Source organism: Vigna umbellata, chromosome 6, assembly GCF_029865625.1.
Source record: "Vigna umbellata cultivar VRB3 chromosome 6, Vumbellata_1.0, whole genome shotgun sequence".
In the NCBI taxonomy this organism is placed as follows: Eukaryota; Viridiplantae; Streptophyta; class Magnoliopsida; order Fabales; family Fabaceae; genus Vigna; species Vigna umbellata.
The window spans coordinates 20,971,094-21,043,182 of NC_142170.1; the positions used below are offsets into that span (position 1 = coordinate 20,971,094).

Sequence of the window (72,089 nt, forward strand, 5' to 3'; positions counted from 1 at the left end):
AGTACCTCTTCCAGTAGTGTAATTTGCAATAAGTTGTCATGTCCTATATAATTGTCCTTTACTTTTCTTTCATTGACAACCTCAACTTAGTATTGTGTCCTAATGATGTCATCTCATCATTATACTCTTCTAATGCATTAGGCCATGACCCTTGCTTAAATTTAACCTGTGAAAGTTTGCTTGAAAATTCTCCGTGTTAAATAATGAGTTAAATAATAGTAAAAGGAGAAAGTTTAAAAGAAATAATAGTAAAAGTTTAAATTTTAAAGCAAATAATAGTATAAGTGTTTCCTTACATGTGTCCTCTAAGACCTTTCATCAATAAACTAACCAGATCCCTTACAAAGATGAGTTTATTGAAATACCTCATCAACATATACAACCTGTTCCAAGATTCTAAAGGTATTGGTCCCCCATAATGGCCAAGGCTTTAGAAATTTTTGGTTAATAAACCTTGTGATGGCTTGAGAAACAACTCTAAAGGGAAGAAACTTAAATATGAATACATAAAAGTTATCAAAATGAGGCCAAGGTAAAAAAAGTAATCCAATACAAATTAGTTTTTAAGAAGATCGGGTATTTTCCTCGACCATAAGATTCAATCATTGGTCGATCATGGAGAGGACGGTCAACTTCATCAATAGTTGAATCAAGAGCATCTGATGGATTAAAATATATAAGGAGAAGGTACTGAGGATGAGAATGGTATAGAAGGAATATGTAAAGGTTCCACAATATGGGATGGTTCTATGTGGGAAGGTCGTGGTATGGATGCAAATGGTGTGAGAACCACAACAGGATGTGGTGTGGGTACTAAAGTAAACAATGGTGTTTGAATGGGTGCACTACGTGTTGACCCAACATTGTGTAGAGTTGGGGTAGATGTTGATGATATTAATGAAGGAACGTTTAAAATATAGTATGGTTTCCTTCTTGGTTTTGCTATCGAAATGAGATAGATGTTCATATGACATTATAGTAATCAAAGTGTATAAATTAAAGTCAAACACTACAAAGGATTAAGCCATGCATATATGTTAAAATAAAGTTAAAGAAACATATATATGAATATCAACAAAATAGATACATGGCATTTCTATCTTAATATAACATTATAATTATATACGTTTTTAAATTCCATTAAAATAGAATGCCACTTAATTTTCATACCAAGAAGCTATAATTGTCACTAGTGCAAAAATAACGTACAACGTCGAATATTTTGGGCTTTTAACGACAAATTTGTGACCGACGTCATACTGGGAGACGTAAATTGGACGTCGAATATTATAACTCGATGTTAATTTTTTATCTACACGTCGAGTAGTAAAGAGCACAACGTCTAATATGTGAAAAAATAGTTATATTTAAAGAAAGATTTGGCGTCCACTGTAAAGCGATGTGACGTAAAGTTGATGTCAAATAGAAAGAGGTTGGACGTAAAGTTGGACGTTATACGCGATTTTTGTACTAGTGTGTAAATAGTCATGTCGATCTAGTAGCAGATCACAAATGCACAAGCAAAGCAATATATATGATAAAGTTTGTGCCTAATCCAAATCTAATCACATTTTTCACTACTATAGAACACTAGGCAAGCATCTTTCAGTATCATTGGTCTAGGTATATAGTGATTTTTTTTGCATTTATTCTACTTGAGATGTGTTGATTCTTCTACATTTATTTTTTCCATTTTAAACTTGTTGAATGGTTTTAAAGTTGTGTACAAAGTTATTTTGTTGTCAGGTAGTGTTAAAAAATTTAGATTTTAGAACTAGTGCAATTTCTTAGCTTATTTCGACTACTTTACTGCTAAAAATTTTAGGATCATAGATATAATTTGATTTCATAGTAATACTTAGTAGCTAGTTCAATTTTAGTAATATTTTAACATTTAGAACTTGTTAGGCACTTACATTGTAGTTTAGTTTAGGATTGGTAAGTTTCTACATTTTTAGCTTATATATTCGGCTTTAACTATATAGTCAAATATTTGGGTTATGATAGACATTGATATTTTTAGATAATATAAGTCAGTTTTAATAATTTTAACACTTGCTTAGATAGTTTTGAATACTCTTTGGTGCAGGCTAGTATATCTATATTAAGAGTAATTATTGTTAAGTTTAGAGACAATGGAGGGTGTAGAGAGATTGGTTTAAGATTTTATTTTGATAGAACTTCATAAAATCTATAATGATAGATATTTGTCACAAGATACGAATATTCTACTTAGCATAAAAAAGTGAATTTAAAGTTTATTCATATAACGTTCTACTTGTTATCCACTACAACTTTCTAATTGAATTTTAAGATTTCAAAAACCACAATAACATCTAACAACAACCACAGAATTCAATCATCGTTATCATCTTCGTCATCATAATTGTCATCATTGTTGGACTTGTCATTGTTGGACTTGTCATTGTTGTCACCATCATCATCATTATCATCATTGTCGTCTTCTTCATCATCCTAATCTTTTTGTTCTTGTTCATCTTCTTTTGCTTCTTCTTCTTCTTCTATTTCTTCTTCTAATTCTTTAGGATCACCATCAGATTCATGCAATGCAAATATACCTTCAACTTTAGTTATTTCATAAACATGTGACATATCAACTTGGTAGGAGATATCATCTTCCACCACATTTGACCCAATGCCCCTACGCTTGGTTTGTATTATAGCACATCAATCATGTTTGTCTATGCTACAAAACATTGAACTAAATGTCTACCTTAACTTTTGATTAATGGGACTAAATGACTCATTATAAACCCACAAATATGTCATATTGAAAAGTTACATAAACGCTCATAACAAATATTTTTATTTATTAACGGAACCGTACATATATTTGAACCAGTGAGGAAACTCTTAGTATATTTGAGCAAAAGTAGTTCATTTAAGTCCCTGCTCAACCACCAGGAATAAGTTGTTAAATGTTAATACAATTAGTGAGTATAGAAATTTCCTGATTAGGTTGCACAAAATGAGATTAGAACATACTCAAGGTACTTTAACTTTGGTGCAATTGATTAACAAATGCACATGAGTAAAGTTGAATTCAACATCAGTTAAATAATGAGTTAACTCTTTGCTTATGTGATGACTAACTTGTTGAAACATTGATAATGTTGAGTGACATGTTTCACTTTGCCATTGCGTTTCATTCCTAACATTATTGGGTGACAAGATGAATCTTTTGAAATAATAAGAACAAAAGTATGTTGTCTCACGATACAAGTTGCACAAATTGATCCTTCTACTCTAGCTTTATTTTTTACATAACATTTTGATTCTCCTATAAATCTATATAAATAAATGAATAAATTATGATTCAAAACGAGAATAGAAGTGTAATGGTGATAACGTCCAGTTTTACTTATTTTTGTTTATATTGTCATGAATAAATCAACTATTTCCTAGCTTTAATATTGTTTTATCCTCAAGTTTAGTGTATTTTGTATTTTAGTTGTTTTAAGCTTGTTTTACCTCTAATATCTTTGTTTATAAGTGTTAAATAAATGAATAGGGAGAATCTAGTGGAGGAAAACAAGCAAGAACTCAAGAGAACAAATGTATATGAGGATATATTGATCATAAGTTATCACCTTTCCAATGGATACATCCACCTATATTGCATTAGTTCATGAAACTATGCTCCATATGAAAGATGAATAGGAAGATGTTCCATTGAATCAAAGGATGCAGTAGGGAATATTCTTTCCAATTTATAAAGAATAAGTGAAATATTTTCCTCCAGCCTTCTCAATGAATTCTCCTTTAGTTTTGTTGAACACAAATCTTTGATAATGGGCTAAATGCAAAGCTTGGTGACATAACACATCTCAAGTGGAAGATTGTATGGAGTAACAATCATAGGATAACAAGAATATGGTGATGACGACACCTGAATGTACGGATTAAATCCATCAAAACATAGACTAAATCAAATGTTACGAGGATCACTAGCGAAGGATGGATGCTTTCAATTGAAATGCTTACAGGCTTCACCATCATATGGATGATGTAACATTCCTTGTGTTTTGTTATCATCGTATCATGTGTTTTGTTGTTTCAATTGAAGCAAACATTCTTTGTAATCACGAAATTATAGGCAAGTAGAACATGGACTTTAATGGAATTGGATTTTTTTGCCTTCATCCTGAATGGATTGTGTGATACTGAGGTTGTCCAATAAATTTTCATTGAAGAAAGCATGTATTATTTTTTCCACGACCATTGTCATAAAAAAACATATAGTTATTCATACAACAATCAATCTTTTTGGCTTTCAATCTCAACTAAGAAACACATCTTTTGGCTTCATAATAATTATTTGACAAATATTTATTTGGGGGTGGTATATCTAAAAAGATTATTGAAATGAAGTCCATTATTTGGTCAAGAACGTTCCAATTAGATTTACAAGCATAAGTCTAATGCATACTGATAGTTTTGACTTTATTACCCCTTAACATACATGCTCATTTGCCTTTGCCAATAAATTGTAAAACCTCTGAGTGACTTCATTGGAGACTCTTCTAAAAGTGTAGAGATAGAAAAAATGCACATAATAGATTTATACTAGTTTACCTCTACTTGAGGCTATGTCCAGTCTCTTAAGCAATTAACATAAGAAATTTCACTAATCAACACCTTTAACTAGCAACAAGGATCATATAGGTTACATGAAACTTTTAAACTATGGTTAAGTTGCAAGCATAAGTCTAAAAATTATGACAAAAGAAAAGTCGTGCAGACTTAGACTTTTAAACTAAGGTGAAGTTGTTATCAAGATAATAACTTTTTTAAGAAACTTTTGAACTAAAGTGGTCGTAGGTAACGATTTTGAATTTTTGAATTCAACTAAAGTCATTCTTGAAATTGATCATGATGTTCATCGTTTGAATTAAAACATTTTTACTTGCCTTCAAATTTTGTTCGTAGAACCAGATTAAAAAATGTATTCTTGGTTGGACGGTAGAAGGCTGTCAAATGCAAATTTTTTATACAAAATGCATTAAAGAACTCCACCAAGTTTAAAAGGACATCAATGCAACACATGAATGTAAAGAAGATGACATAATTCCATTTCACTAAGAGAAAACTATAAGGAATCAGAACTTTACTAATTTTGTAAATGAATGAAACATTTATTTGTACTTAATATTTGGTTTTACAAGTGCTACTGTTGTGCCCTTTGTATTTTATAATGACTTATGAACATGTTTTATTTGAACAATGATAATTATATATAATTTACATGTTTTATTTTGGGTTAAATATATTTTTGGTCCCTAAACTATCATGCGTTTTTGGTTTTAGTCCCTCTTCCAAACTTTGCTTAATTCTCATCTCTCTCCTTTATGAAACTGTCGAATTTAGTCATAAACAACCAACAACGTTAATTTTTGTATGACCTGACTAACAGCGTGCCACGTGTGATGACATGTGTATAACTTTTTGATGTTTTTCTGAAATTGAAAGTTACCTTGAAGCTCAGATTAGGGTTCTTACAGGTTATTTACTTCAATAAAAATTAATGAAATCGTGATTACGATTTTTCACTTCAATCTTTGCGGTTCTTTACTTTAATCAGATTAACGAAATTGTGATTAGGGTTCTTCACTTCAATCTTTACAATTATTTACTTCAATTGAATTAACGAAATTGTGATTAGGGTTCTTATTTTCATCAAATTGGTGTGGTTGCAATGCTTGATTTGCTGTTTTATGTTATGAATTGAGATAATGGGTGAATTGAGATGTTATGTTTGACACTTTGTTTTAAGAATAAATTATTTTAGGTGCATAAGTTATTGTTGGTGCTCAAATGTGAATTGTAATCTTGAAGTCAGCATGTTTACTACCCAATCTGATATTGAATTGATCATTGCCTAATATTAGCATAAGTTTATATTCTAGAGAACGTTGTGAAGGATTAAAGCTTGGGTGCAAAAAGGTTAGGTTTTGTTATGCTAAATTTTGTTATATGGTACTTTGAATGAAAATAAAGGGGATTAGGTTTGGTATTGGTTAGAATCAACTTTAAACTCTGAAGGGATGCTCTGGAAAATTCAACTGCTCATGAAAAAAAATTCACAATCTGCTTGTTTCACTTCTCTAGTGTAACAACTTGTTTTTGGAGGTTAGTGCAACAACTTGTATTTTTGAAAGAAAGTGGACACTAAACTCAGATTAATTTATAGGTTTTTGGTTCAATTTTAGAAGCTTTGGTGCACCTATTTGACTAAAATGTAGCTAAGAAAAACTGATGTAATGTTTGGAGTCTAAAATTGGTGTTTAGGTGCAGCTTGGTATTGTCACAGTTTGTGATTTAAAAAGGGATATTGTAGGTCCATTTGTGATTGAATCTGTATAATCTATAAAGACTTACTCACAAATATAATTAAAAGCACATATATAAAAGACAACTGCCAATATTTCTACTTAAAAGTTGTCATAAAGCATTCAACTTTCAATTCATATAACATAATAATTGTTGGGTGGTTTGACAAGTGCACCGTATCACTTCAAGTAATAAACCGTAGTAAGACCAGATATTGTTTTCCTAAGAGACTCGTAATACTAGAGAATTGTGCGATTACGAACTCATCTAGACTCAATAGAACATCATTCATTTACAAACATGTGCAAAGAGAAAAATTCACAAGTATACAATGGTTGGATTTTGGTCATTAAAGGCACTTAGATATGGATAATACTAGAAATGGTATGAAATGACATTGCTAAGGTTAGTTTTCACCTATTTCACTCTTGTGCTTACCCAATTTCATCTCCTCTCCATCAATTTACTAAAGTCAATCCACAAAAACACTCTAGCCCTAATCCCTTAGGTGAAAGAGCCTAGGTTTTCCCTGTTAAACTCCAATCCCTTGGAAAATCTAACAAGCAAACCCGCATTAAAGAGCTAGGATCTTAAGACAACATGTGAATCATCTTCCATCCCTAGAATCAATGACCACAAGGACTGTTATTTCAGTTCAAGGTTCCATCTTACATCCCCATAATCCATGAAACTCCAAATTCAAGTCATGAACATTCCTATTACATGCAAGCTTTAAGATTGGAAACAAGAATACTAGCAATTGATAGAACAGGCATATATATATATATATATATATATATATATATATATATAATCAAATCATTCATCCATTACACAAGAATTAATAGGCTACAACAATACCTAACAAGATGAATCTGGTTCTCCACTTCCATGGAGAACCCTAAAGCTTAAAAAATGGAAGATGGAAGAAGAAGGAGACCCAAAGGAAGAGGAGGAGATGTTTCCACAAGCTCCTCACGGCCTCCATGAGCTCAAGCAGTGAATCGCGCCTCCAAAGAACCAAAAACCCGAAACTCTTCGCGTTTCTGAGTTAAATAGAGCAAATCTGCCATGTAGCAAAAATGGCGCTCAAGCACCCCTAAAGAGTGGGGGCCCGGGCGTGCGTCAGTCAAACTCAACAGCTGGTGCACTGGTGCTCAAGTGCCCATGGAAAAAGGGGGCCCGAGCCTGACTCTGCTGCACTACTTCTTTTTCTGGTTTTTTCCTACATATTTGCTTGCTTTTGTGGTTGATTCGGTTCTCTACATTGTTGGAGATTCTTCCAAGCATAGTTTTAGCTACAAAATAATGGGATTAGTGATGAAGTTACATCAATGTAGCCTAAAACACATTTATTTAGAAAACAAGACAAAAGAAGAGGATTAAACAAGTTACAAGTTAGAAAGGAGTTGATTTTGCTACTAAAATGAGCTTAGATAATAGTAAGAATTAGCATTATCAATAACAATGTTTTGGGATTAACCAACAAAGTACAATACGAATGTTTTAGTAACATCACTGGGTTAATATACCAAAAAAGAATTCAAAACATTACTGCAACAATACAACATTACAATACTAATTATAATTAATCTTTAAGAAAACGTAATAGAAAACATAATTGTTAATGTCCACGACAAAACAAACAACAACACCATAATTTTTTCAACTTTTCTCCATTCTTGTAATTTCCTCTTCAACTTCTCGTTCAATATAACTTTTTTCTTCTCAAAACAAACTTCAACTTCTTTAGTTTTTCTTTGTAATGTTGCTTCAATTTCAGATTCTCCTTCATCAATCCATTAAAAGTAGTTACAATGTGAGTTACTCTATAATAAAAATTACAAATCATTAATAAAAACTTCATCATTATAAGTAAAATATTTTCTCACATACTATCCAATTTCTACATCTAAAAAATTCTTCAAAGTAGTTGCCTTCAACAAAAAAAGCTTTCTCCACAGCCACAAAATTTTGATGCTAATTGTGAAGACGATCCACATGTTTGAGTCATTTTTGAACCAATGCTCATCCGCGTGCAACCAAATCCTCCACTATTAGATTTCATTTCACTATAACAATGATTTCGAAAGTAAATTACCTACATGGGCAAACTTATATCCCAATCCCTCCCTCTATTCCCACGAAAACAAAAAATCAACTTACTTATCTTCCCGAATAAGACCAATTACAAGCTTTTGCTCTTCGAGTTTCTTCTAAGGTTAAATACCAATTTCGTGTTTCACGAATTGCATACCAAACACATCTCTAATCCCATAATTTAGGTGATATGAATTTTGATTGAAGTAAAAAACCCTATCTAAGCTTCATTAAAAAAATATAACTTTCAATTTTAGAAAAACATTAAAAAATTATACATATGTCACTACACATGACACACAGTTAGACAAATTATACAAAAATTAATGTTGATGGTGTTTAGAACTAAATCTGCAAGTTTTATCAAAAGAAAAGAATGAAAATGAAACAAAATTTGAAAGAAAAATTAAAACAAAAAAAGTTAAAGTACCAAATACATGTTTAATTCTCTTATTTTTTTTTATTACTTATTGGTTAACATGTATACTACACTAATATGTCATGTGTTGTATGACAGTTCTTTATCAGTTCTTTCAAATTTAATAATTTATTTATTTACTACATATATTTTTAATTTGCCTAATTATCTAATAAAGAATTACACAAATTAATTAAAATAAATAAAATTTAATTATAATATTTTTAAATCCCGTGCATTACAGAGGTAAAGGTAGTAATGAATGTTTAAAAGGAAGAATAGAAAGAAGAGTAAGAGTAGCATGATATATATAGACATTCATTTTACACAGTTAACAAGTAAAACTGTCTTAAAAAGTAAATAAAAACAAATATCATTTTTCAAGAAAGAAAGAGAAAGTAGCACCATAAGAAAATTTCTTATTCTTCTGTTCTCAGTTTTTTCACCCATTCTTGTCCTACACAAATCACAGGATCCACAACATATCATCTGCATCTTCCATCCTCTTCTAGTGGAGAACACATCTCCCTCCATCATCGCACGCGTGGAGAACACACCAGAGGGGGATTCGAGACCTCTTCTCCTTCATTCCCCTTTCTCTGCAATTCCTCTACCCCTTACTCGGTGGTGAGGTTCCGGTGGGATTCCGACGAGCTTGAACGGCAACGATTAAAGCTTCCCCGCGCTCCCCCATTCGAGCTCGCTGCACATCCTCCACCATCGGAGCTCACACCCTCGTCACCTGTTCTGACAGATTCCAGTGAGCCTCGTCCAACAGCAAAGGCAACAGCTTCACCGTGGCCACCATTCTCCACCGCGAGCGCCTCCCTGTCACGCTCCCACCAGATTCTGCATCTGTCAGCCCTGGGTCGCTGCTGCCATTTTCAGTGAGACCCAACCACAGCATTTCAGTCCTCTGTTCCGCGTTGCCCTGCTCTGCGTCTTCCTGTCGTTGTCAGCCCGTCTCCGGTGAGCCTCGGATCTGTTCCCGGTTAAAGGTAAGCGCAGCTCGCTTCGTTCCTTTTCTCTCGCTCTCTGTTTTGGTCCTTTGTTTTTTCCGGTTTGGTTTCTTATAGATTCAAAGCTTCAAGCGAGATCAGAGCATGCCTTTCGTTTCACCATTTTAGGGTCTCTGATTGGTGATGGTTTGAATATGAGGTTTTCTGGAACCTGGTATTTTCTAATTTTCAAGAAGCGATTTTAGATTGGACCTGTTTCTGTGTTTTCTCTGAGTTTCTCTTTTAAGCGAAATCGAACGAAGCTTGTGTTGAGTGATGGTGACGAAGCCTTCGGTTAGAGCGTTATTCAATGCCGAGGTTCCAGTGGTGAGGGTTGATGTTTGTGGTGCCTGGCACCAACGTTTGGTTGCTGAACTTAAGCGATTGTTTAATTTGTTTGATTTGTTGATAATTTGTTTTGATTGTGAAATCCGGTTTCGATGATCTAGAGTATTGCTTTGTGTGGTGCGAATATGATTGTGGATGTGTAGAAAATGAGTAGGGTTGATTGAAGCATGATGATATGTGTTTTTCGCCAGTCAACTTTTCCGCTGAAGTTTGGGCTTAGCTGAGTTTCTTTTTTCAGTTTCAGTTCCTTCATCTTGAATCGTATGTAAAATACCGAATCGCTAATCAAATGATTCACATCCGATTCACCAATCGTTGTTATGATTCAGAATACGAAACTATTCATCAAAAGAATTTTGTAGCTGATCACGATTTGAAACGTTCCATTCTCTAGATTCTAACTGGTTCAGAGTATAGACTAAGCCACTGAGACTGAGAATCTAACACATCATTATTTTTTTAAATGTAATAAAACAGTTGCAGTCTGCATTAATTTATGCAGATTTTTCTTCTTTTCTTTTTATTTGATGACCTTTATATTCTATATTTTATTAGCTTAGCACAAGTTAGAGTGTGTAAGCCTACATAACACTTTTTACCCTACAACATTGTTTCAACTTTACAGGGAGCTGCTTGTTCATGGCTCTTTCCTCCAGACATCCACATCTGTTCAACCATATCAGGACTTTTGTAAATGCAAGGGTCAAATGGGTTCGAGACCCATATCTTGATAATGCAGTCCTGAAAGGGAAAGATCTCAAGCAAATAATTTCTCTCAAGAACCAAATTATTTCATCTCCTTGCAAATCCCTCTCTATGTATACTGCTTCTCAATTGAAAGCTTCCCTCAACCTTCCCACTACGACTTCCAAATTCATTGACAAATACCATTCTGTCTTTACCCAATTTCAACCTGGTCCTGGTCTTCCTCCAGTTGTCAAACTCACACCTCAAGCCTTTTCCATCCATATAGAAGAAATGGCTGTTCATAACTCTCCTACTAATCGTCAAGACACTGTTCAGAGGCTCTCAAGGCTTTTAATGCTTGCTGGCATGGCAAAATTGCCTCTCTATGTAATTGAGAAGCTAAAGTGGGATATGGGTCTTCCTCATGATTATGTGACAACCCTTTTGGCTGACTACCCTGATTATTTTAATGTTTGCGTTGTGGAAGATCCGTCATCTGGAAAAGAGGTGCTTGCTTTAGAGCTTGTTTCATGGAGAAAAGAGCTTTCTGTGTCTGAGTTAGAAATGAGGGCAAGGAGCTTGGGTATTAGTGGAGATAAAAGAAGGCATGATATTGCATTTCCCTTAATTTTTCCGAAAGGTTTTGATTTAGTAAAGAGGGTGAAGACTTGGGTTGAGAATTGGCAAAAGTTGCCTTACGTTTCTCCATATGAAGATGCTTTTCATCTCGACTCAAATAGTGACCAAGCGGAGAAATGGACTGTCGCAATATTGCATGAGTTGCTTTCTCTTCTAGTGTCAAAGAAGACAGAAAGAGAAAATTTGCTTTGTTTTGGGGAGTGTTTGGGGTTGGCCTTAAGATTTAAAAAGGCTTTGGTTCATCATCCTGGTATATTTTACATTTCCAATAAGATTAGGACTCAGACTGTTGTACTTAGAGAGGCTTATAGTAAGGATTTTTTGGTTAAGAAACATCCATTAGTGGGTATGAGATATTGGTACATTAATCTTATGGGCAAAACATAGGAGCACAATGAGCAAGCTGATTTGGTGGACAGTCATGATGTTAACAAACTGGATGATCCTGAAGTTGATGCTTAGCTGTTGAACCTGAAGTAGTTTCCATTCAAGCTATATAACACATCAATGAAGTCTGATTTTCTCAATATTGAGTGTTAAAATGTTTACTTCAAAAAATACGGGTGCAAGTGCTAATGTATGAACTTAATTTTTGTAATATAAATGAATTTTTTTATTCGTAATGTCTTGTAAATTTATATTAGTTGGCAGTGGTACTTATGCTGTTGCAGTTGTTAATAATCACATCAGGGTGGAGCGGATGTTTTCCATTCCTTGACTGGCTAAAGTTTTATGAGTTGCAAGCACAGTGATGGCTTGAGGCGGTTGGGGCTATAATTTTTGACAGGGACATAATCTCTGTTTTTGCCTTGCTGAATTTGGATTCTATGGGTTGATTGGGGCAGCTTATTTGTTTTCTTCACCCATAGCATACATCTGAAGCATGCTATGTTTAGTTCCTTGCATTTTACTGCACCCAGATATGTGCTGTTCCTTTCCACATTTTTCTTCCTCAATCCACCTATTGCTAGGAGAAATTTGGCAGCCCTTGCTTTTACCACACATAAAAGGTAAGAAAAGATTTCTGACTTAGTTGAGGAAATCCTCAATTAATTTCAAATAATTAAGAAAACTGGAAAACAAATGAGAAGATATAGATATTAAATCCTAATCGTGAACAACTAAAATTTAGCCACCGTATGTGAGATACTTTCCAACTCTAGTCAATTCATCACCCCTGTTTAGTGAGATTCTCCATCCAGCCATTGTTTGGAAAGGTTCCTCCCCCTACTATTCCACCTAATCTGCTAAACCACTACTTTGTATTTAGGAGAAAGTTTATCAAGCATGAATATATTATGTGATTCACTACTATAAATGCTATAGTCAATGTGAGTTCTTCAATGTAGCTCCTGTGAGTATTGGACATCTGAAGTGTGGGACTAGAGGGAAACCTCATAGTACGTGGCATGAGATCCTAAAAGCTTGATTAGGATAAGCTTTTGATGACTCTGATTCCATCTTAAGAAAGCGAAATTTAAGCCTAAATCAACTTCACAAAACTGGTTTGTAAGATGAGGTTAGTACCCATTTATATACTATTATTTGACTTTATCTTTAGTCTATCCGGGTTCTTCTATGAGTATTTTATGCAACTTTTGGGATCTTAACTCAATTACGATTAATTTCTTCTTATGTTGTCATATGATTGAGTTTTCCATTTTGAAGCTAGCAAAACATGAATTCTTTGTTGCCACTTATTACAAAATAAATAATTAAACTAAAGAGTTATTTTGGATTGGGCTATGACTTTGGATTAACCATTAACCAGCCTTATCCTATCAATTAAAGGTTGGTGTGTGATCCCTGATGATTGATGGGCTAGTTTGGGCCAGTCTTTTTGTGGAGTTGCTAAATTATAAGTATTTATTTTCAGATCTATATAAGTTTTATTTTATAATATGTCGGCTTTTGCACCAAAGTAGGCAAATATGCCTTCTTTATTACCAAAATAGGCAAAATTTGACCGAAAGTGAAGTCGTGGGGGGCCAAAACGACTTCAAAAGAAGAAGTCGTGCCCCCCCTGCACGACTTCACACTGTTCATAGGTACAGTGTTGAAGTCGTGCACCCCAAAAACGACTTCTGGGTCCTGTAATCGATTACATTGATTTGGTAATCGATTACAGAGTGTTGAAATGGTGACCAGGTAGAAAACGTACTGGTAATCGATTACGACATTTCGGTAATCGATTACCAGCTTGATTGTGTAGCAAGAAGCACTCTGCGCTCTAAGCGAGCAGTGGACGCTCGTCAAGCGAGCAGAAGATGACGCTCGTCCAGCAAAGACGCGCAGTGGACGCTCGTCCAGCGAAGACGCACGAGAGGACGCTCGTCCAGCGAGAAGAGAACGCTCGCCCTGTGGACGCAAGAGAGGATGCTCGTCCAGCTAAAAGAGGGGCGCCGGGCGCCAGTTTTTGCGAGAAGCTCGCGCCCGGGCGTCGTGTAGGGTGGTCACGATTTCAACACTTTGTAATCGATTACCGTTACGTTGTAATCGATTACCGTCGTCAGAAGTCGTTTTTGGGGTGCACGACTTCAACACTGTTTATATCAACAGTGTGAAGTCGTGCAGGGGGGGCACGACTTCTTCAATTGAAGTCGTTTGGGCCCCCCACGACTTCCCCATTTTCGTAATATGGTTTGAATTTGCCCATTTTGGTAATATTAGAGGCATATTTGCCTACTTTGGTGCAAAAGCCTAATATGTCTGAAACTTGCATGATTTTGTTAGACCCATAGAGAATGAACGAGTTTGGAAGGTATATTATAGGAAGAGTTTAGATAAGAAGTGATTTGGGTACGTGTTGGTGTTGTGATGGTGTATGTTAAGCGAAGTGCGTCAGGGTGTGTGTGTGTTAGTTAGTGGGGGTGCCTTTTGTTTGTAAATTGAGGGTTCTATTTATTTAGACCAACCTCACCGAGTGGGGGATCTTTTTAGGCGTTTAGTAGAGGGGGACAGTGGGTTCACTTTGAGAAAGGGGATATTCTCCTTTGTAAACTTTTTGAGAATTCTATATTGCATTGTGGTTCACCAACCATGAGTTGGTGTGTTTTTTGTATTTCTCTCTCTTTTCTCTCTTTTTGCGTAAGGAACCTGTTAGATTCTCAAAAGTCTTTTGACCTAAGTTTCTTTTTAGTGTCCTAATTATATGATTTGTGATTGGAATTTTTTTTGCCTAATTTCTTGTCTTTTTCTTAACCATACATGGCTTTATTTTTGCTAAAGCACCTAAATTGATTTTGTATTGTGTGTGCAGCTGAAGTGCATGTGATTTCAGGACATTAGTTTCTTCATCTTTTGCTTGGTCTTTTGTGTTCAAGTGAACGTTTATCAGAGATGAAAATATTCAGTGGATGGCAACGTTTTGTTTTTGGTCTTCCCTTGTTCTTCCTCTTTGCTCATCTGGTTTTTGGTTGGTATTCTCTTTTCTCTTCAGAAGTTTAAATTTGTTTGCTTAATTAGGGCATAACAAGTTAACATAGTTGCTTTTAATCAGTCATGCAATTACACAAAAACTCAAAAATGGAAGAACGGCACAAACAACTAAACAAGAAATTTGATCATCTAGTTCTTGGGCATATGGCTGGACAAGGCTTGTCAAATCGTTTGCAATGCCAAGGTTTTATTTTCCCTTTACGAAAGTTATTTGGTTTATGCTCTTGATTCTTGAAATGCTTTTTTGCTCAGAATATTATGATTCTGATTAGGGTTGTGTTATTAGACAGGAAACCTACCCAAACAAACGAATTAGACTTTTCAAGTATATTTTAGAAGAAAGAATATGAGGCGAGTTTAGTGGGTTTTGACAGTTAGTAATATAAATAACTCTTTCTATCTTTTATCTGTCAATTTGCTTCGGCGATTCTTCAAAGGAATTAATTCCTTTTCTGAATAAAGGAACCTAAGAGGTTGTCTCCGAATCTTTGGCAGTATCATAGCAGTATTGACATAAACCCATCAGTCACTGATATTTGAGAAAATGGTATCTACCTTTAAATTTTTAGTAGTTTTTATAAATTAATTGTATTCCAGAGGTAGGTCATTTAGAATTCACAAATGTTTATGGATAATAGATCTTTTTCTTCTTAAAAACTTTGTATACAATCTTACACATAATATAAGATGCTAGGGCCTAGATGATCTTATGTATCTTTTAATTTTGTTTACGTAGTATGGAAAAAGTTGAAATTATCTAACGTACTGATGAAGAATGTTCAATGTTGAGAATAGGAAGCGAGCTGCCAAAGTAGGTCAAAACATGTGGGTCAACTTGGCCCTCCAAGAGTGTAGGCTGACCGGGATGGACAAAAAAAAATCAAGCTTTCGTAATACTTGAATAAATGAGATGAAGAAAAATAGTGTATATTTCACTTACCTTTTTACACTTTTACTTATGTATTTATAGGATACAAAGAAGGGGCAAGGCACTTGCCTAAAACCCTAACCCTAAAGTTGAATTCTCATACATAAAAAATAATAAATAAAAAACATTACATTTCAACACCCCTCTACAAGATGGAACATATGGATTATATGCACCAAGCTTGGAACATATAACTTGAATTTTAGGCTCCTTTAGAGATGTAGTCAAAATGTTTGCAAGTTGTTTATTAGAGCTGATAAACTCAGTAATATGATCCTTCTTTCTAACAAAATGACAATCAATTTTTATATATTTTGTTCTCTCATGAAACACCGGATTGGAGGAATATGAAAAGTTGTTTGGTTGTCGTAATACAACTTCATCTGTTCATTTTCACAAAAAATCAACTCTTGAAAGAGTTGTTTAATCCACACAAGTTCACATGTAGCTAGGAGCATAGATTGATATTCAACTATACTAGATCGAGCAACAACACTTTGTTTTTTACTTTTTCAAGATACAAGGTTCCTTCCAAGGAATACACATATCTTGTGGTAGATCTTCTATCAATTGGACAACCAGCCCAATTTGCATCACTATACCGTATAACTTGAGTGCTTCCCTTTATAAAATAATCCTTGTCTTGGGCTCCCTTTTACATATTTTTCTAATGCGAATCACATCATTCCAGTGACCAATGTGCAAATTTTGCATAAATTGACTCAACTTCTATTGTATAAGAAAGTTCAGGTTTTATTATAGTAAGATTATGAGTTTTCCAACCAACCTTCTATATCTCCATGGGACTGAGAAAAGTTCACCTTGGTCTCTCATTACCTTTTGATTTGAGTCTATAGGACTTAGATGACCCATACTTTGGTCTGAAAGTGGCTGAATTCTTTAATTGAACAATTCCAGTGAAATCATTTACACACTTGTAAAGAGAAGTATGACTAAAAAAAGAATGATCTGGCTCAATCCGTTTCAATCCAAAAATCTAAACAACACGACTCAATTTACCAAACCAAGCTTGAGGTGATTGCTTCAAGCCATAGAGTGAATGATGAGGTTTACAAAGCAACTCAAACTCCTCCTGAGCAACAAACCATGAGGTTGCTCTATATATATCTCCTTCCAGATCACCATGAAGAAAGACATTTTTAATATCCAACTAGTAAAGAGGTCATTGGCGAATTGCATCCATAGCAAGGAAAAGATGAACAATTTGATTTTAGCCACATGAGAAAAAGTATCACAGAGTTGAGGCCATAAACCGAAGTGTATCCCTTAGTGACTAGATGAGCTTTGAGACGATCTACTTCACTAGTAGCATAGATCTTAATAGCATAGACCCATTTACAACCCACAAACTTCTTACCAGGAGGAAGATGCACAAGTTCCAAAGTACTATTGTGTTCAAGTGCATGCATTTCATCAATCATGGCTTGTTGCCATTCAGGATGATCAAGTGCTTCATGAACATTGTTAGGAACAATAATGGTAGACAAGGGGGAAATAAAAGAATTATGAAGGAGACCTATGATGACAAGAAAAAGATTATAAATAGGATATGGATTACGAGTAGATCGAATACCTTTCTAAAGAGCAATAAGCCAAGCATGATAAAAGTCAAGAGAAGGCGAGGAGGATTTGAGTCACGAGGTTCTTCAGGCAAGGATGGAGTTATTTGTGTTTGACTTTGATATGTGAGAAGAGGTGGTGGAACAATGTCATATGGATTTCAAGTTTGAGTTTGAGGTTTGAGAGCGGAAAGTGTGTTCGATCACAATTAAAAATAATTTGGTCCTTTTAGTAAAAATAATTTTCTTTCAGAAAATTAATCAAACAGTTGATATACGTAAAATAATATGAGTGTAGAGAATAGAAAATCACACAGATATTTTTATCTTGGTTCGATTCAACAGAATCTACGTCCAGTCGTTAATCACTATAAATAGTGATTAACAGTTCCACTAAAAATGGTTTAACAGATTACAATCAAATGAACAGGAATAAAACGAAAATAACTACTCTACCAACTTGAAGAGAACCGCTCCGGCAATCGACCAACTATTCGCAAGCTTCTCCTTACACAAGACCAGGCAGAGTACCTTGCTAACTTGAAGAGAGTCTGCTCCGACTATCGACACACGATACGCGAGCCTCTCCTTTCACAAGACCAAGCAAGGGAACAATGAACAAAAAGCTCTCTAAGAACGTTCCTCTGACACACAGTGTTCTAAGCTTTCTCAGTTCAAAAACGTTACTAGTGATCTTCACAGAAACCCAATATATAGCTAGCTGTTCTGAATATCTAAGGTTAAGTCTCAACTGCCACGAATAATCGATTATTGTAAGTGATAATCGATTATTCAAGTCCGTTACAGGGTTTTCAAAATGTGATAATCGATTATATGATGTGATAATCGATTATTCCTGTATGACTCTGTGATAATCGATTATTGCCATTCCATAATCGATTATTGCAGTTAAAAATGCAAGTTTACAAGGTTTACAAGAATTTCCTACTACATTTAATTTCTACAAATTGCTTTTAACTAATTCTAATATCTTCAACTAAAACTTCTTGTAGCATCATCAAAACAAATTTCTTCAAGATTTACCAATACTCCTTATTGGTAACAATCTCCCCCTTTTTGATGATGATCAAAAATTCAATTTTAAAAGCAAGTTTGGCTTACCTGCAAAACATACAAGCTAACAAACAACAACAAGGTTAGCAGTACCTGTAATAATTTATACTTCTCCCCTTGTATTATTCTTTTCCCCCTTTTTGATCAGAAGCAAAAAGATCGGATGTTAAAGGCTCCCCCTAAATATGATCTCCCCCTTAAGATATGCTCACCCCTCAACAAAAGAATAGGTGTATTTTAAACTTTCATAACATGAAAGAACAAAGGTCATCATAGAACACAAAAATTTAGCTCTTAATCAAGAAATACAAGTAAGACTTTAAAAAAGAGGTAGAAGATATCAACCAAAATTTTCTCCCCCTAAATGTAATATTCCCCCTTTAAAAAAAATTCCAAAAATTTAAGATTTATTCAGTCCAATGCAATGCATGACTTTGTAACAGTCAGTTCATATTAGGCTTTGTAATACTAAAAGAGTTTAACATGAAAGCATTACAGCTAGCACAATTAGTTTAAAACTAACTTTGACAGCACAATTTACAACTTCCTAGACAACAATTGTCATACATGCATTCTCATATCACAATATGTTCAACTTCATAAATTTAGCTATGCATATCAAAACAACATATGCAAAAATTCAATCACAAGAGCTGATTCAGGTTTTATCTTTCAACATTTTTAAACAAAATAATTTACATCAAAATTATGTAAATTTTATCAGTTCATTTACTGCATCCAAGCTCTCAATGTATATTTTCATAGCTCATTCGTTATGCATTTGAACTTAAAAGCAAATCTCCACAAAACCAACTTTGAAACAGAAATGACAATTTAATTTTCACATGTCTTAATCATCCACAATTGCTAATGAAAATCTGTCAGCCAACTCATTTAAATGACTTTTTCATAGTTTTTGATGCTTGACAGAGATTACACCAAAGGTAACTGCAAAGTACTCATGAAATTGAATACTAAGCCAGTTAAACACAAATTCAATAGATAATTATCAACAAAGTACTGAAATAACAATGCACATGGCTTTACATGACATGAATGAAATTCAGCACATGAATATCTTAAATAGATGAATTTCACTTGATCAAAATGTGTAAACAGACAAGAACACACCACAGGATGAATGAAATAGTGATGAACATATCATTTGCCTAACCAGAAATGAATATAACAGTAATTAAATAATGAAAAATCAAGTAAAAACAAGATGCAACAACACAGTTTAAACAACACTTAGCTCACATACTTGGTGCTTGAACGAAGGCTTTTGGATACTACTTGATGGAGTTACATCTTGGCTTGTAGCATTAATTCAAAGAGCAGAATATCATAGAGTTCTCTTCTCCTTTTGAAAACTTAACCTACAAAGTAAAACAATATAGTTTGGTACCCATAATCTTATTTGGGTCCTTTAAGGTTAGAGACATATTACTTTATAACAGGAATCCAAGCATATTTCCCATTTGGAACATCAAAATGTTTAATTCTACATTTGTTTGAAGTATGTCCCTTTTTCATGCAATAAAAACAACAAACATCATGCACCTTGTTTTTCACAAAAGTCCCTTTCTCAACCCAAACTCTACGAGTTCTCTTAACTTTAGACTTTTTATGATGATGCATGTTTATATTTCTAACATTTCTCTTTTTAAAAACATTTTGAACATGTGAGATAGGCTTGATTCCTTTAGAAAGTAAATTTTCTAGTATGTCAATGTCAAACATGTGACTTTTACAAGATAAACACTCAACAGGTTTTTCATTTGGATTAGATTCAGACAATTTTGTTTCAAGATTACTAACTTTGTTTCTTAATATGACTTCCTCATCTAATGCATTTTCATATTTCCATTTCAATTCTTTAAATTCCTTTTTCATATTTTTATGAGCAGCATTCAATGTTTCAGATTCATCAAGTAATTCAAGAAACGCCTTTTGTAAATCAAATTCATTAGATTCATAGCTAGAATTACTTACTTGGCTTTCAACATCATCAAAATTAGCTGTCAAACACAAGTTTACTTCTTCAACAGAATCACTTGAACTAGAGGTGGTTGATGCATTATCCTCCCAAGCAATGTGAACCTTCTTCTTCTTGTGAATTTTCTTTTCTTTTCGTTCTTTACTTCTTTTGTTGCTTGAACAATAAGCTTTCACATGGCCTCTTTCACCACATCCATAACATTTGAAGCTTGAAGAGGAACCTTGATAGTCCTTCTTTTCCTTCAAGATTTTGCTTTCAGATGATTTATCGTTGGCCATCAAGCATAGATTTTCTTGCTCATTAGAATCGCTTGAGCTTGAGGAGTTTGATGTAGACCATGAGTTCGAACAAATCAACTTAGCCACATTCAATACTTCATCATGAGTGACTCTTAAAAATTTCCACATTTCCTGAGCACTTTTATAAACAGATACTTTGAAAAAATCATCAATTGTTAGTGTAGATAAAATTATATTCCGAGCCTTAATATCAAATTGGGCTCGTCTATTTTCCTCAACAGTCCAGTTAAAATAAGGTTTTTCTACTTCCACACCATCAACTGTATTTTTAGGAATATAAGGGCCATTTTGTACAGCTTCCCAGATACCTCTGTCAATTGACTCTAAAAATATTTGCATTCTTATTTTCCAAAACGCATAATTTGCCCCCGTAAACAAAGGAGGTCTATCAATAGAAGCACCCTCGGCATATACATGGTTTTGATTGTGACCGGCCATTTTCGCAAATTTTGAAAAACTATCAAAGCAAGCTCTGATACCAATTGATGGTATCGGAGGGGGTATTTTTCGAAGAGTATAGCGCAGCGGAATTAAAACTCAGAGAGCGGAAAGCGTGTTCGATCACAATTAAAAATAATTTGGTCCTTTTAGTAAATATAATTTTCTTTCAGAAAATTAATCAAACAGTTGATATACGTAAAATAATATGAGTGTAGAGAATAGAAAATCACAAATATTTTTATCCTGGTTCGATTCAACAGAATCTACGTCCAGTCGTTAATCACTATAAATAGTGATTAACAGTTCCACTAAAAATGGTTTAACAGATTACAATCAAATGAACAGGAATAAAACGAAAAGAACTACTCTACCAACTTGAAGAGAACCGCTCCGGCAATCGACCAACGATTCGCAAGCTTCTCCTTACACAAGACCAGGCAGAGTACCTTGCTAACTTGAAGAGAGTCTGCTCCGACTATCGACACACGATACGCGAGCCTCTCCTTTCACAAGACCAAGCAAGGGAACAATGAACAAAAAGCTCTCTAAGAACGTTCCTCTGACACACAGTGTTCTAAGCTTTCTCAGTTCAAAAACGTTACTAGTGATCTTCACAGAAACCCAATATATAGCTAGCTGTTCTGAATATCTAAGGTTAAGTCTCAACTGCCACGAATAATCGATTATTGTAAGTGATAATCGATTATTCAAGTCCGTTACAGGGTTTTCAAAATGTGATAATCGATTATATGATGTGATAATCGATTATTCCTGTATGACTCTGTGATAATCGATTATTGCCATTCCATAATCGATTATTGCAGTTAAAAATGCAAGTTTACAAGGTTTACAAGAATTTCCTACTACATTTAATTTCTACAAATTGCTTTTAACTAATTCTAATATCTTCTTCAACTAAAACTTCTTGTAGCATCATCAAAACAAATTTCTTCAAGATTTACCAATACTCCTTATTGGTAACAGTCCTTTCCCTTATGGTGCTATCATTACTATTGTTTCAATAACATCAATTGAATTCTCATCTTTTAATAATATAGGCACCTAAAGTCTAGTGACTAAGCTGTCAATTGAAGGGATTTGATCAGTAGCTAAACTTTCGTCATTTACATGTTTAAAACCCAAGTATAGGCTTCTCATAATTAGCACCATATATAGCTTATGATAGGTTCCTAAATTGGGAACCTAATCAAGAACTCTCTTTCTCACCTAAAGACACAAGAAAGATAGGGAAAACTGAATATTATTCAAAGTAGTGTATCTGTACAGAAAGAATCCAGAGGCTTAACCCTCTTCACAGGTTAGAACCTGTCAACAAACAACTCAACATACATGCCTTTTACCAACTAACAGGCCTCTATTTATATTATTCCTCTACCTTCTATCCTAATCCCATTTCCCATTATACCCTTATATCCCAAATACCCTATATCCTAACAGCTTATCATGTGTTTTTGTTGATAGCCTCTAAAGAATCAACTAGCAAAAATCTCTTCAATTCTTCTACTGTAGCCCGAGCCTTTCTTATATGAGAGATTGTATCGTGATTGGTTTATATGAGAGAGACTACTCTTTGAGTTGCATTAAAGAGACGTTGAATGTCATAAGCAAATCTCTTGCACCCTTTTCTAAAAGGAAGAGCATGTCTTATACGGTCTCAAAATTTCTAAGACATTATGTTCAACTAATTACCATAAAACAATAGATAACTTGAAATCTAGTTTCTGCCACTGAGATTTGACTTAATCTAAATCAGTAGAGGCATCCTTCTCTAAATGATCATGGTATCCTTGACCTTGGAACCATAACTCCCAGGAGTGGACCAAGATATATCTCATGCATGAGATCAGACATTGATGGGTGGTCCTTTAGTGGCGTGATAGCTGGTGGAACAATAGACCCAACAAACAACAAACTTCATTAGGATAGACTCTAATCCATGATTTTGATTGATACCATGTTGAGAATGAGACTTCAAACCTAACTCAACCTTACAAAATCGGCTTGTAAAATGAGGTTTGTAAGGTCTTAGCTCTAGTCAATGTGGGAATTCCAATATTATCATTAGAATAGAGGACAAGGACAAAAACAATCCAAGAGGCTTCGACAAGATGAACGACGGTGATCCGGTGTGATACTAGCACTGGGAAGATGGTGTGTGGGAGACACACGTCGGAAGATGGCCAACAGAAGACAGTGTGTGGACGTGTGTTTGGCCGTTTTTTTGGCTTGAGATGAGTTGCACTTTTCGGGGTGCACCTAACCTTGACTTGCTCGAAGAGATATGGTGACGATGGCAAATGACAACGGTGGATGGCAAGGACATATGTCACGACGGAAGATGGCAGCGTCAATGACAATCAGACAACAGAGATTATCATGGCTCTTGATACCAACTTGAATAAATGAAATTAAGAAAAACAATATATATTTCTTTTACATTGTTACACTTTCATTAATGTATAGGATACAAAGAAAGGGCAATGCACTTCCTAAAACCCTAATAATAAATAAGAAACATTACATTTCAACAGTAATATGTAGTCTCTATTACCGAACTGTTAAGTAAGTCCAATTTAATGTATAGTATACTTTTTTAGAATATAAGAAAATGTCAAACATGAATATCCAATTTATTTAAGATTAGTATTACATGATCATTGAGATAATCAAGTGGAGTTACTTTATTGAAAGTTAATCTTAGTGTAACTTGATCGCTACATTTTATATATATATATATATATATATATGTATATATATATATATATGTATATACATATACGTATACGTGTATATACATATGTATACATATGTATGTATGTGCTATGTATGTATACACAAAGTTTTGCATCTCCTTCGAACATTGATTTCCATTTTTTTCATATAATTTAAAAATTCTGAATTTACAAGGACAAAAGTGAAGGCTGCATTTCCTTGAAATGTTCATGTCTCCATTGATTAAATGCATTAAAAATATTCTTAACGCACATAAACAAAAGCTCTTACTGGACCATTATATATGTATTGGAGGTTTTGTATTTCCTTGAAATTTTCACGTCCTTTTTTTTCCCCATTGATTAATTGCATTTAAAAATTCTCAATTCACAGGGACAAAAGCTCTTAATAGGACCCATTCTTCTGAACGGAGATCAGGTGTAGATGGAAGTATCACATTTGTCACTGTCTTTACCATTTATAATACTTCTCTTAATGATGTAGACGACAGATCAAACACAGTGGTTGGCAATGCTTCATATAATAAGTTTGGCAGGTCCATGGCTTTGTTGAATGTCTTCATTAATTTCATTCAGGTAAATACTGAATAAAAGTTGTGGGTTTGTCCTATTGCAAAGAGCATATTGACTTTGATTATTGTGTACATGGGAAATGCTAGCAAAACACTTTTTATCATTGGTTGAAATTTATAAGAACCTTGTGGCTCCTGCTTTGTATTTAATGAGCACTTTTTTCATGGTTTTTTGTTTTTCATTAAATTTTAATTAATAGTCTGGCGCTCTTGTGTATACTGTTTCTTTACTTTTTAGATGTTTGGTTAAAAGTGTGTTGTCTTTGTCTATGATTTTATATATTTGGTGTTTATCAAGATCAAATAGTGGAATATTCTTGTTTTCATGAGTTTTTCACCTTTTCCTACCTTGGCACTAGTTTTTCTCAGACTCATCCAAAATGTCTTACATCCTTGTCGACATTTGGCTACTGATAAATTTCAATTTTGGTACTGTATGAATTACATAGTACAAACGGCACTGAATTTGCATCATTCATTCATCATAGGCACTAGAATAAATTCTTCACCATTGGGAAAAATAGAAATACCATAAGCATGTATTACACCTTAGTATGAAGTCTATATTATTTGAAATTAAATTGTTTCTTTGAATTAATGCAATGTATTATCATAGTGTATGGAAGATATTAACTACACAGCAAAAACACAAAAATATAGAAACAGAGTAGCAAAAGAACATAATAAAGCTAAAACAAAAAAATCATATATACTTCTCCCCCTTTTTGTCAGCAATAAAAGGTAAAAAGAATAAGATAATCATTGCTGTGGTGGTGGTGGTGGAGTTGGTTGAGGTTTAAGGCAATGAGGTTGAAGGGCTAAGAGAAGGAGTTAGAGTTTGCAGCATCTGGGCAGCAAAGCTAGTAGCAACTTTGTTAGGAATCTGATTTTATTATCATTGATTATTTTTGTATCAACTTAATGTAAATATAAATAGAGCTGTGTGTGTTTGGTTCTAGATGTACATTTACCCAATATTACAAAGGATTCATATTGTTTTGACCTAGAGCTTGTTTTCTGACAATTAACAGACAGACATCATTCATTCAACATTGTGCTTTTTGTGCAGCTGGCAATGCCCCAGAGCAAAGTGATTATTCTAACAGATCCTGTGTCTGACCTCTCAGTGCAAAGAAACAGGGTCTCTCTGTATCCTATTCAAGGTGAATATTCCCGAGACAAGTTGATGCTCCAAAGGATCAGGTCTTACATTGTAAGATCACATTGCATCCACAGTAGATTGAATATTTATTGGTTAAAAATAATTTCTCATCTCTAGTCAGGGACTACATTTAGCTGAACCATTTTCCTGCTCACCTGTTCTCTGTTTAATTATAGTATAGCTTTCTTTTCCTGCACCCAATAACTTGGACCATAGTAGATAAGAGGTTTTTGCTAGTTTTATCTTTGTTACTCTGCATCTGTTATTATGTCTCCTCTATTGAGCTTGTAGTGTTGTTTAATCATTATATATTTTGAACTTTAAGATTTTGTTCTTTAAACTAAATGACCCTATGTTTTCCTTCTTTACAGACCTTTTTAGAAACAAGGCTCCAGCAACTTTCTCAGAAGCCGAGGGATGTCATCCATTACATCTTCACTGACTCTGATATAGCAGTGGTTGATGATCTAGGGCAAGTTTTTCGTGACCATCCTAATTTTCATCTGGCTCTGACCTTTAGGAACAATAAGGCTCAACCTTTGAATTCAGGATTCATTGCAGTTAAGGGTACCCAGGAAGCAATGTTAAGGTGATGATCTGTACTATCTGCAGTTTTGGTTTAACTGCCGCAGTTGTGATATGCAACAAAAAATTAAAAACTAATGTAATGATTGTCGATCCCATTTAAAATCTGCAAATAGAAAATGAAACTATATGATTGTAACACCATCCTACATATATACCTTGAAAATGCCTTTTTTGCGCTTTTTTGGTCATTTGCAAGCTTGGTTTTACCCATTTTCTTGATTTGTCCACATATTTTTTGATAAATAATTTTTTAATTTAATTTGATAATCAATCAGGGCAAAGCTTTTCCTACAAGAGGTCTTGAAAGTTTACAGCACGAAGTATAGAAATGCTTCTCGCATGCTGGGTGATCAGTTAGCTCTTGCTTGGGTTGTGATGTCAAAACCTCATTTTGACGCCAGAAGGTTTTCCAAAGCGCTTGCTTTCTCAGAAGATATTGGGGGTACTTCAGTATTGTTCTTACCTTGTTCTCTGTACAATTGGACTCCGCCTGAGGGTGCTGGTCAATTTCATGGCTTGCCATTGGATGTTAAGGTAATGAAGATTTACAACAGAAGTATTCCTGTTTGACCTTCAGCTGAATACTTGAGTTATACCTCTGGAAATTATATATAGATATATTATAGGTTTAGCTTTTGACCCTTTATGTTAGATTTACATCAGCATGTCCTTTTTGTTTTAATGTGAGTTCCGTTTTTTTTTTGGATGCAGGTTGTTCATTTTAAAGGATCAAGAAAACGTCTAATGCTCGAATCTTGGAATTTTTATTCCTCGTATCGTGATATTTCCGACATGTTATGTCTCATTTTGGGAAGTGGAAGAACCAAATATGATTTTTGAATATGGAAATCCAGAAAGGTTGACATCATAGGCGGCAACTTGTAATGTTAACGTCACCAAATTTAGTGCTGAAAATTCAGCTATTACCCTCTTTTTGATCTGCGATAGGGTACTGACAGCAACAAAGGACACGAATTGGACCTTAAATGAATTGATTTATTGATTCTTCTACTTGGGAAAGTTCTCATGGGAAGGGGCACTTTTCCCTATGGACATATCAAGAGCATGTGGAGTGTGATATTATTTCGAAATGGTACAATGGAATGTTCATTCTTGGGCAGTCTGAAAAGATATTTAAAAAGTCTGGATTGCTTCCAATGACAGCTGGTTGGATTTGATTGACCTATAGTTATAGTCCAGTTAACGTAGTTAAACCACCCATTGACATGGGTGAAATGGCAATGAATGATGCTTGTTTCCATAAGCTTGTAAAATTTCAAGTGCTAGGGCAAGTGAAAAATTAGTATATTTCTGTATCTGTATTTTCTTAACTTGTTTGAAAAATGTTGATTTTAGAGTTTTTCTTCTTCTCTTCTTTTATCTTCGCAAACACTTTGTTTGTTAATGTGTTATATAAGTAAATATATTTCGATTATAATACTTATTAGTTAGTATTATTATTATTTTAAAAGGTTAAATATGTTTTTATTCTTTAACTTTTAATAAAAATTAAAATAATTCTATTTTTAAATTTGAGTTAATTATGATTTTAGAATTGTGTGAATTTAGTTATTTTAAGCATATTTGAAATTGTAAATGCATTTATCAATTAACATTGAAGAAAAAAATGTGTCAAATAGTGTAAATAATTCAAATGATATTATTAAATGTATTTAAAATGTTAAATAAATTTATTAAAATTTGGTTAAAAGAACTAAATTCATGTATTTTTAAAACTTAGGAACTAAATTGAATTAAAGTTTCAAAGAAAAACTAATTCTAATTTTTACTAGAAGTTAAGGAACTAAAAACATATTTAACACTCTTTTAAATTATGAAATTAAGGTTAATGTGTGATATGAGTAAGTTTATTATTAGGATAGATCTACTATGAATTGATGTTGTAGTTCAAATAGTTAGATAAAGATAACATGAGATACATATATCACTCAAACACATAACATATAAGATGAATTGATGTTGTAGTTCAAATAGTTAGATAAAGATAACGTGAGATACATATATCACTTAAACACAAAACATATAAGAAAAGCATGAACAATGCCTATGCACTTTATACTAAATGATGGAAATATTCCTTACACAAGTTGAAGAAGACTTCATAGAGAGGATGAGCTAGACGAGGAAGCATGAAAAGATAAGGGATGTGGTGTTTGGAGAGTGGAGTGTTTCTTAAAGGAAGTTTCCTAATGAACTTAGAAAGAGAGACTACAAATAGAAAAAAATTCTCTATATTATTTTTAGAGTTGAAGTTTACAAATTCTTAAGCACTCCTTTTATAGATGATGGAGTGAACTCAAGACTTAACAAAGAAGAAAAGAAAAGAATTCAATGACTAAGAAAAGTTTAATGAACATAGGAGCTTCTTGAACCTTCTTCAAGAGTAAGTGCATTATACAAGATCCTTTCACCTCTAATAAAGATTCCTAAGGGTTCCTTAAAGTACAAGCAAGCACAAAACCTCCCTTGTTTTGCATTCCACTTAAGAAGCAAGTTTAAAAAACAATATTGTAGTTTCTAACATAATATGTTTATTTTAGTCGATTATGTAAAACTCATAATGGATTAAATAAGCAAAACTACTATTTTTTTTAAAAAAAAAGTTACAATTTTAATCGATTATGAGTTTTTTTAATCGATTAAATCAGTACCTCAAAACCTAAATTGGCCAAAATACAAGCCAAAATGAAATGTAACATTGGCCCAAATACAAGGCCTAAAGAAAAACTTATTTACATATTTACAAAACTTAAGATGAGAGATAAGCTAATGAACTATGCTCCATAAAAGTAGAGTTCTTTGAACTCCTTCTTCTTCTTCCATTCTCCTAACCATAACTCTTGTCAATGGTCTAATGTGGCTTCGTCCATATGGTCCTCCATCGCAATGTTGATAAAATATTAATAAATAGTGGGTTTAATTTTTTGAAATACAAAGACAAATTTATTAAGATAAATCAAAGCAACAATATTTTGTCTTTAAAGTCTTATTTAAGTATTTAAATGAGTTGTCACTAAAAAATAAAATAAAATTTATAATAGTCTATGTTCAATATTTCAATATTTGAAAAAGAAAAATTAATCAAATAATAAGAATATAATATTTGAACCATCTTTTCCCCATGTCTCTCAAACAACGAGCAAATGTTGAAATATATTTACAGAGTCAAAGGTACCCTACAAAGAGTTTTCTTCCACTTCACGAATTTTCACTACTTAGTACTTGTCTTTCAAACCTCCTTTGTCTTCTTGATACTTGTCCTCTATAATGTGCGGGTGAGGTGTCAGTAGAAAATTCTTAGACACTCAAGTTAGTGCTCTGAGTTAAAGATTAACTAGTCAAAGTATGATTTAATGAAAAAGTAAAGTCTAGACTCAATTAAAATAATATTTATAGGAGTATTTTACTAGCCATGGAACCTTACTTGAATGGGCTTGATAATGGGCTAATTAGTCCATTAGCCCAAACATCATTTTACCTGTGTGATTTGCAGCCAATTTTGGCTAAGTCACGTAGTATGTTGATGTCTTCGGCGAGTTGGGATATGTATCGATAGGCGACACTTGACTCTAGTGAGGGGTGTGTCTATTAGCTAATGGTACCTAGTCTTCAATTTTGGAACACAATACTTGGTGTATTGCCATTAGTATTTTCTATATAACATATTCAATTTACTCCTTTGGGGTGTAGTCCTCAGTCTTCGATAGACAACTTATCCTTTACAGAATATTTGAGAAGTCACATGCAACCTTTAGTGGATATTGTTGGAACAATCGGTACCGATTTTGCGCAGCGGAAATATCAAAACAGAGTACGATACATATTGTTTAAAAGAAAGGAGCTTGTTCGGTCAATTTTAAAAATGGTTCCTTTAATTTTCTCTTAAACGTTTTATCAAATAGTTGATGTGTAGAAAATGTAAAGAGTGTAGGGAATAGAAAAAATCACACAAATGATTTTTATCCTAGTTCGAATCAAAAGATTCTATGTCTAGTCATTAATCACTATGAATAGTGATTAACTTTTTCACTAAAAACAGTTTTACAGATTACAATATAGTGAATGAAATAAAAATGATAAAACCTTCCTTCGATGAATGAACCAGAAGGAAACTTCCTTCGACAAACGAACCGGAAGCAAGCAGCGAACACTTTCCTTCGACAGACGAACTAGAACAGTGCAACAAATATCTTCCTTTGACCAACGAACCGGAAGAAAACAACTCTGCCAACTTGAAGAGAACCGCTCCAACCTTCAACACACAAAGCGCGAGCTTCTCCTATTCACAAGACTTGACAAGAGTAATGGACTAACACTTGAGAACTTCCTTAGATCACATTATATTCTCAAATGACTTAGATGCCTTTCTAAAGTGTTTGGAAAAGGTATATATAGCCTACTGGTCTGAAACTGAAGAGATGCATTTCAACTGCCAGTGATAATCAATTATTATAAGTGATAATCGATTATTTGCGAGACTTGGAATAATTTAGAATATTTATTCTTCAACCGATCGGTTCCAGTTCTTCACCTCCTTCTACCATTCGGTTTGAGATTTGATTGCCTTCTGCCGTTCGGTTTGAGTTTGACACCATTCGGTCTTCAACTTGTGTTCGACCAATGTTAGTGACCATTGGGTATTACTGAGTTTCGCCAATGTTCAACTTCGTTCGGTCCTGAACTATGTTCTGCTAGTGTTAGTCTTGATCGACTGTTCGGTTTTCTAGTTGTATTCGACCATGAATAATGTTCGACCTTTATCTATTATATGTCGTTCGACCTTCAACTGTTGAGTGACCGTTCAACCTTAATTTGATACGACCGTTCAGTCCCAGTCATGCCTTCCACTGCTTGGTCTTGGTCATAACTTTACCACTCGGTCCTAAGTTCTTGGTCATGACTACTCATGTCCTGATTGCTTGGTCTTGGTCATGAAGTCTACCGTTCGGTCTTGATGTCTTCTCTTATGCAGAAATGCTTTTAAACTCTCATACAACAAAAGTCTTCTTATTCTTCACTTTGTAACATCATCAAAATCATTATCTTCAAGATACCAATGCTTCTCATTGGTAATAATCTCCCCCTTTTTGATGATGATACAAAATTCGTTGTTTAAAAGCATCTTTGTGAATCTGCATAAAATACAAACTTACAAACAGGTTAGTAGTAACTGCTTTAGAGGTTTGTTAAGTTTATTCTTCTCCCCTTTTTGATCATAAGCATAAAGCACGTAGAAGTACTCCCCCTCAAAATGTTCTCCCCTCAACAAATCAAATTATGTAAGAAATGATAATAAGAGAAACTTAATGTACCATATGAACCGTCTGGTTTAATTAAAAGGGAAAAACCAATTACTGTGTAATTCTTAAAAACTGTTCGGTAACTAACGTAGTTCTCCTTGTGTACCATATGAATCGTTCAGTCGGTATCACAATTATAACCAGTGGAGCATGCGCCATTCGGTAAATATACCAGAATGATAATCGACTATTCCATGCGCCATTCGGTAAATATACCAGAATGATAATCGACTATATCATAATTATAACCAATGGAGCATGCGTTCAGTCGGTATCACAATTATAGCCTATCCTCTTATATCCTATCCTCTTATATCTTAACAAAATTAGTTTTGAGTGCATGCAATGATAATCGACTATTCCATGCAATAATCGATTAAATATGCTAGACTTACGAAAAATTAAAACTCTTATGAATATTTTACTTCTAAGACATAATTACTTCTCCCAATTCTCTTCTAAGGTCATAAAGTAAAGACACCCCCTTAAATATGCAATTCAAATTCAGTTTTCAGCATACTCAATTAACCCATGAAATCGACAATTACTTTTCAAACAATGAAGATATTAATGATTCAACAACCAATTTATAAACTAAAATGAATGCAACAGTAGCTCAAATGGATATGATCACAGCTGCTACAGGTTTAACATGAAAGCATTTCAGCTAGCACAATCAGTTCCAAACACTAACTTTAACAACACAATTTACAACTTCCCAAACAACAACTATGATTCATGCTCTCTCATATCCCAATTTGTTCAACCCCGTGAATTCAGCTCTGCATATCAAAACAACATATACAAAAATTAAAACAACAATATGCATTAATCGGATTTAATTCAATAAAATTGTTTATCTTGGTTCAATGGATTTTATCCCCCAGCTTAATCAACTACACTCAGGCTTCTGAAACAGGATTTGCTAGGCAAAGCTATCAGACACTAGAGACAAAACAGGACAACCACAAATTTATAAATAAGAAACAAAAATGGCAATTCAATCATCAAATGACTTAATAATCCAAAAATACCAATGAAAATCTATCAACCAGCTCATTCAATTGAATCTTTCATAGCTTTTAATGCTTGACAGAGATTACACCAAGGCTAACTTCAAAGTACTCATGAAATTAAATACTAAACTAGTTAAACATAGATTCAATTTATAATTTAAAAATAAAGTACTGAAATAACAATGCACATGACTAAACATGACAAAAATCAAATTCAGCACATGAATGTCTCAAATAGATGAATTTTACTGATTAAAAGGTGTAAATAGATAAGAACACACAACAGGATGAATGAACCAGTGATGGACATATCATTTGCCCAAACAAAAATGAATATAATAATAATCAGATAATGGAAGATCAAAAAGATAAGTAGAACAAAGTGCAACAACACAGTTCACACAACACTTAGCTCAATCACATGGAGCTCGAACTAATGCTTTGAATGCCATTTAATGGAGTCACTTTCTGGCCTAGAGCATCAAATCCAAAAGCAGAATACCATGGAGTTATCCTCTCCTTTTGAGAACTTAACCTGCAAAACCAACCAAGAGAGGTTTGGTCCCCCACAATCTCATTTGGGTCCTTGGGGTTAGTACATGCAAGCAAACATCATTTCACAACTTTAACCCATGCATGTTTTCCATTTTGAACTCCAAAATGTTTAATGTTGCATTTGTTTGATGTATGACCATGTCTCATACAATAAAAACAACAAACATCATGCACCTTATTTTCACAAAAGTCCCTTTTTCAACCCAACACTAGTACAAAAATCGCGTACAACGTCAAATATATTGGGCTTTTAATGGCGAATTCGTGAACGACGTCATATCAGGAGAAGTTAAATTTACGTCGAATTTAAAAAACTCGACGTTAAATTAACGTCGAATTTTGTTAATATACGATGTTAGCTTAACGTCGAATTTTGTATTTATTAAACGTTAATAAACTTTTTTTGTTTTTTTTAATTAATTCTGATCCTTTTTTACAACTCCACGAGACCTGAAAAGCAAAAAACAACAAATTTTAGTGTTTGGTATTTTATAAAGCATGAACTATGAACGTGTAGTGTAGTATCAACAACAAACAAGTTCAATCAAACAACAACAAACAAGTTCAATCAAACAACAACAAACAAGTTCAATTAAACAACAACAACAAACAAGTTCAACATAAAAAACAACAAACAAGTTCAACAAATAAGTTCTTCGAAAGGAAAATGAAAACTAACCTTCAAAAGGTGTGTTCGTCGGAATAAAAATTCGTCACAATGAGAGAGAAAACAGTATGCGCCTATGAAGGACAAGAGTACAAAAATAATCGGTTAAAACAAACAAAAATCATACATAAAGTAATTAATTAACATGCATTTGTATCAAATGAAAGAAAGATTATATGTGATGCTTGTCAAATTTCGTTCGAGAAACGTTTTAGAAGAGAAGAAAGTATCGCACGCTAAGATAAAGTGAATGAATTTTCAATCTCCGACTCAAATTTTTATTGAATTCACTAACCTTTTGACATCGAATTTAAAAGTCATTCGACATTTTATATCCTTTTACGTCAAATTACAATTCTAAATGACGTTTAATAATTGCATTTATTTACAAAAATGCAACCGCTCGTTTTTAACGTTGGTTATTCAGTGGTTGGACGTTGAACGCGTGACGTTATATGCTGTTTTTGTACTAATGCAAACTCTACGAGTTCTCTTCATTTTTGACTTTTTATGATGATGCATGTTTTTATTTCTAACATTGCTCTTTCTAAAACCATTTTGAACATGTAAGACAAACTTGGTTGCTTTAGAAAGTAAATTTTCAAGTATGTTAATGTCAAACATGTGACTTTTACAAGATAAACACTCAACATGTTTTTCATTTGCATTAGATTCAATCAACTTAGTTTCAAGATTATTAACTTTATTTCTTAAAACTACTTCTTCATCTAACGCTTTTTTCATATTTCAATTTTAATTCATTATGTTCTTGCTTTAGCTTTTTATGAGCATCATCAAGTTTTTCAGATTGATTCATCAATTCAAAGAAGGCTTTTTCCAAATCTAACTCATTAGATTCAGAGCTAAAATCACTTACTTGGCTTCCAACTTCTTCTGAGTCAGTCATTAGAAAAAGATTTGCTTCCTCATTTGAAACACTTGAGCTACACGAGTCATTATCATTCCAAGCAATGTAGGCCTTCTTCTCTTTGTGAGTTTTCTTTTTCTTTCTTTCTTCACTTTTCTTGATGATCACATTTTCTTAAGAGCATTTTCACACTCATTACAAGAAGCAGCGAAAGATTGGGAATATTGTCTTCCTCCAGGATCCGTTATCAGTTGGGAGGATCTTGAACATCAGTTTCTGAGCGAATTCTCCCCTGTGCAATATGGTTACAATAACGATCCTGGATGGAATGACCCTAGCTTGGGATGGTATGATGCTCCACAATAATATCAGGAAACACCATCTCAGAATGCTTATATGCCTCCGTCAGTCTAGCAACAACAACAGCTGCAACTTTATGAGCTTGCCCAAATAGCTCATCAACCTTCTACTTCTGAGCCTACATTGCAGGAGCTGTTGGAGAAAATGACCATGCAGAACCTTCAGTTTTAGCAAGAGAACATTCAGTTTCAACAAGAGAACATGAAGTTTGAGTAGGAAATAAAAGCTGCCATTTAGAGTTTGACTGATCAGATAGGGCAGATGGCCACTCAACTCAATCAGGAACAGTCTCAAGATTTAGAGGAATCACCATTTTAGACTATTCAGATTCCTGATGATGTTAGTGTCATCCACATAGGAGATGAGGAGCAGAGTCATGAGCTTACTACTACGCCACCTACTTTCCCACCTTCAGATGTCCCTACTCTTGTGCTTGAGGACATAGATCCTGATAAAGATTTTGAGGACCAGGCAGGTATGAGCAACACCTTTGAGTTAGGTAGACCACTTTCATCTTCCATCACTTTACCAATCTTTAGGGAAGTGGAGGTAAACATACCTCAATTTGATTATGTTGATGATTATGCTGTTGAGGGGTATGTTGATGATTATATTGTTGATGAAAATGCTTTTCATTTCCACTCTTTGCATGATGAGAAACAACTTTTGTCATCCTATCTAAATACTTCTTATTCATGCACTAAGCATGAATCTGAGCCTTTTGTTCATATTGTTTCTAAATTTGAAAGTGATTCATGTTCTAAGAGTATAATTGAGGTTCAGCTTGTTACACTTGGATTGGGTGTTATACCCCTGCATGTCATTTCTTTGGAACCACATTGCACTAACCCTATTGCAGGAGGTACACATGAATTTGACCAGCAAACACCCACAATGGCAGACAAAGGTGCTTACATACACAACAATTTGAAGATTAATAGGCACTGGTTGAACCCGCTCATCAACAATCACTTCTTCTTAGATCCAGCTATGGAAGACATTTCCCTGCTCGATCAAATCTAGAGGATGAAGTAGTTCTTCCCCAAAACTTCCTTGTTGGATCCTATGGTGGAAGACATCTCCCTGATAGTCCAAAATTGGAAATTTCCACCCTAACCTAGGGGAGTTTTCTTTTTCCTTCTCCCCCTTTCCCCACTTTATTGCACTTGTCCATGATCTGTTGACTATTCTGATTTTTGATCTTATGCTTATGACACATTGAGTACACTGTGTAGTTTAAGTGTGGTCTATTGGGGGAGATTCTGATTTTTCTTTGTTAGTTTTTTTTTTTCCGTGTTAAATTTTTTCTTTTCTAGGTAGTTTTTGTTTTGTCTTGTGTACATGTTTACATGTTTCTCTTGATTTCTGGACTTTGTTTAGGTTGTAGATGTGTCTTTCACTTCATTGATACTCTGATTGGTTGGAAATCCTTGCTTTTCTCTGCTTGGAAGATGATTATGATGTTTGAGAGTTGAATTGATTGTGACAGAAGTACCTTATGTGAGATTTGAGCCACTTTATGTCTTTCTTATGTGTGATATGTCTCTTGATTGCTTGCACATATGCCTTGGCTTGACTCTGGTTGATAATTCTTGATTGATATGCATGTTTGGAAGTGATAAAGGCAGTTTTGTTCTTGAGCCTCTCTAGCCAAATAAGCCTGCCTTGTTGTGATCCTTTGATAACCCCTTTTGAGCCTATACTTTCCCTATTTCTTTGTTTTGAAGCTCATACACTAGGTTTATGTGAAAAACCATGTTTACCTAAACCTTAGGAAATTTTGGAGCTTTGGAAGTGTTTTGGGAACGAGTGTGGTCTCCTTGGGTATTCTGATGAATTAGCTAGTTGGTTCTTCTTCTTGTTTTCTTTTTGGAAATATGATTTATATCGTGTCTCTTACAGTTGTGTGCTAAAGAGAGAAAAGAGAAGAGACATGATGAAAAAAAAAATAGAGAAATTTTTTTTTGTGAATAATGGAGTCAAGAAGAGGATTAAATTAGATGTTTTGGGTGTGATTTGAATGTGTTTACACTTGTTCCCTATTTCTCCTCTATTTCTTTTGGTTTATAGCTTCTCATGGATATTATATCCTCCCTTGTCCTTGGCCCCATTACATCCATAAAAGACCTTTTGATTTGAACATGCATATGTTTTGAGTGTTGATATTAGAGACTTGCCAAGTCTGTTGTTGTTTGCTTTCTTGAGTACATTGAGTTAACATTGTTTACCCTAGACACTTGAGAGATACAGTACATCTGTGAGGTTTTGTTACTTTTGATTCACCTCTTGAGTTGATTGATCATTTTGCCATGCTTTAAATTACTTGGATGATTTCATGAGCATCTGCTTTTCTTGATTCTATGTTGGATATTTTCTACGTTCTTTCTTGGTCCAGATTCCTTGAAAACTGTGTAATTCTGTTTCTTTCCTTGTTCGTCTTTGTTTTCTGTGTGCTGAGTTTGTGTCACTTCCCTGATGTCCTTTGAACTATTCCTTGATTTGCGTCTTGATTTTGCCCAGGAGTGCAAAAGACTAAGTGTGGTCTATTTTGATGAGTCAATATTTTCTTGACTTCACTTAGTTTATTGTGCTAGAATTAATCAGGGAATTGTGCTTAAATGTCCAGTATTTTCCCATTTTTCCTAATTGTGCTCAATTTGATCAGAAATTCTTATTTTAATTAATTTGAATTATTTGAGCTAATTATTTTCATCATTGATTGCAGGAAAAATTTTGGAAATACAATTTGGAACATTTGGAGGTTAAATGAGAAATGGCAATTGGGCCCAAGGCAAAAGAAGAGAGCAGCCCACATCGTATTTTTAAAAAAGGGGTGCTGGGAGAAAAGTCAAATTCATTTGGACTGCATTCAAGTTTGGAGGGATCGTCCAACACATTGGGGAAGCACATAACACACGGTCCTTGAGTAGCTCACGGGTTCAGCTGGCTGGGAAAAGAATTCCATGGCCCAGCTAACGTCCAGCAGCATCCAGCACGACCCACAAGAAAAGAAGAACACACTGTCTAGCGTTGGAAGAGGTGTGCACACAGAAGGAAGGCTGAAGCAACATGTCACGACCCACAAATTGAAATAGTTTTTGGCTTCTTTTGTTGCCTTCAAGTAGGAACGTCCATGGGTGCTTCAAGTAGACAGAAGCACACGGACCTTGAGAGCTGCCACGTCCACAAAGTCCAGCAGCACATGGGCTTGGATTCATGCGGACAACGGCGTCTTGGGAGGTGCACAAGGAAGGCAGCGGTGCACCTAGTAGCCCTGGTCCAGCATCCAGCAAGTACTTTGTTACCAATGAAGAGCATTGGTAAATTTGAAGATAAATAATTTTGATGATGCTGAAAGATGATACATTGTTATAGTTGTTTTAAAAGCAATTTGTAGATTATAAATGTATTAGGAAAAGCCTTAAACATGTAATACTTAGAAAAATTCGTATTTTTAACTGCTACGCATTTAATCGATTATTAGAAGCTATAATCGATTATCCTGAGCCCTTCTGAAAAACCTCGTTGCTCTGGAATAATCGATTATTACTCCAAATAATCGATTATCACAGTTCTGATGAGAACTGCCAAAAGTCTCTGGAATAATCGATTATTCCTCAGGATAATCAATTATCACTTTTTGAAAACCCTGTAACGGACTCGAATAATCGATTATCACTAACAATAATCGATTATCTGCGGCAGTTATAATTCATCTTTGCAAACTTTAGAACAATGGGCTATATAGATGAGTTCTAGAACTCTTAGAAATACTACTGAGCTTTTGAGAATACAGTGTGATCTGAGGAAGTTCCAAAAGCTAGTTCATTGCACTGCCTAGTCTCGTGAAAAGGAGAAGCTCTCGCTTTGTGGGTCAAAGGTCGGAGCGATTCTCTTCGAGTTGGCAACGCTATTGTTCTTCCGGTTCGTTGGTCGAAGGAAGAACTGTTCTGCACTGTTCCAGAGTTGAAGGAAAGTGTAGATTGTTGGCTTCCATTTCGTTGGTCGAAGGAAGGTTTTATATTTCGGTTTGTTTATTCACTCTTAATTGTATTTTGCTGAAACTGATTTTAGTGAAATCGTTAATCACTCTTTATAGTGATTAACAACTGGACGTAGATTCTTTTGAATCGAACCAGGATAAAAATCCAGTGTGTCAACTTTTCTATTCCTTACACTCGTTACTGTTTTATGCACATCAAGTGTTTGTTAAATTTTCTCTAAGAAAATTGATTTTCTAAAACGGACCATCATAACTCGATTTGTGACCGTAACACGCTTTCCGAGTATTTTATTCTGCTGCGCAACTCTATAACGGTACCGATTGTTCCGACAATTTGTATCAGAGCTTGCTTTGATATTCTTTCAAACTTTTGCGAAAATGGTCGGTCATCAAAATCAAGTATATGCTGAGGGTGCATCCATCAACAGACCACCTCTTTTTACTGGTGATAACTATGCATTCTGGAAAGTCAGAATGGAAATTTTTATGGGGTCTGTTGACAGAGGCATCTGGGAAGCTGTGCTAAATGGTCCCTATATTCCTAAAAGAACTGTTGATGGTGTAGAAGTAGAAAAACCATACTTTAATTGGACTCCTGAGGAAAATAGAAGAGCCCAATTTGATATTAAGGCTCGTAATATTATTTCATCTACTGTAGTACTTGATGAATTTTATAGAATTTCAGTGTGTAAGACAACACAGGAGATGTGGGAGGTCCTCAGAGTCACACATGAGGGTACAGACGACGTGAAACGTGCAAGGAAGAACACACTCATTCAGGAGTATGAGATGTTCAGAATGCAGCCTGGAGAAACAATATCTGATGTCCAGAAGCGTTTCACTCACATTGTGAACCACCTGACAGGTTTGGGTAAGACTTTTGACACTGACGAGTTGAATGTGAAAATTTTGAAATCATTAGACAGGTCTTGGCAACCAAAGGTGACTGCCATTTCGGAGTCTCAAAACCTCACTCAAATGTCAACGGCGATTCTCTTTGGAAAGCTTCGTGAGCATGAGCTTGAGCTAAGAAGATTAACTACAGAAGAGGATCAAGGCAAAAGAAAGACGCTTGCCCTAAAGTCTGAAATCTCAAAAGGAAAAAGTTCTAAGAGAATTGAGGATGATGATTCCGATAACGATGAGGAAAACATGAGTCTTATGATTAAGAAGTTTGCTAAATTTATGAAAGCAAAGGGAAAAGACAAATACCATGGAGAAAGGAAAGAAAATCGAGGATCTCCATCAAGCATTAAATGTTATGGATGTGGAGAAAGGGGTCATGTGAAGACTGACTGTCCTAAGAATAGGAAAAGTGAAGAAAAGAAAGAAAGAAAGTTTCCAAAGAAGAAGAAAGCTTACATAGCTTGGGAAGACAATGCTTCTAGTTCTTCAAGTTCAAGCGATTCAAATGAAGAAGCAAACTTGTGCTTAATGGCAGACTTAGAAGATGCAGGAAGCCAAGTAAGTGATTCTAGCTTAGAGTCAAGTGATGAGTTTGACTTACAAAAGACATTTCTTGATTTGTTAAATGAATCTGAAAAACTTGATGTTGCTCATAAAAAGCTAAAGAAAGAGCATAATGAATTGAATTTGAGGTATGAAAAAGCACTAGATGATGAAGTTGTTTTGAGAAACAAAGTTAGTAATTTGGAAACTAAGTTATTTGAATTTGATACTGTTATACAACCTGCTGAATGTCTATCGTGTAAAAGTCATATGTTTGATATTGACATTCTTGAGAATTTACTTGCAAAGGCAAATAAGTCTAAGTCACATGCCAAAACAAACTTTGAGAGAAGCAATGCTAGAAGTGGAAACACGCATCTACACAAAAAATATAAAGTGATAAGAACTCGTAGAGTTTGGGTAGAAAAAGGAACTCTTGTGAAAAATAAAGTGTATGAGGCTTGTTGTTTTTACTGCATGAAACTTGGTCACACCTCAAACAAATGCAACATCAAACATTTTGGTGTTCCAAATGGTAAATATGCATGGGTTAAAATTGTAAAATGATGTATATTTGCATAAACTAACCCAAAGGACCCATAATAAGATTGGGGACCTAAAGTCTTGCTAAAATTTGTTTTGTAGGAACTTACTAAGTCAAAGAAGTCACTGTGGTATCTTGACAGTGGTTGTTCAAGACACATGACCGGTGACAAGAAAAGGTTTATTTCTTTTGAGAAGAAGAAGCAAGGATTTGTGACCTATGGAGATAATAACAAAGGTAGAATCATTGGCACTGGAGACATTGGAGGAGGAAACACATTGACTATAAAGGACGTATTATGCGTTGAAGGTCTCAAACACAATCTCCTAAGCATAAGTCAATTATGTGACAAGGGTCTCAAGGTAACCTTTGAAAGTGATAGATGTACCGTATATTTTAAAAATTCTACTGAAATTGCTTTGCAAGGTGTTAGGCATAATAACATTTACTTGATTGATATTGAAAATGCATCTAGTCATAGTATAACATGTTTAGTTGCCAAAGAGGAAAATCCTTGGTTATGGCATAAAAGAGCTGCGCATATTCATATGCAACATTTAAATAAATTGAGTTCAAAAGATCTTGTGATTGGTTTGCCTAAATTAAAATTTGAGAAAGACAAAATATGTTTTGCATGTCAAAAGGGAAAGCAAACCAAATCCTCTTTTTCGTCTAAAAACATGATTTCAACATCAAAACCTTTAGAACTTTTGCATATGGACTTGTTTGGTCCATCTAGAATTAAAAGTTTTGGTGGAAACTACTATGCTCTTGTGATTGTTGATGACTACACTAGATTTACTTGGACATTTTTCTTAACCTTGAAAAGTGAAGCTTTTAAAGCATTCAAATCATTTGCAAAACGTGTTCAAAATGAAAAGGATTTGAAAATCAAAACCTTGAGAAGTGATCACGGTGGTGAGTTTGAAAACGAATCTTTTGAAAAGTTTTGTGAAAAACATGGAATTGCTCATAATTTTTCTGCTCCAAGAACTCCCCAACAAAATGGTGTTGTTGAAAGGAAAAATAGGTCATTAGAAGAACTAGCTAGGACTCTTTTAAATGAATCTAATGTGCCAAAATACTTTTGGGCTGATGCAGTTAGTACTGCTTGTTACGTGTTAAACAGAATGATAATTAGGCCTATTCTTAAGCTAACTCCCTATGAACTGTTTAACGGTAGAAAACCAAATGTATCTCATTTGAAAATCTTTGGATGCAAATGTTTTGTTTTGAATAATGGTAAAGATAATCTAGGCAAATTTGATGCTAAATCTGATGAGGCAATCTTCTTAGGATACTCTTTAACTAGCAAAGCATATAGGGTGTTTAATAGAAGAACCTTGAAAATTGAAGAATCAATGCATGTTGTCTTTGATGAAATTGTGGACCTTGAGGTGAACCCTCTTGAGTCAAATAAACCAATTGCAGGTGATGAGGATTATTTGAGGGAAGCTCTTGAAGAGATGTATCTAAATGAAAACTATCCTCCAGAAACTCAAAATGAACATCAAGTAGTTGATCCTAAAAGCTATCAACAACCAAGAGGACTTTCTCTGGACAACATCATCGGAGATATGTTAAAAGGGGTAACTACTAGACACAATCTTAATAATTTCTGCTTAACAGTAGCTTTTGTGTCTCAGGTAGAACCTAAGAACATAAAGGAAGCTCTTCAAGATGATAAATGGTGTGTTGCTATGCAAGAAGAACTCAATCAATTTGAAAGGAATGATGTTTGGGAACTCATTCCTAGACAAGATGATTATCAAATCATTGGAACAAAGTGGGTGTTTAGAAACAAGCTTGATGAAGATGGCAACATCACCAAGAACAAAGCCAGGTTAGTTGCAAAAGGCTACTGCCAAGAGGAAGGTATCGACTATGATGAAACTTACGCCCCAGTAGCCAGGTTAGAAGCAATTAGATTGTTACTTGCGTATGCATCCTTGATGAAGTTTAAATTGTATCAAATGGATGTGAAAAGTGCATTTTTAAATGGTTTCATTAAAGAAGAGGTATACGTTAGTCAACCTCCTGGTTTTGAGGATTTTAAATATCCTAATCATGTTTATAAGTTGAAAAAGGCCTTGTATGGTCTAAAACAGGCACCTAGATCTTGGTATGAAAGACTTAGTACTTTCTTGATTTAAAATGACTTCTCTAGAGGAAAGGTTGATTCAACCTTGTTTATTAAAAAAGTAGAAAAACATATCTTGATTGTTCAAGTATACGTAGATGATATCATTTTTGGGTCTACAAATGATTCATTGTGTGAGGGATTTGCACAAATCATGCAAGGTGAATTTGAAATGTCTATGATGGGTGAGCTTAACTTCTTCTTAGGACTGCAAATAAAGCAAATAGATGGGGGAACTTTTGTCTCCCAAACTAAATATTGTAGAGAAGTGCTTAAGAAGTTTGGTATGGATACTTGTAAAGAGGCCAACACACCTATGGCAACGTCCTGCTATTTAGATAAGGATGAATCTGGTGAAGGAGTAAATGAAACCATGTTTAGAGGAATGATAGGATCCTTACTTTATCTAACTGCTAGTAGACCAGACATTATGCAAAGTGTGTGTGTGTGCTAGGTACCAAGCTAATCCTAAAGAATCTCATCTAATTGCTGTCAAACGGATTTTGAAATACCTTAAAGGCACCCCATATTTTGGACTTTGGTATCCTTCTGATGCTTTACCTAGTTTGATAGGTTATTCTGATGCAGATTATGGTGGCTGTAAAATTGATAGGAAAAGTACTAGTGGAACATGTCATTTTCTGGGCTATTCTTTAGTGTCTTGGCATTCAAAGAAACAAGCTTGTGTAGCCTTGTCTACCACTGAAGCTGAATACATTGCTGCTGGAAATTGTTGTGCCCAAATTTTATGGATGAAACAACAACTGGAGGATTTTGATATCTTCCTTGATCACATTCCTCTGAAATGTGATAATACTAGTGCTATCAACCTCACTAAGAACCCCATAATGCACTCAAGAACTAAGCACATTGAAATTAGACATCATTTCTTGAGAGACCACATTCAAAAGGGAGATTGCCAAATTGAATACATTGACACTTTACATCAATTGGCTGATATCTTCACTAAAGCACTACCTAAAGATAGATTCTATGAGCTTAGAAGAGAGTTAGGAGTGTTAGATATGTCCTAAATTCAAACTTTATAAAATTTTCTCAATTCTGGTACGATCAGCGCTTTTAATCGATTATCATAGGATAATAATCGATTATTTTTTAGCTTTGGCAAAAACCCCTATTCGCAGATAATCGATTATAACTTATAATAATCGATTATTTTTTAGCTTTGGCCAAAACCCCTATTCGCAGATAATCGATTATCACTTACAAATAATCGATTATTCATATTCAAAACCAAAACTGGACTTGTATGCGAAGATAATCGATTATCTTCATACATAATCGATTATTACACAATTTCTGGAAAGTGACTTATGAGCAGATAATCGATTATCACTTAGAATAATCGATTATTACGCGATCTGTTTCAAAAATATAGTCGTTACAGTGAATCCTAATGGCTGGAAACGGTCATAAACGGCTAGTTTCTCCATTTTTTCTTATAAATAGCCCCCTATAATCGATTATTACTCACTTCTTTGCACCCAGAAACCTGCTGCACCCAAATCTGAACCAAATCTCTCCTCTTTCTTCTTTCCTTCCAAAGTTTCTTTTGTGCCCACTTCTCTCATGGCTGATTCAAGAAGAACCCGAAGGAGGACTGCTGGTGCTTCTTCCTCTCGCTCCCGAAATGTTCGTCCTGCTTCCATCGAAGGTTGGATTTCAGATGAGGAGCAACATGGTGACTATGTTCATTTCTGGCAAGAACGCCGAATCATGGCGGTAAAGTTCATCCGTCTCGACTTTTATCGTTATTATGGCTTTCAATTTCCAGATCTGTTTCGTGGTTAAGGACTTACTCATCTAGTGGAGCAAAAGGGGTGCATATACCCTGATCTTATCCGTGTCTTCTACTTCAATATGCGTTATCGTGACGGCATCATCACAACAAAAGTAAAAGGTGTCCCTATAATTCTGGATGATGACATATGGACAAATTCCGGACTTCAATCGTCTCCTCGCCTTTCAATCTTTTTTGCGTCATCCTGAACACCAAATCAATCGTCGCCAATTGCTTGTGGGTGGATTCAAGGTTGAAGAAAGGATGATTCATTACTTAATTCTATGGATCCTATGTCCTCGTGCCACTAACCATGCTCAATGCTCGGAGCAAGATCTTCTACTACTATATGGGCTTTTAAATCACATCCACATTGATTGGCCAGCCCTCATCTCCGACACCATGGTAAAGGCCAAGAAATATTCTTCTTATCATTTTCCATATGCACTTCTCATCTCTCGAATTTTAGAATACAAAGGTGTAAGTGTGGACGGCGAACTCACTACCTCCATTCAAGCAATTGGCACTGAAATTGGTGAGACAACATTTCGCCAAATGGGTTTTGTTGCTCGTGGCCGTGTGATCATTCACAAGGATGATGATCACCACGATAATGTCAATGACGATATGGACGCCCATATGGTTGATCCTGTCCCAGCTGCTACCTCTGCTGATGCTGGTCCTTCTCACATGCCTTCAAATTCATCCCTGACTATGGAGGAGCATTTTGCAAATCTGTCTAAACAACTGGAGGATATGCGTCTCTTTCAACAATCTCACTTTGACCAAATATATGAGTGGCAACAAAATCATGAAGAATTTGTGATCGACCAGTTCAATGACCTTGATACTCGCATTGGAAACATTGAAAATCATTTTAATCTCCAACCTCCAGAGAGACCACCAAGTCCTGAATTTTAGATTTAGGATGTGCTTATTAGTGTGCTTTCATGTTTGTTTGTTTTGAATTCCTAGAATGTTTTCTCATATTCATGTCTTGCTTTATGTGCCCTTGTACTCTTTAATGTTTTCCTGAATAAAATGATCTACTGTTTTAGTACTTACACTGTTTAATTGAGGGGAGCTCATATTAAGGGGGAGCCTTATCACTCTTTTTGCTTATGATCAAAAAGGGGGAGAAATATGTGCAGTTACTACTAACTCCTACTGTTGTCTCTCAGTTTGTATCTTTTGCAGATAACCCAACGTTGCTTTTAAAAAGTGATTTTTGATCATCATCAAAAAGGGGGAGATTGTTACCAATGAAGAGCATTGGTAAATTTGAAGATAAATAATTTTGATGATGCTGAAAGATGATACATTGTTATAGTTGTTTTAAAAGCAATTTGTAGATTATAAATGTATTAGGAAAAGCCTTAAACATGTAATACTTAGAAAAATTCGTATTTTTAACTGCTACGCATTTAATCGATTATTAGAAGCTATAATCGATTATCCTGAGCCCTTCTGAAAAACCTCGTTGCTCTGGAATAATCGATTATTACTCCAAATAATCGATTATCACAGTTCTGATGAGAACTGCCAAAAGTCTCTGGAATAATCGATTATTCCTCAGGATAATCAATTATCACTTTTTGAAAACCCTGTAACGGACTCGAATAATCGATTATCACTAACAATAATCGATTATCTGCGGCAGTTATAATTCATCTTTGCAAACTTTAGAACAATGGGCTATATAGATGAGTTCTAGAACTCTTAGAAATACTACTGAGCTTTTGAGAATACAGTGTGATCTGAGGAAGTTCCAAAAGCTAGTTCATTGCACTGCCTAGTCTCGTGAAAAGGAGAAGCTCTCGCTTTGTGGGTCAAAGGTCGGAGCGATTCTCTTCGAGTTGGCAACGCTATTGTTCTTCCGGTTCGTTGGTCGAAGGAAGAACTGTTCTGCACTGTTCCAGAGTTGAAGGAAAGTGTAGATTGTTGGCTTCCATTTCGTTGGTCGAAGGAAGGTTTTATATTTCGGTTTGTTTATTCACTCTTAATTGTATTTTGCTGAAACTGATTTTAGTGAAATCGTTAATCACTCTTTATAGTGATTAACAACTGGACGTAGATTCTTTTGAATCGAACCAGGATAAAAATCCAGTGTGTCAACTTTTCTATTCCTTACACTCGTTACTGTTTTATGCACATCAAGTGTTTGTTAAATTTTCTCTAAGAAAATTGATTTTCTAAAACGGACCATCATAACTCGATTTGTGACCGTAACACGCTTTCTGAGTATTTTATTCCGCTGCGCAACTCTATAACGGTACCGATTGTTCCGACATACTTCACGCTTCCAGTAGCTGATTCACGGAAAGAAGAGAGAAAGCGTGCTCCAGCTGCCACCCAAAAAGAGGAGCACGAGTGCTAGAATGGAGGGTTACGCTTGAATTCCAAGGAAGTGGTGATTCATTTCTCTTTCCATGGCTTTGGAGTGTTGCTGCATTTACTTTTGCTAGAGATAGAAGTGCTCTCACGGTCACAGCAGCAACAGCACGTTAGGTGATGTGGTGTCACGGCTTGGAATGGAGAAGGACGGTAACTCATATTGGCACAAGCACTAATTTCATTTTGGAGGAAAAGAGCTCTCAGTTTTATTTTACTTTCAGCAGCAGGGATGTTTACAATTTCATTTTGTGCTTTTCATTTTGAGTGAGTTGCTGTCACGTCAAGTCCAGCAATTGTTTTAGTAGATTATGATTTACATTGGAGGAAGCATACGGACATTAGGAAGAGGCACACAACTCACAGCCAGAAATTTTAGGATAGCTCTAAAGCACTTTTGCATTAAATTTATTTTACTGTCACGCGTTTTTATTAGATATTTCATCTCCGATTGCAATTGCTGATTTCTTCACTATTCATGCATTTTATTGTAAGTGCTGAATCCTTGATGAATTTCATTTTTAATTAAGTGTTTTTATTTTTATTATCTGTTGCATTTTACCGTTCATTATTTTCTGCATCGCTACATTCTGTCATTGCGTTTTACTCTTCATCTTGTTTTCAAGTGCTGTTTCAATCTCGATTTGCTTTTACTGATGATTTTACTTTTGCGTTTAATGTTTAAGTTCATTTGGTACATTTCAATTAAGATGCTATTACGTGTTCTGCGTGTTTACTGTTCCAGCGTTTTGTTTTCAATCTGATGAATTCTGCAATTTTTCTGGTTTTGCTGTGTTTAGACCGTTCAGTCTCTAATTGTGTCGTTCGATTTGTCTTCATTTCCTGTTCGTTTAGTTTACTATTTTGGTTCACCATGTTGTCTGTTCTGTTCGGCTTATTTATCTTCCCGCATTTCCAATTTCCTCACTTGCTTTAGAGACCGTTCGGTCTCAATGTGGAACCGTTCGATATGTAGGATCGTTCCGTCTTCATGCTTTGTTCATTTCTGTCAATGTTTTCAATTATGTTTGGTCGTATTTAATTTCCAGTTTTAATTTAGTTCAATTTCTAATCACAAAAACACTTTCAAAACCCCCCACTACGTGTCTGACCTAAGCCTCAAACCATATTTGGTCCTTGAGAGACGACTTAAGAGTCACTTCCTAGCACTATACTGCATTCTTTAATGAACATCAAATTTGTATGGGCCGCGACTGTCGCATCAAAGGGCATGGGACTTATGTTTTAGGCAAATAAATAAATTAAGTGATAATAGGAAATAAAAAAGGGTGTTTTTGATAGAGATATTTAAATAAGTTTTAGGAAAAACAAAAGGAAAAAGAGAAACGGAAGGGGAGATACTCACTACAAACGTGAGAGTATTGAAAGAAAACCCTAACTCTTTTGGTGAGTGATAATAAAACAATTGATCGAGTAAGAGAGAAAGAGTTGTTTGTCATACCACGTCGCCGGGAAGGAATGAAGACTTAACAACTTTTTTTAATCCTGGTAATGGGTGTTAAACCTTTGTTTTTTTTACCTAAGTTTTCTATTGATTCCATGAGCATGAGTGTTGTGTCAGATATGCTTTTTTAGTGTTGTTAATAAAGTTGAGCATGATAATGTGTGTTTTTGGTATGTGATATCATTGTTTAATGGTGCCTAATTTAATCATAAGAGTAGTATTACCAATATGTGATTCATTCATTCGTTTAGGAAATTTTGATTTCTTTTGGTGCTAAAGAATTATACTAGGGAAATGTTATTATTTTAATATAGTATAAGGGTATTATAAGATTTAAATTTATGAATAAATTTTAAAAACTGATGTTGGATATTGATGAGTCGTTATTTCTTGAACTATATTTAGTTTATTGCACTTAAATAAACCAGGGAATTGTGTTTGATTGTCTGTTATTTCCCCATTTTCCGAATTCTGGTTAATTTGGTTGGAAGTTCGTAATTGTGCTAATTTGGGTTTTCTGAGCTGATTAAGTGCATTTCTGGTTACAGGGAAGTTGTGGAAACATCATCTGGAGCATTGGGATATGGCGTGACACACTCAAAGGCTCAACATTTAGTCATTTAGATTCTAATTAAAGTTGTAATTTCGTTTTCTAGAAGCCCTTAATTAGAATTAGGTGTTTTGGACCATTTTAGGGGAAATTTTGTAAAAAGACCCATTTGTAGGACATGTGCCTTTTTGGTTAGGGTTTTTAATTGATTGTGGACCCCATTTGGAAGAAAACTCTCGGCATTTTAGAGAGCCTTAGCCAACCACACAAAGGAGACTCTTACACACTTCATTTTTTCATGTTTCGAGCTTTTCTCTCTTAGGGTTTCTTGTATGAACACTCTTATGGAGAGCTTGACTTGGGTGTCTCGTTTTTGGCCATTTCAATGAGCAAGATGCAGATTTTCTTCTTCTCTTAATTTACTCTTGGTTGTCTTAGCTTATTGGTGGTGAAAAACTATTCATTTCCACTTCCATTTGCTTGTTCTTGATGCTTGGAGTTTGAGTTTTGGAGCTTGTCTTTGCATTTCCATGGTGGATGTTGGGTTTGAGTAACTTTATATTTCGTTTTCCTCTCCCTTTGCTGCTGTTCCTCTCGGTTTTTATCTCATTCTATATGGTTGGATGATAAAAATGAAGTTCTATGTAGTTTTAGGTTGAAGAGAGCTTAAGATGATGTGTGGGTGTTGTGGGTTTAACTCTTTTCTTGCATTTTTCGGTTTTGATGCTTGAGACTAGGTTGGGATCAGATCTTCGTGATGTTATGGAGGCTGGACAGAACTAGAATTGATGGTCTAAGTATTATTTTCGTTTTTGCAAAGAAACTTGAAGAAATGGTAGCGTTGAAGATGGGTTGATGAGTAGAAGTTTGGGTTTATTGTTCTTGTGTTCATTTGCAACTTTAACTTTGGTTTCTTGAAGTTGTTCTCTATATTGAAGAGTGGAAGAAAGCTTTTGGATGTATAATTCTTGAAGAAAAACCGTTTGGAGTTTGTAGGAGAGAGGAAATTGCTTCATTTAATTTTTACGACTTTTGGACCAACACAAAAGATGCTTGTTTTGACCCAAGGAATGTTTCCACTTTGAGATTTGGCCTTTGCTTGTTCCAGCCGTGAATTGCAATGAGACGTGGAGGTTTTTGGAGTTTGTTTTCATTTGATTTAGCTTACTTGGCACATTGGTAGGAGCACCCATGGTATCTTCCATTTGCGCATTGGTTTTTGAAGCATTCTTTGGCATTTCCACTTGGTGGTTCACGTAAATTGTGTGCTTTGGTGTATAAAATCATTTATTTGTTGCATGGAAGGAGAGAGGGGACGGTCTTGGAGAGTGTGGAAGGCACATGCTTAATTTCTTGAAAAATGGTGCACATGGGAGAAGAAGTCAACACATTTTGTGGCTTATTTAAGGTGAAATTGAAGTTTGACTTGGGTGCATGGTGACTCACGACCATGTGCTCTTTCTTCGACCAATTGGACTTTTAAATTCATTTGTTAATTGCCATTATGACAAGTAATTTGCTAGGATTAAATTAGGCTTGTTGGTTTCTTTGGTTTTTAATTAATTTAATTAATAGGTTGAGTTTATGTGTTTGAGTTAGTGTTGCATTTAATTATTTTTAACTGTGTTTGTTAATCAGTCTGTAACAGTGTTTGATGTTTGAATGTTGTCTAAGGCTTTTAATAGTGCTAGTTTAATTACCATGCTAGCTTAAATTAGTTTGTTTACATTTGTGTCTTTATTGAGTTCTTTAATTTTTGCAAAACCTTTTCAAAACCCCCTTTTTTTGTGTTAGACTCTATTTTCGAACCGAAAAATGGGTCCTTGAGAGACGGCCTAGGAGTCAATTCCTAGCTATACTTCATTCTTTATATGAAATCAAATTTTTATGGGTCGCGACAGCCCACATCAGATATATTCATGGTGTAGCGGTAAATGTATTGTTAAGGAAAATGATTTAGTGTATGCATGATTAAGTATTTTACGTGTATAGAAAATAAAAGAAAAAGACTATGTTTCGGTGTTATGATAAGTTTGAAATAGAAAATTATTATCACTAGTGCAGTCAGAAGAAACGACAGCGGTTATTTTTGCCCATAGGCAGCGGTTCCCCAATCGAGGCATATCCAGGCGAGGCAAAAAGTAGACTTTTTTGCTTGAGTGAAAACTAAGGCATAAAAGAAGACCATTTGGCCTCGGTTCAGCTATAACCAAAGCAGTAAAGAGACGATTTGGCCTCAGTTCAGCCTTAAGCGAAGCAGTAAGGAGACGATTTGGCCTCGGTTCAGCCTTAACCGAAGTAGTAGATTTTTGGGTTTTTTTTTTTATTTTTTTTTTGTAGGACTTTATGCCTCAGTTCCTACTGAACCGAGGTAGTATGTCCCCCTCTATTGCCTCAGTTGAAACCATAACCGAGGCAGTAGAGCCCATTTTTTTTTCATCCGCCAGCCTTTTTGCATCTGTTGTGACCTTAACCGATGCCATAGGGATCTTTTCTACCTCGGTTATGACATCAACCGAGGTATATTCCCCTGTTTTTTTTTAAAATGAGGTCTGTTTCTACTACATTCCCAACTACAGAAACATACCTGCATATATATTTACAGTCAGAATAGTCCAGCATAATCCAGAAACGTATATTTTGAATGAAAATTATATTAAAACATAAGTGCATTCAATGGAATCATAAATCAACTTCTTAGAAGTATAAATCAATCCAATGTAATCATAAATGAAGTTTGAAGCATAAATCAATGCAATGTACAAAGTAAACTAATAATAATTTAGAAAAGCATAAAACAACTTAGAAACATAAACTCAGAACTTACTATATCCTAATATCTACTACATACTATTATATAACTGAATTACATATTTAGCCAGTGCTTTTCTCACGAGTTGAAGTGACTTCTCTGGAATTGGAGCAGTCCTATTGAATCTCTGCATAAAACACAATGATTTCAATTAGTGTATATGAAATCTAAACTATAGAGAAAATAAAATTCAAACCTAAATATTACCGTTTCCCATCCACTGGTGTAATGTGCACGAATAATGGTCATCATCCAAAACATGACGTAGTAACCACATTCATATGACCCCGTTTGTCTATTACACTACAATATATCATTATAATTATAAAATGTTATGTAACATCATTTGAATGGAACCAAATGTAACAAAGTATGGACTAAAATACCAAACCTTAAGGGCAACCCATGCAAGCTTTTTAGCTGTAGCAGTAGATCTCCCAGATAACATTATATGTGTTGCAAGGGAACTATTAAAAAAAATTTCTTTAACATACATTTAAATAACAAAGAAAGTTGAAACATTGAGGTTCTTACCAATCTACTACATGTCTAAGAGGGCTGAGAGGAGACTTGTGCAATGAACAAAACCAGACAGTAGTGTTCTCCGGTATGGAGATCACAAGTAGCTGCCAATGACACCTGAAATTGGTAATAACTTCATTGTCATATACCAAAATTAATAAATGAAACTTTAAAGTTAACAAACTTCACTTACCCATGTATATAAGGGAGAAAATATATCTCCTTCCCCATTCCAAAGTAGGTGGTGATGTATGTTTGGATATCATCAAATTTATTTCTTTCATGAATCATAGAGGGGTCAATGAACCCATATACATTGTTGAACCCCTTCTTGTTACTAACATCAAACATATACCTAAAATGAAGAAATTATATAAAAAAGTTCTCATAAACTTACATCATCCACAACTGAATGAGTGTAATATTAATTTCTTCTCTCCCCGACGCAAGCTCCCTAACATCTTGATGATGCAAGTACAATGGGATCTGAGCTTCTCTTCCAAATGTAGTAAAATCCAAGTGTACATTCATTGGCGTATCTGAAATGATTTTAGCAAGCTCGTCTAACGCACCAAGAGGGTCGCCCTAGATAAATGAGTCTTCTTTAGTGTAGGACTTCCCTCTTGACCTGGTATCTGCTGTTACATGAAAAAATGGTTATGTTATAACGTCAATTAGAAGTAAATATTAAAATTGAGAAGTATGTAGTACCAGTGTTTACCGAGGGATCAAATACATAACAAACCAAATGTCTAGGCTAAGTGACAAAGGACTTAAATGCCTCTCTCACAGTGAAGAACTCATCTGTAGGCACAAGAAGAACGACATCTGGTATGACAACTTCATCCACCGTGACCTTGACCTCATATTCTACAAGTTGTACACCATGCACTATAGTCGCTGTCTCATAAACTGTACCACGAGCCATTAGCATGGTATCGGCCGGTATTAGAGAGAATATATGACTGACATGGACGAGTGTCATCCATGTCGTCCCATGAGGCAGTGGCAGCTGAACAACTTCCTTTACTGCTTTTACCTGTCGAATTAAATGTTAGGTTATACAAAAAGTAAATTAATAAACAAAAATCATTAAGTTTACCTATAGGGGGCACATGTTTCGCTACAGGAGATGACGGAGGACGATTTCCATAATCCTCATAACGTTGTTGGAACTAGCGCGCAACCATTTCAGCAACTTCATCATACAACTCTGCTTGAACCTTCTTTGTGATCTCTTGCATCATCTCTTTTCTTATGTCCTCCTTCATCTTTTCATATGAATATGGACGCGGGGAAGACCCAAAGAACTGTCGTATGCCTATGCCAGTCCCAGCACCACGCACCCATCCTGGGTGCTCAGGTCGTCCAATAGCTGTGGCAAGAATATCATGACGACCTTCTTGTGTGAATTGACCTTGAGAGCTCTGCTCAACCAAGGAGTCCTGTCACATATCACAACTTCAAAATCATTTGAAAGATCTATCTAATATATATAAGAAAAATGTTGTAAAAATATGAAATATGACATCTTACAATTCTTTCAGATATCTCTCTAGCAAAGTCGGAAGTGTAGGTCTGTGATGGTCTTATACGGGCTAACTTCCATTTCTCGTGCCGAGATGGTGGTGAAGGAGGAGCAGGGTTACCACCCTCAGAAAGTGGAAGTCTACTATCTGACTTCTACTTCATTATTTTTTCCTTAAGCTTCCTATATCCACCACGAGACAGTAGGTGTGGATTTTTATTCTGAGCACTTATTCCATGTGCTTTTGCCCTTTTTTCCTGTGAAAAAATGAAACAATTATCATAAAAAAGAATTATGAATGATGAATTGAATGATTTTACCTACACTTACCTGCCACGTCTCGGATGAATGAAGCTTTACAAACTGACACCATGTTTCTTCGTCAATTGCTGAATATTTGGAACATGGAGTTTCATTGCTTTTTTGGCCAAATATATATCTGGACCTCAATTTTGTCTTAAACCCTCGAAATCTTTCTGCAATTGCAGATAAACACTTATGCCTTAAGCTCTCTACATTTGGCATATCAAATGTCATTGGTGAGAGGGTCGCACCTCCCACAAAAGTTGTGCATAAAAGAATGCAGTATAGACTAGGAAGTGACTCCTAGGTCGTCTCTCAAGGACCAAATTGGGTTCAGTCTCAGATCAAACACGCAGTGGGGGGGGGTTTTGAAAGTGTTTTGTGAGTGCAATTAAACTAAATTGAGACCGAAAATTAAACAAAACCGAATATAACTGAAGGCATCAAAATGTATGAAAACGTTAAAGTAAACAATGCAATAGGTAAATATCCAAACGCAATTAAAGCTATCAAAATACAAACACTCAAATGCACACAGCTGGAATAAAACTTCAAAGCAAAAGTGTATCAACTAATTGAAAATGTAACTGTTAGCTAAAAATTTAAAAGGTAAATGCGTGAAGAACACTTAAAATTAAATACTTGAAGAAGTAAGTCGGACGTGGCAGCTACCCATTTCAAGCCGTGCCATCTCCTGCCGTGACACCTAATGAAGTCTCTAACACACCTCTTCATTCTCAAGGAATTCCGTGTCCTCTCACAGCGTGAAACCATGTGCTTCCACTACCTAGGCTTTATTCCTAAAACCGTGACACCTACTTAAGTCCACTCTTCACTTTCATTTCTTTTATTCATGATTTGTGTCCTACTTCTAGATGATCCCACTGTAACACCAATGCTGAAAGTAAGCTATGTGCTTCTAAAAAGAAAACAATAAGGGAATTAAAAACAGCGTGCAGAGCTTCAAAAATTAAAATTGTTTCCCATGAATCACCGTTCCATTTCTTCTTCCAGCCGCTTCTTTATTCTCCAATTCATTCTCTATTAACGTGCTGCACATCACACCTTCTCCAGGTCCTTGCCAATCTTCCGTGGAACACCTCATGCTTCCAGCTCCACCTTTGCGCGCGCACAATGCTCTTCACCGTCCAGCACACCACTCCTCCACCTAATCTCCCGTCTCCAAGCTAGGAAAAATTAAATGAAGATAAAAGAAACGTGCGTCTCTCCTTCCAGCCATCACCGTTCAGCTACTCTCTCCCGTGCTTCACCATTACTTCATCCCGCCAGCAAAACGATTCACGCCTTTCAATGTGCTTCTCCATCTGCCCATGTGCTTTCTTGTCCGAGCCTCATTCAAAGAAAGAAACACAATGAAAGCTCTAAACGTCCGTGCCTCTTCTCCAGCAAGGATAAATCAGCACCCACTTTCCGTGCTTCTCAGTCCAGCATCAAAGCGTGCACCTTTTGTTCATTCCATCAAAGTAAAAGAAAAAGTCCGTTTGCTTCTTTTCAACTATTGTTCATGAATCCAACACTTGCCAAACTAAAAATGAAAAATAGAATATGTGCTCTTCATTCAAAACCGTGTTTCCAGCCAAAGAAAATGAAAATCAGTGAGGTAGAGAACTGAAAAACTTTCTTTCCTTTTGTCCTCCTCACCGCATTGCACACACTTTCAATTAAAAAAAAACGTTCCCAGAAAGAGACCAACTAAGGGTGGCGGCTAGGGCACCCCTCTAAGGACGTGTGTCCTCCCTTTAATAGGGATGGGGTCCACAAATAAAACCCTAGGTCCAAGTCACTAACTTCTAATTTTTGGGTCTACTTTAATTTACCAAAAATTGACCCAAAATATAAGAGTTGATTCAAAAATTCTAAACTACTGAATTACAATTTAATTAATTCAAAATTGTCTGTGTGGAAAGTCTTGAATTTATTCGGCATTCTTCCTGATGTCCCAAAATGTATTTCCGAAATTTTCCTGCACTTCAAAAATGCACTTAATCAGCTCAGAAAACCCAAATTAGCACAATTACAAATTTCCGACCAAATTAAGCAAAATTCGGAAAACGGGGAAATAACAAACAATTAAACACAATTCCCTGGTTTATTCAAGTGCAATAAACTAAATATAATTCAAGAAATAACGACTCATCAGTCATCTACAACAAGGAAAGTAATAACCTTATATCAATACAAATTTATCAATATAATGAATCTAGAATTTGGAGCAATATTGTTTAACTTACCAATAGATCTTGCCAAATGAGATTCCGATCAGCCTCAAATACATGGTGAAAGGATTGAGTAAGTATAGAGATACAATCACGTGCTAGTACTCCACGGTAAGACCTAAATACATCTGCATTTGGGCTAGATGCAACTCCAGTGACCACGTCAATAATGACAGGTGTCCTCTCACCTGCATTTCTTCTAAGTATAAGCTGTCATAACCTCATCGCTCCTCTCGTCCGTCTAGAAGTGGTAGGGACTTCATCTCCTGATGAATGAGGTGACTCAGCCATATATCTATCACAATAAATAAGATGAAAGATCAATAAAACACTTATAAAATAACATATATTATTTAACAAAAGCCATAAATATTTACACAAACATGAAATTCATACATAATCATTTGGATTGGTCATATGTATATTCCCTCATTGTGATCTTCTCGAATTGCTTGTATATCATCAATTAGAGGGTCATCATCTGATAACAGTTGAAAAACTGTTATATTCATGCTTAAAATTGATACCAAAAACAACCTTTAACACTCAGAAACTAGCTTGGAATCATGCTTTTGTTCATATTTTTGGAAATAAGAGAGCTGGATAGGTTTATGCTTGATTTAAGTGTTTTATGAAGGTTTTAAGGTGAATTTGGTGAAAGAAGTGAAGAAGGATACAGATGGAATCAGAAAAGAACTCAAAAAGTGCAAAAGACGAGAAGCCGCAAGTACCGCTCAACGCCAGTTTACACTCAAGAACACTCGTTGGCTCCGCTGAGGGGAGAATTGACTAAGCGCTGGTACCGCTGAGCGGTGGTCTTTTGGGCTTAGGCCCACTTTTCTTTAATATTTCGAATATTATATAAGCTTTAGGACGTCCTAGGGTTTGTATCTTTGGCTGGAGACAAAGCAAACACTCACTTTTCCACCCCTTAGAGGAAGATCTTGGATGCTTAGGCTACTTACTCATCTTTCTAGGGTTCTATCTTTCATTCTTTCCTTATTGTTCATCTAGTTTCACCTTGAATATGGTGAACTAAACTTTGTATTGTTGTTGGGGAATCAATGTAATCTTGTGAAGCTTTCATTCTTACATCATTAGTTAGGGTTTTTCCTCTTTGCTCAAAGCATGCATTGTTTAACTCATTCGATGTCATGATTATTGGTTTTGTCGATATGGTAACGTACGGGAAAATCTAGATCCGGGGAAATTCTCCCAATAGCATATTTCCTAGACATAGGGATATGAGGGTTGGTTGCCTTTAAGCTTCTGTGCTTCAGAATTAATTACTAGGGATGCTAGGAATTGTATGAACTCGTAATTAAGGATAGACTTTCTTGCAAGGTGATTTAGAGAGTGGCATTAACATTGATGAAAAGAATGATGAATTCCTAAAGTATATTAGAGTGGATATGATGAAATTGATTACCCCAACAACATACTCATCCATCTACATCGTTCAAGTGTTTGTGTTCCTCTTTTCCATTGATCAAAACTCATGCATACATGTTTACTTATTGTCTTTTGCATTTGAAACCTCAAGAATTTGTTCACAAGTCTTAAATAATCAACAAATCATATAACTAACTAGGTCGTGAGTCCTTTGGGAGAACGATACTTGGTCTTACCGAGTTTATTCCTTGATATGATTCGGTCACACTTGTCGAGGTTAAACAAGTTTTTGGCGTCGTTTTTCGGTGTTCATAAATTTGTCATCAAGTTTTTGGCGCCATTGTCGGGGATTCGTGGTTTAACTAGTTTATTTGTGTTATTATTGATTATCTTTGACTTGAATTTTGAATTTTGAAATTTGAATTTCTGTTTCTATTTTTCGGTTTTTATTTTATTTTATTTTTTAATTTTATTTTATTTTATTTTATTTTCTGTTTTTATTTTTTTCGGTTATTATTTTATTTTATTTTTCTGTTTTTATTTTTTCTGTTTTCTGTTTTTATTTTCTGTTTTTATTTTTTCTGTTTTTATTTTATCTTCTTATCTCTGATTTTATATCTTCTTCTCTATCTTTTTGTGCTAACAAATTTTTCTAGGGACTTGTTTTCTTGTGTATGCAGGAAGCAATTCGAACTAGAAGCAAGAAAACTTCAGAACCTCTTCTTGAAGGCTTATACGAGAGTAGACGGAGGAGAAGAATCCGTACATCTAGAGAACTTTTCCCTCCTCCGGAAGATCTCTTACAACCATCACCACAAGGTTCTTACCATAGCACTAAGGAAATGGAGAATAATAATGTCAGAAGGACTCTTGCATATTACACTAATGTAGCTGGCCCTCAGCATTTCAATAGCGTAGCAAGACCGAGGGTCAATGCAGCTAATATGGAGGTGAAACCGACATTAATCCAACTGGTTAAGAGTAACCAATTTAAGGGGTTGTCTCACGAAAGCCCATATGAACACCTCACAACTTTTAATGAGATTTGCAATACAGTGAAGATAAATGGGGTGCCTAACAAAGCAATCAAACTTAGCCTGTTTCCATTCTCATTAGGAGGCAACACTAAGCTTTGGTTGAACTCTTTTGCAGAAGGGAGATTCACAGAGTGGGAAGCTGTGGTGACAAAGTTCTTGAACAAATAGTTCCCACAATCCAAGGTAAATAAAGGAAAGCAAGAGATATCGTCTTTCAGGCAAGGCATGGAGGAATCGCAAGGTCATGCATGGGATAAATATAAAAGCCTATTAAGAAAGACTCCCACGCATGGATTTGACGAAGTAGAAGTAGTCCTAACCTTCCTTGGAGGTCTTGGTTCAAAAACCAAGATGATGCTTGACGCCTCAGCTGGAGGCAATATCAAATGGAAGACTCCAGAGGAAGCCACAGAAATAATTGAAAACATGGCTACTAATGATAATGAGCTGAACAGTGAAAGAGGAGCTCCTATTAAAAAAAAAAGGAGTTCTACAGTTGCAATCCAATGATGCCTTGCTAGCTCAGAACAAGATACTAACTCAAAAATTGGAGAATCTCGCAAAAACACTTGCACAACTGCCAAAAGAGTTAAAGACTGTTGCACAAGTTCAACCACCGTTGTGTTAATTATGTGGGGGTGACCATATCAATGGTCAATGCGCCTTTCCAGCAGAAGCTTTGGAGGATGTTAACTTCATGGCCAACCAATTTCCATACCATGAGGGGAATTTTAATCAAGGGTGGAAACCACACCCAAGTATTGGTTAAGGACAAAGTAAGAAAGCTGGACAATCAGGGCAGTTTAACAAGCAACAACAACAACCAACCTTATGGCAACAAATAGCTACACTTAATGAAAGATCAATAAGGATGGAAGAAACTCTTTAGCAATTCATACAGGCAACTGCATCTACTCAAAAGAGCATTGAAGCTGCTATTAAGAACTTGGAGATGCAAATGGGTCAGATTACTAAGCAGTTGGAAGAAAGGCCTGAAAATTTTTTGGGGCTAATACTAAGGTTAACCCCAGGGAAGAATGTAAAGTGTTGGAGAGTGCAAATGTTGAAACATTTGAGTTAGAAAGAGAGAAAGAAAAAGAAGAGAGAGAAAAGAGAGAAAAAGAAAAAGAAGAGAGAAAAAAGAGAGAAGAGATAAGAGAGATAAAGAGTGAAGGTATTATTCCTTTTCCAACAGACCATGAGAAACAATTTGATTTTACAGAAATATTCAAGATGGTGGATAATGATGTACCTTGGAAGGAAATATTACAACACATTGCAGTTTATACAAATCCTGAGGAAGAAGTCTCTACAAAGAAAAGACGTAGAGATAATGAGACAAAGGAGTATAAAGCTGTTAAAAAGAAGCCATTCCCTCCAAAAGCAAAAGATCCAGGAGGTTTCTCCATTCCATGCAAAATAGGGAAGAAAGGATAAAGAAGGCTTTACTTGATTTAGGATCAAGTGTTAACTTGATGCCTTATTCATTACTTGAGCAGATTGGTGATCTTGATGTGAAGCCTATAAAGATTAATTTAGTAATGGCAGATGGATCCTCAAAGAATCCCTATGGTATAGCAGAGGATGTCATAGTTTATGTGGGCAAACTACAGTTCTTGGTGGACTTTGTGGTGATGGAGATGGAGAGTGAAAAGATACCCATTATTCTCGGAAGACCGTTTATGAAAATGGCCAAAGCCATCATTGATGTGGATGAAGGTGTAGTGGTGCTCCAAGACCAAGAAGAAAGAGTTGTTGTAGATGTCTTCAAAGAAGAGAGTTTGATGTAGAAGGAAAAAGCTAGTCATAAAGCTGCATATCAAGATGTACTCATGACTAGCCTTGAAGATGAAAAGCCAAAGGTCAAAGGTAAACATTGTTTGTTGTTTCAGGTACAGGAAGAAGAAAAGATTGGGAAAGGAAGAAAGGTCCATGATGACTGGATGAAAGAACGACTCCAACTTGGTAAACTGTGAAATTCAAAAACAAGTTGTGGGTTGTGAAAGACTACAAAGAAAATGAGATGATAGCGATAGAGTCTCGACATTCCAGAAGAGTTAGAAAAGTGGACCGGAAGCAGTTTATGAGTTGGTGTGATGTGAACATCACCCATGAAGAAGGAACTTGAGCTTTATTGGGTCAAGCTAATGACGTTAAAAGAGCGCTTGCTGGAAGGCATTCCAGTGATTTGAGGACGATTTTTCTTTTGATTTTATTTTGGTTTTGTAAATTTTTATAAACTTGGACATTACTTCTGTAAATTTTTGGGTAGAGCATCTAGTGAAGGATGCTAGGTGGTTAAGTATCTACTGAAAGATACTAGGTTTGCTACACCTACTGATGGGTGTTGGTAAGAAAGATTTGCACCTACTGATGGGTGTCGGTGGATTTTGGGTCAGGCTCGTGACGTTAAACAAGCGCTACCTGGGAGGCAACCCAGTTGATTGATTATATTTTTGTTTGTTCTGCTTTAGTTGCATGATAGGGATTTGCATGAGTGATCCGAGAATTTAATTGCAGGGAGCAAGTGAGGGGCATGTGTAGGAGGCACCTAGGTTAAGCTAGGAAGAAGAAAAGCGCTTCAAGAAAGTGTCGCTAAGCAGCAAACTACCACTCAGCGATAGTGTCGCAGAATGGGCTTAGGTTGCCCTTTAGCGAAACTCGAGCCCATTGGGGTATTTTTATACCCTAAGTCGCGCCTTGGCCTCTATTTTTAGATTCTTCTCTGCACACACACTCCTACATACTTTTACAAAGGTTCTTTACAATTTTCCCTTCTTCCCTCCTGAGAAAATCTCCCTTCCACTCACTTTCTAACTAGCTTTCCATCTAAGTTTGGGGTTGGGAGAGAGCATCATTGTTCTTCATAGTTTGAAAGAATTCTCCACTCATCTAGCATCTCCACCCAAGTAAGTCAAGCATTTGTCATTCTAGGGTTCTTGAGCATGAATTTGATTGTTGAAACATGAATTTTTAGGGGTTTTGATTTCTATGCATGATTTAATGAATTAATTGATGTTTGAACCGATTGAACTGAGTGATTTTGATCTGGAAGATTGAAAATTGCATGTGGGTGGAGTTAGGAAAGGTTAAAAGTGCATTTTTCAAAAATCTGCAGAATCACCGCTCAAGGGTAAATTGCCGCTGAGCGGCACTCTGACAGACATTATATTTTTGCTGAATTGTATACTGGATTGCTGTACTAGTGACGCTGAGGGGTGATTTTGACCCTCAGCGGTGGTTTAGCATGGAATTTGGGTGTTGTTTTTTGGTTTACTAATGCTTAACAACATGTCTTGTGGTTTTGTAATCTGTGTTTGATGTAGGAATGACATCCTCTTCAGGCAAAAGAGTGAAGACCATGGCATCAAAAAGAAAAGAAAAGGAACCAGAATAACCCAACTCTAGTAGGTTGTTATCTCGCAAACATGAGAAACATTTTAAGGTGGTTCAAGATAGGAGGCTCCTTATGGAGAGGAAAGTTGGAATGATACCTAACTTTGCTCCTCAATTAGGAGAGCAATTGCTAGGAAATGATTGGCGGAAGCTAGCCACATACCCTACACCAGCCAATATAGCTGTGGTGAAAGAATTCTACACGATGGACGAGCACCCGAGGAGATGACGATAGAAGCTGTGCGAGTACGATTTGAACTCCTCGAGCCTTCCTCGACGAGATAAGACTCATCGGATATGTAAAGAAGCTCTAGATTGAGAGCTGACTCGAAGGAAACTGAGAGAATTGAAATCGATTGCAGAAAACCCTAAAATCATGAACGAACCCTAGAAAAGAGGGAAAAATCAAAATGAACCGATTAATCGGTTCAAACTCAAGATTGAACGGTGGGAAAGCTAGATTGCTCAGTGGAAAGTGGATTAAACGATAGAAAAGGGAAAACAATCGGTGAAAATGAAGGAAATGATGAGAGAAGGTGGAAACCTTAGCGGATGATGTTGTCAGGGGACGAGCAAAGCTAAAATAGAAGGAAGAAATATGAATCTGTGATGAGAAATGTGACTTACAGTGAGGAGCTTGAGAGCGAGAATGAAAGGTGTGGTTTCTGAGATGTGGAATTTTGAGAAATGAAGATCTGTTTCATGGTGGAAGAAGACCAGAGAATGAAGTGCAATGAAAATGTGACGAAGGTGTGTGCAAGAGAAACGAGGACGCGTGGCTAAGGAGAGCTGACGCCACTGAATTGGATTGGAGTAATGGTGATGTTGTGTGATGAGAGAGAAGCACCGTGGAATGGGAAAAATGGAAGTGAGAGAGTGTGCTTGGAAGGTGACTAGAGGGAGTCTTTGGACTCTCTAGCTTATGACTTTCAAGAGAGAATAGTTTCTGATTCAGAAAACTCAATTCTCATTAATCTCAAAAGTACCAATACAAGAGAGGAGCTGGGTATTTATAGTAACCCATGCTCTTTACAAGTTAAAACACGTGCACAATAAAATGTTAAAAACTACAAAAAGAGGACACTGAGAAACACATCAGGCAGGACTCCATCATACCCTCCCTCTTAAAAGAAAGATTTGTCCTCAAATCTGGCAATCGCCTTATGAAGAAGCTCCACACAATCTTTGGGAGCATGGCCATCTTGGAGTGCCCTTATTCTTTTATATCCACTTTTTCTTCCTCCTGGATCAAACACAAATCTGCAATAAACATCAAATATATTTTCAATTAATATCAATCCAAGAAAGAATTTTTCTATAAAATCAAGGAAATAAGGTTGAGGATTGGTGATTATCCGGTTGAGGATTACCTAGGCTATGTCAGAGGCCACGCTATTAGGTATGATCCTGACTCTATCAACAACTTCTTGGATACTATATGGGCTGGTGAGCAGTGCCATTTTGCTCTATGTATGGAAGAAGGCACTGATTTTGATGATGTGGAAAGTGTTCTGTGTGTACCTAGAGGATATTTTCAGAAGAACAGAATTGGTTCTGTGGTGAACATTAGGAGGACTGACTTGAATCCTCTTGCAAATTATTCGATGACATTTTCTCATGCCAACATTCAGCCATGTTCTCATGTTTCCGACATCACTCTTAGCAGGGCACTCCTCCTTTACTGTGCGATCGGGAACTTGAATGTCAATATTGGACAGGTAATAGCTGATGAGATAAGGGTGTGTGCTAACACAGCAAACAACAAAGCACCCTTAGGACATCCTTCTTTTATCACACACCTTTGCAAGCTAGTTGGGGTGGATACTTCTGCTCCACCATTTGAGAGGCCAAGGAAAGCAATTGATGAGGCCTATTACCGACAATACTGTGGAGGTGAGGAGACAACTCAACCGGTTCCACCATGCCGCACTCGCAGAGAAAGAGGACAAGCACAAAGTCAGGCATCTGCTGAGACACATGAAGCAGAACCTTTCCAAATGAGGGACATGTATATGTCTCTTATAGGTGCACAGTTGCAGTCTATCCACAGACGGTAGGTGGCCACTACTGAGATGATTGTTGGAATGTATGATACACCTGCAGCACACAGGTGGACTATGGAGGAGTTCCATAATGTGATAGCTTGGCCAGAGGAGCAGGTCCAAGGCAGCAGAGCTGGAGCAGCTGAAGCTTCAGCTTTGGAGATGGATGAAGATGATGCTGATGATGATGAAGATGACGCATTTGAGGATGCTGAAGATGAGGAAGAAGAGGAGGATACAGATGACAGCTCAGACTGATGAAGAGTTGAGATAACATTTACTGATGAATGCTATCAATACTAGAAAAGAGTTATGCTTTTGTGTGGTTTTATATTTATGGACTTATTTACTTTTGTTTTTAGAATAGGGTTTGATGTACTCAATTCGAAACTCTGTCTGTTATGATGGTTTGCTTATGATTGTTAATTGTTGTTTGATAAGTAATGCTTGATGATGCGTTGATATTGATTGATGTTGAGATGTGTACATTATATGCTTATACAGGTGATTCACAAGCTTTGTGAACAAATGCATGATGTTGTGATTGTGATTATGATATTAAGCAGGATGTGTATGTGGAATGTGAATGAGCTTATATGTGAGGTTTTGAGCTCTAGAGTTTTTGTGATTGAATGTTATTACTTTGAAAGCATGAATGATTTTGCCCAAGTTTTCAATGATTGAATCAATTGCTTGTGAGCATCATATGATCAAGGCCATTTGTTGGTAACCCTTTTATTAGCCAAATGCATGTTTATCCCACAAAAAAGAGCACTATGTGTTCTATCCTTTGAACCCTTAGCCTTGAACATGATTTGAAAACCCCTTGTGAAAAGCTTTACCTTGAGTTAAGTGGAAAATATTTTGTGGTATTGATAAATGTTCAAGTTTGGGTTTTTTTGGGAAGTTATGAAAGGGAAATTGAAAGCATTGAGCTAAGAGCTAAGATATAAGAATGTGAAAGAAAAAGGAAAAGAAAAAAAAAGAGAAAGAAAAGAGAAGAAAAAGCAAAGCTCAATGCAAAGGAAAGTTGGGAATAAGTAAGATTGATGGTGTTTATATGATTCTCTTAACTCAAGGGTTTTGTGATCTAGAAAAACCAATTTTCTTGTTAGCCCAGCCACATTATAAGCCATTGAAAAGTCCTTGTGATGATGCATGCTTGTGAATGTATTTGATTATGGTTAAATGAAAGGCAAAGTCAATTCATGTGACATTGTGATAGTAGAGTGAATGAGTGATTACCTCTTATACACTTGTGTGAGTGAAACAATTTACCTAGTGAGGAAAGATTCCATGAGCACATGAACATCTATGCTTAGCTGATTGATCATTCATGAAAAATAGGATTTGTTGGATATTAGGTGATTTTGTGAACACTAAAGCATGTGCATGTCTTGATTGAAGTCGTTGTCATGAGCTTAATTGAAGTACTTACTTATCTTGAAAAGAGGATTTTTGAATGGAGTAAACCATTGTATTGATTGGTAGAAGATTGAGTTACATCTTGTTTGCTTGAGGACAAACAAAATTCTAAGTTTGGGGTTGTCATAACAGTTGAAAAAACTGTTATTTTCATGCTCAAAATTGATACCAAAAGCAACTTTTAACACTCAGAAACTAGCTTGGAATCATGTTTTTGTTCATATTTTTGGAAATAAGAGAGCTGGACAGGTTTATGCTTGATTTCAGTGTTTTATGCAGGTTTTAAGGTGAATTTGGTGAAAGAAGTGAAGAAGGATAGAGATAGAATCAGAAAAAGAACTCAAAAGCTACAAAAGAAGAGAAGCCGAAAGTATCGCTCAGCGCTAGTTTACCGTTGAGCGACACTCAGGAACACCCGTTGGCTCCGTTGAGGGGTGAAAGTGCAGCTGAGGGGAGAGTTGACTAAGCGCTGGTACTGCTGAGGGGTGGTCTTTTAGGCTTAGGCCCACTTTTCTTTAATATTTTGATTAGTATATAAGCTTTAGAACGTCCTAGGGTTTTTATCTTTGGCTGGAGACGAAGCAAACACTCACTTTTCCACCCCTTGGAGGAAGATCTTGGATGCTTAGGCTACCTACTCATCTTTCTAGGGTTCTATCTTTCATTCTTTCATTATGGTTCATCTAGTTTCACCATGAATATGGTGAACTAAACTTTGTATTGTTGTTGGGGAATCAATGTAATCTTGTGAAGCTTTCATATATGGAATTTGTGTTTAAACATCTTATTTGAGATACATGCTTTCTTTCATCATTAGTTAGGGTTTTTCCTCTTTGCTCAAAGCATGCATTGTTTAACTCATTCGATGTCATGATTATTGGTTTTGTCGATATAGGAACGGATGGGGAAATCTAGATCCGGGGAAATTCTCCCAATAGCATATTGCCTAGACATAGGGATATGAGGGTTGGTTGCCTTTAAGCTTCTGTGCTTCAGAATTAATTACTATGGATGCTAGGAATTGTATGAACTCCTAATTAAGGATAGGCTTTCTTGCAAGGTGATTTAGAGAGTGGCATTAACATTGATGAAAAGAATGATGAATTCCTAAAGTATATGAGAGTGGATAAGATGAAATTGATTACCCCAACAACATACTCATCCATCTAATTCGTTCAAGTGTTTGTGTTCATCTTTTCCATTGATCAAAACTCATGCATACATGTTTACTTATTGTCTTTTGCATTTGAAACCTCAAGAATTTGTTCACAACTCTTAAATAATCAACAAATCATATAACTAACTAGGCCGTGAGTCCTTTGGGAGAACAATACTTGGTCTTACCGAGTTTATTACTTGATACGATTCGGTCACACTTGCCGAGGGTTAAATAAGTTTTTGGTGACGTTTTTCGGTGTTCATAAATTTGTCATCATCATCCAAATTTATTGTCGTTTTAAATGGATGGTTGTCAGCAATATGAAGATTACTTAGATTATCTTCTTTATCTTCAATTTGTCTTTTTCCTTGAAGAGCAACATACAATTGGTCAAACGCAAGATCTTTGACATAAAAACCCTGACTTGCTTGATATGTCATAATATCTCATGGATTCAATTACAGGATTTTGATCTTTTGATGTGGAAAATTGTAGCGACTCAGCTTCTAGACTGACGCCACTATTTTGTATTGTGCTTTTATCATCCAAAGTCTTTGTATAGAATGTGCAATTATTAATTTCGTAACATGTACAACATACAACATCAAACTTCAAACCATTTGCTAGCCACAACAAAGTCTCAGAGGACAGTGATTCTTTCAAAACTTCGGATTTGAACCAGGACAACAATGTTCTGTTATGCTCCATCAACTGCCATTTCTCTGATTGTCTTGGATACTTATCCTTTACAATGACTTTGTGTGCTTCCAAAATGGGATCACTTCATATGTGTTGTTTAATATGTACAAATGTGCTTGCATCAATTCTTCACGACTTTTTGTCACCACATTTATGCCTCAGATGCTTTTACTTGTAGAATATCTATTCAACTCTGATGTCCGAGGGACTCCTATCGGATTTGCTTTACTCATATAATCAGAGCAAAACTCAATACTTTCTTAAGCAATATAGCTTTCAATCATTAAACCTTCTGGACGATATTGATTTTTGACATACCCTTTCAAAATCTTCATATAACATTCAATAGGGTACATCCATCTTAAGTATACTGGTCCACACAACTTTATGTCTCTGACCAAGTGAACAAGTAAATGCACCATGATGTCAAAAAAGGATGAAGGGAAAAACATTTCTAGCTGACACAAGATGATGATAATTTCGCTTTGAAGTTCATCGAACTTTGTAGGATCGACGAATTTACTACAAATTGACGAGAAAAATGAGCACAATCGAGTTATGGTCTGCCGAACTTTTTTGGACAGAATTCCACGAATTGCCACGGTAGCAATTGTTGCATTAAGACGTGGCAATCGTGAGACTTGAGTCCAACAAGCTTTAAGTCCTTCATTGAAACTAAGCTCTTGATATTTGAAGAGTATCCTTATGGCACCTTAATACTTTTAAAACAAAGATAAAAACTTATCTTCTCTTGTCTGGACATTGTGTAACATGCAGGGGGCAAATAAGTATGTTTACCAATCTCTTTTGGTGCCAACTCTTCTCGGATCTTCATGTCAACCAAATTCAAACATGCATTCACTCCATCTTTTGTTTTTCCCTGGATGTTTAGTAGTGTACCAATCAAGCTATCACAAACATTATTCTCCACATGCATCACATATATGCAATGTCTAACATCTAACTTTGACCAATATGGAAGATCAAAGAATATTGATTTCTTCTTCCAAGGGGTCGTCACAGAAGACTTCTTCGACGTTTTCCCAAATACATGATGTACTTTATTAACTTTTTCAAGAACTTCAAGTACAGTAAGTGGAATGGGTGCATTGTCTTTCTCTTGTTCTCCATTGAATGCTTTATTTAACCTTTGATATGGATGATTAGATTGTAAAAATCGCCGATGACGTATATACATGGTCTTCCTTCCGTGTTTTAATTGATGAGCTGCAGTGTTTTCTTCACATATAGAACACGCTTTATGACCCTTCACACTGTACCCCGACAAATTACCGTAAGCTGGGAAGTCATTAATGGTGCAAAATAACATGGCATGCATCATGAAAGTTTCTGAAGCAAAGGCATCAAATATTTCAACCCCATCAACCCACAACAACTTCAAGTCTTCAACTAGTGGCCTGAGATAAACATCGATGTCATTTCCAGCCTGTTTTGGACTAGATATCAACATTGACAACATCATGTACTTTCTTTTCATGCACAATCCAGGAGATAAATTGTAAATTATCAGTATAACGGGCCAACAACTGTGATTGGTACTTATCAAAACTTTACCGTTGTTTTTTGACTTGTGTCGTGATAACCCATATTTCGGACACTTTATCAAAACTTCATTCTCTTTCCTATATAATATGCAATCATTTGGACATGCATGTATCCGTTTATACTCCATACCCATTGGACAAATAATGTTTTTTGCATCATAATTACGAGTGGGTAATGTATTTCCATCGGTAGCATTTCATTCAACAACGACAACAATTTTGTAAAACTCTTATCAGTCCATCCATTGGTCGCCTTTAAATTCATGAGCCTTAACACTGCTGAAAACCGTGTGAACTTAGTTGAACCAGCATACAAAAGAGTCTCAGCATTAGTGGACATCGTTTCATACACATGCGCTTGGGCAAAAGCTTCTGTGCCAACATCGCGGATCATGTCCTCTAAGTTGTCTTCTTCTAGTTGATCTTCCATATCCATGGTGGAATCATATACATTTTCAGTTGGAGAGACAGTTGGAAAGTCTATTAATTCGCCGTGCCATATCCATGTTGTATAACTCCGTATGAAACCATCACAAATAAGATGCTCCCTAATATCAGTTGCGTTCAACTTCCTCCCATTCAAACATTTCACATAGGGACATCTGAACTTGACTTCATCATCACCACTTGTTCTTGCATTATGTTGCGCAAACTCTATAAATTCGTCTACCCCTCTCTCGTACTCAGTGCTGATGTGTGGTAAATTAATCCACCCTCGATCCGTACGCATGTTTACTGAAATTGTTTACAAAATTTCAATAATCTTGAATGATCACTTTGATCATGTTTGTAATCAAGGTGTGACCCTATCCCATTCAAGAAGATTCACCTTTTTTAGTTTATTAAACACGTCAATTTTAAACAACATATCTTAAATTTCACGAAATTTTTCCAACATTTCACATTGGTCTTTAGGTTACACGAAATGAAAGTGATTATAAATCACAATCAAATATGCACCTGAAGATCAATACAAAACACACAGGCAAATTTTCATGAAATTTAAGACATGCATATTAAATTTGATATGTTATAATAAACTATGAAAAGTTATTACTCTTCTTAAACCGTCCAACTGGACAATTCAAGATTCAATACTTGTAAATTATTATTACCATCTCCTCTATTTTCATTTGTAAAAAGTACGTTTGTTCAAAAAATCTGGACGTAAATAATTTTTGTATTGAATCTCAAACGGGAAACTAAGGCTAATTGTCAACAACAATATATATTCAAGGAAACAAATAATTACATATACAACATGCAATATATTCAAACAAACAATATATTGAAGCAAACAACAAGTTAGAATAATACACCAACATTTATAAGAACTTATTAATATACCACTTTAATAATTTACATGCCAATTTTTTTTGGGTTAATGTTAGATTCTTGAAATTTTTTGTTTTAAAGAATAGTTTACATGCCAATTTTTTCATTTTTCCCAATAACACTAAAATACTAAGTTACAAAAAAATTAATTAAATTTTTGTCACCATCAGATTCTAGTGCAACATTTAATTAGTTGTGGAATTGTACCAATTTTCCTGTTTATATAGTTTCCTCAAATGCTAAAGTAGAAGGCTTAAGACGTTATATGTAGGGTCGTTAAAAGTATCTACCGGTTTTGGGTTGGGCTAACTTGAGTTATATATATTTTTACCTCACCAGAATTTAACATTTTATTTACGTCACAAGTATCAAACCACCTCTCTTATACTTAACATAATTAGATAAAAGATTATGCTTAGTAATACATTTAATAAGTGCATATCAGTATATGAATTTCTTTTTCTAATATTGTTTTTGAAGTTTCCTAACGTGAATGATAAGTTATATAAACACTCTTCAAGTCAAACCCATTTAAATAGATATATTTGAGAGGTTTTCTTTTAATCCTTCTTTATAATATCAAATCTAACTAAAACCTATTAAGTTTTTATGAAGCTTGAATTTTACAACACATACTCGGAATAGCATGATGTGCAAAAATGAGAAGGATATTAATCTCCTCAAACACTTACATCCTCAACAACAATAACAAATCTTTAAAAATTAATTATTAAAAATAATATTCTAGATTTCTTTCTTCCCTTCTCTAATGTTAAAAAAAAGTCAAGAACACACGCCCCACAGTCAAGAACACACGCCACTACCACTGTCACCTTCAGAAACAAGAACCCAGCTTCAACATTTTATAATCACACACAAAATAAAAAATGAACCAAAACACAGAGACAAGATACCAACTCAAATATCAAAGACAAGATCAAGAGGGTTTAAAAAACTTACAGGGATGGGAAGCACCAACGATGATGACAGTGGAGGCGACGACAGCAACGACTACGAAGGTGAGAACGGTAGGGACGAAGGTGAGAACGGCGACGACAACAACGACAACACCAAAAACTAAACAAATTAGCGAAGCACCAACGAAGAAGCAACAGAGGTGGCGGAGAAC

The 72,089-nt window shown here is 35.4% G+C and overlaps 4 protein-coding genes across 6 annotated transcripts; 3 read left to right on the forward strand and 1 right to left on the reverse strand.

Moving 5' to 3' along the window:
- The first annotated feature begins 9,725 nt into the window (after nt 1-9,725).
- Nucleotides 9,726-27,738, forward strand: LOC148196954 (polyphosphatidylinositol phosphatase). 3 transcript variants are annotated; one of them, XM_088092422.1, is made up of 9 exons: nt 9,727-9,867; nt 12,891-13,060; nt 14,801-14,956; nt 15,041-15,163; nt 24,430-24,632; nt 25,698-25,841; nt 26,162-26,379; nt 26,654-26,912; nt 27,090-27,738. In XM_088092422.1, the coding sequence occupies exons 3-9, from the start codon at nt 14,881-14,883 to the stop codon at nt 27,216-27,218; spliced, it is 1,152 nt and encodes a 383-aa protein (XP_087948548.1). In that variant the 5' UTR covers nt 9,727-9,867; nt 12,891-13,060; nt 14,801-14,880; the 3' UTR covers nt 27,219-27,738. The 3 variants fall into 3 exon arrangements, with proteins under 3 accessions (XP_087948546.1, XP_087948548.1, XP_087948547.1); XM_088092421.1 differs by lacking the exon at nt 9,727-9,867 and adding an exon at nt 12,311-12,551; XM_088092420.1 differs by lacking the exon at nt 12,891-13,060 and having other exon boundaries at nt 9,726-9,867.
- On the forward strand, nt 9,727-12,164 carry LOC124821332 (Ubiquitin carboxyl-terminal hydrolase family protein). Its single transcript, XM_088092423.1, has 2 exons — nt 9,727-9,867; nt 10,841-12,164. Exon 2 carries the CDS (start codon nt 10,855-10,857, stop codon nt 11,926-11,928), a length of 1,074 nt encoding a protein of 357 aa, XP_087948549.1. The 5' UTR covers nt 9,727-9,867; nt 10,841-10,854; the 3' UTR covers nt 11,929-12,164.
- Nucleotides 18,486-24,420, reverse strand: LOC148196955 (uncharacterized). Its single transcript, XM_088092419.1, has one exon. The coding sequence runs from the start codon at nt 21,298-21,300 to the stop codon at nt 20,008-20,010; it is 1,293 nt and encodes a 430-aa protein (XP_087948545.1). The 5' UTR covers nt 21,301-24,420; the 3' UTR covers nt 18,486-20,007.
- Nucleotides 27,739-39,546: 11,808 nt separating the features above from the next.
- On the forward strand, nt 39,547-45,113 carry LOC148196956 (uncharacterized). Its single transcript, XM_088093553.1, has 3 exons — nt 39,547-40,636; nt 43,319-43,389; nt 44,811-45,113. The coding sequence occupies exons 1-3, from the start codon at nt 39,547-39,549 to the stop codon at nt 45,111-45,113; spliced, it is 1,464 nt and encodes a 487-aa protein (XP_087949679.1).
- The last annotated feature ends 26,976 nt before the right edge of the window (nt 45,114-72,089 follow it).

Bases quoted from the DNA above. Each gene is read 5' to 3' on its own strand.
- LOC148196955 (XM_088092419.1), bottom strand. From the start codon at position 21,300: ATGGCCGGTCACAATCAAAACCATGTATATGCCGAGGGTGCTTCTATT.
- LOC124821332 (XM_088092423.1), top strand. From the start codon at position 10,855: ATGGCTCTTTCCTCCAGACATCCACATCTGTTCAACCATATCAGGACT.
- LOC148196954 (XM_088092420.1), top strand. From the start codon at position 14,881: ATGAAAATATTCAGTGGATGGCAACGTTTTGTTTTTGGTCTTCCCTTG. The intron at 15,164-24,429 runs GTTTTATTTTCC...CTCAATTCACAG, and splicing joins AAATCGTTTGCAATGCCAAG to GGACAAAAGCTCTTAATAGG. The intron at 24,633-25,697 runs GTAAATACTGAA...CTTTTTGTGCAG, and splicing joins TCTTCATTAATTTCATTCAG to CTGGCAATGCCCCAGAGCAA.
- LOC148196956 (XM_088093553.1), top strand. From the start codon at position 39,547: ATGGTCGGTCATCAAAATCAAGTATATGCTGAGGGTGCATCCATCAAC. The intron at 40,637-43,318 runs GTGATTCTAGCT...TGATTTAAAATG, and splicing joins AGATGCAGGAAGCCAAGTAA to ACTTCTCTAGAGGAAAGGTT. The intron at 43,390-44,810 runs GTATACGTAGAT...CTTTGCACCCAG, and splicing joins AACATATCTTGATTGTTCAA to AAACCTGCTGCACCCAAATC.